The 72,089-nt window shown below is 39.4% G+C and overlaps 1 long non-coding RNA gene across 1 annotated transcript; it reads right to left on the reverse strand.

The window, feature by feature from the left end:
- Window positions 1-31,999: 31,999 nt before the first annotated feature.
- On the reverse strand, window positions 32,000-56,368 carry LOC138760137 (uncharacterized). The gene is made up of 3 exons (XR_011355458.1): window positions 56,255-56,368; window positions 35,583-35,733; window positions 32,000-32,356 (listed from the first exon to the last, which is right to left on the reverse strand). It is a non-coding gene; the product is annotated as an uncharacterized lncRNA (long non-coding RNA).
- Between the last annotated feature and the right edge of the window lie 15,721 nt (window positions 56,369-72,089).

Below are 72,089 nucleotides of genomic sequence, written 5' to 3' on the forward strand. Positions count from 1 at the left end.
CCATCCAATTTTCCATCCATGCTGAGATAGCATCCTTGATTTAAGCTTTTACTTTCCACAATAATCTTGACCTCCGATAAATGTCTTCTGAAAATTTTGATACTTCCATAGGTTTCAATTTATCCACAGGTGTTATCATTTCAAAGAACTCAAATAAATTGATCAAATATAATTTACTTTTCAAAAGTCCTATGATTACATTTTTTTCTAAGACTTCTTCTCTAAATTTAATTTAATTTTCATTTTAATGATGTAACACATTAGAAGGTCTTTCTTGAAACCCATGCCGCCCAAAGTGCAGCACGGCTTAATAACGGTAAGTGTAACGCCTTTACAGTTAGTGATCCAGATCGGAGCTTAAATCGCATGTTGTCTATAAGGAGTTAGCATGTTCTCCCTGTGACTGTATGGGTTTTACCCAGAGGCTCCAGTTTTCTCCCACCATTTGAAACGTACCAGGGATGTAGGTTAATTGTGTGTAAATTGGGTAGCACAGACTCTTGGGCTAAAATGGCCTGTTTCTGTGTTGTATGCCCAAAATTTAATTAAACCCAATTAACCAATCAACTCTATACATTTTGGAGGATGGGAGGAAATTGAAGCACCCAGGGAAATCCCCTGCAAGTCACAGGGGAATATACATTTTTTTTTACAGCGAGGACTAGATTTAAACCCAGATTGCTTATGCTGTAATAGCATTGTATTTGGAACATCACTGCTGATTTGATGAATTTTCATCATCTCCTGTTCATCTTTGGCATTTAGTAATGGCTGGAATATCTTCAAGCTTTACCACCCTCCACCTCTTACTTGGACTAGTTTTATTTTTTAATCATGCTTCCTTCAGTAATGTCTTCCCCATCTTGAATAATTATTCTTACTCTTCTCTATTTTTGAACAAAGAAGCCAAGTTTGCTATTTTCAAATCTAATGGAACATTTTTAGCAAATGTTGGTAATTAAAAACTTGTGCATTAACCATCTCACAAGTCACTACTTCTACAGCTGAAAATTAAGTCCTCAGAACCCTAAGGTGAGACAGCATACAGGTCTAAGGATTTGCTCAGTACAATTCCCCTGGTGATGGCAATTTTACTGAGCCCCTCCCCTTTTTCTAATTCCTGACTTTGCTACCATCACGCAAATGATGACGTATGAAAATTATAGATAGCCATGGATATGCATTGAAATAACTTCCTGATATTCAGTTTCCATTAATATTCAGGATACAAAGATGGAATTTCCATGCTTATCCCTTCACTTGAGATTTGATTGTGAGATATTTATATATGCTGATTTGACATTACCAAAATTTTCTGGATAGTTCTCCTTCAGTTGAAATATTGCAAATACTACTTTATTCAGAAAAGGAAAGAGATGGAAAGTACATGAATAAGGATGGGAAAGTCAGAATTTTTCAGGTATCTCCTCCCACGTGATGACAGTCCACTGATCAAAATGCCATAAAAATCTCAATGATCTATGTCATGGAGTCACAGAGAGATTGACAGGACAGAAATGGGCTCGTCATCTCACCAATCATTAAACACCCAATTATACATCGATGACAGCAGAAAGCAAACAATCCAGTGCACAATGTTGATTTTGCTTCCAAAATTTCATTCTATTAAGACATTCTGTATACTTAATAAAAAGATGTACATTCAGAACTTCAAAGATTAGTTTTGAGCAAAAGTTTATGCAATTTTTGGAAAAAACACAATTAAAAATTTTAATCCATGTTCATGTTAAGTATTCCAGTCTTTAGCAATATAATAGTAATTGCTGTTTTACATTTATTCTGCACTTAAATTGCTGAAGTAATGAACTGTATGGTTCAGTGCCATCTCATTTATTTAGACTGCATATATTTCTGTAATACGGAAATATGTGACAATGAGTTAGTTGATACACAGCAGAATTTTATTTTAACTATGAAATATAATGTGGATAAGTGTGAGGTGTTGTACTTTGGGAGGATGAACCAACGTAGGACATGCATTGTAAATGGTAGGCTTCTAAGGAATGCCATAGAACAGAGGGATCTGGGAATCAGATACATAGTTCCCTAAAAGTAGCATCACAGGTAGATGGGATTTCAAAGAGAGCATTTACTATATTGGCCTTAGTAAATCAAAGTACTGAGTATCGGAGTTGGGATATTCTGGTGAAGATCCACAAGACGTTGGGTGAAGCCAAATTTGGGGTATTGTGTGCAGTTTTGGTCACCAAACTACAGGAAAGATATCTATAAGATTTACAAAATGCAGAGGAGATCCAACAAGAATGTTGCTGGGACTTGACAAATTAAGTTGCAAAGAAAAGTTAAACAGATTAGGACTTTATTTCCTGGAGGGTAAAGAATGAGGGGAGATTTGAAAGAGGTTTAAAAAATTATAGAGTAAATGCAAACAGCGTTTTCCACTGTGGTTAGGTGAAAAAAGCTAGAGGGCATGGGTTAAGGGTAAAAGGAGAAATGTTTAAAGGCAAAATTAGGGGTATCATCTTCAAACAGAAAGTGGCAAGAGTGTGGAACAAGCGGCCAGCTGAAGTGGTGAATGTGAGCTAAGTTTTGACATCTAAGAACAATATGTATAGGGCCTTTGCATGGGATTAAGACTTTCATTATTAATTATTCAAGTTTTCAAACAAAGATTGAAAAAAATAGCCACTTTTTCAGCATTAAGAGAATCCTATAAGATCATAAGCTACATTATTAAGCATTTTGCCATTCTGCCCATTCATAAAGTACCCATAGAATCCTGAGCCTGACATTAGATGATATCACTTTAAAGATTGTGGAGGCATTCGTAGTGATCTTTCAAGAATTCTTAACTGTGTGAAAGAACAGAGTGACCTTAGGATTCAAATCCATAGACCTCTCAATGTTATGGCACAAGTTGATACAGTAATTAAGAAGGCTTATGGCATGTTGGCTTTCATTGATCGGGGGATTGAGTTCAAGATTTGAGAGGTAATGTTGCAGCACTATAAAACTTTACTTGGACCGCATTTGGAATTTTGTATTCCGTTCTGGTCACCTCATTACAGGAAGGATGTGGAAGCTTTGGAGAGTATGCAGAAAAGATTTATTAGGATGTTGCATGGATTGAAGAATGTGTCTTCTGAGCCAAGGTTAGCAGAGCTACGGCTTTTTGCTTTGGAGTGAAGAACGAGAGATGACTTAATAGAAGTCAAGATTATGAGAAGCATAGATTGGGTGGGCATCCATGCTTTATTTCCTGGGGGGACAGTAGCAAATGCCAGAGGACATCTGTATAAGGTGAAGGGAGAAAAGCTTAGGGGAGATGTCAGGGGTAAGTTATTCACACATAATGCGTGCCTGAAATGCATTGCCAGGAGTGGTGGTGGAGGCTGGTATGATATAAAACATTTAAAAGATTCTTAGACAGGTACATAAAGGCAAGAAAAATAAATGCTTATGTGTATGAGGTAGGGAAAATTTAGATTGATGAGTAGGTTTATATAGGTTGGCAAAACATCGTGAGCTAAAGGGCCTGTACTGTGCTATAAAATCCTATATTCTATGTTTAAGAATCACCAGTTCGGAATGATTTGAGAAGAATGGCAAATTACAAATGTCACTCTACTCTTCAAGAGGGCAGAGAGATGAAAGATAGAAAATTATGAGGCAGTTTCCCTGAATTCAGTGGTTGAAAAAAATCTTAGAGCCCAATATTAAGGATTAAGTTTGGGGTACTCGGAAACACATGTTAACATAGGCTGAAATCAGCATAAATTTCCCTCAGGGCAAATCTTGCTTGGCAAAACTATTGGAATTCTTTGAGAAATTAACAAGCAGGACAGACAAAGGCAAGTCAGTGTATGATGCTTGCTTAGATTTTCAGAACACCCTTAATAAGATGCTGAACGTGAAGCTGATAAACAAGCTTGGGAGTGCAGGGCATTACGGAAAGTACCAACATGGTTAAAAGTTTGGCTGACTGGTCGAGGAAAAAGAGTGGGAATAAAGGGGGCTTTTCTCATTGGCTGCAGTGACTGGTACTGTCCTGCATGGGTTGGTGTTGCAGCCAATGCTGTTCACATTATATACTGATGATCTGGATGATGGAGTTGATATCTTTGTGGCCTCATTGGGAAATGATGCAAAGATAGGTGGAGGAGTAGGTCATTGCTGAAGAAGCAAGGAGATGACAGCAGGACCTGGACAGAGTGGGAGATGAAATACAGGGGAGGGAAGTTGATGAAAGGAATTAAGATGGAAACTATTTTCTAAATGGGGAGATTTTTCCGAAAGCGGAGGTCCAAAGGGACTTTGGAGTCTTAGTGCAGGATATCCTGAAGGTTACTTGCAGGCTGAGTCAGCTGTAAGGAAGGCAAATGCAAAACTGTTTGCATTCATTTTGAGAGGTCAAGAATACAAAAGCAAGAATGTAATACTGAGGCTTTATAAGGGATTAGACAGACCACATTTAGAATAGTTTTTGAGCCCCATATCTATGGAAGGATGTGATGGCATTGGAGAGGGTGCAGAAGAGGTTTATGAGATTGATTCCAAGGGTGAGAGGGTTTATGTAGGAGGAACATTTGATGTCCCTGGGACTAGACTTAGTGTAGTTTAAAAAGATGAGCAGGAATCTTATCAAAACTTGCAGGATATTGAAAGGCCTGCAGAAAGTGAACATGTAGAGGATGTTTTCATAATCTCAGAATAAAAGGATGTCCCTTTAGAACAAAGATGAGGAGAAATTCCTTGACCCAGTGCGTGACAAATCTCTGGAAATCATTGCTGCAGATGGATGTGGAGTCATAAGTTATATTAAAATCAGAAGCTTATATGTTCTTGATTAGTAAAGTCATCAAGGTTTACAGGGAGAGGGCAAGATAATGTGGTTGAGAGGGAAAAAAAATAAATCAGCCATGATCAATAGACCGAATAGCCAATTCTTCTCCAATGTCTTTTTGTCGAATGGAAATCTCTGCTCCATGACTGCTCAAAAGGAGTATTCCACAGGGTACTGAGAGTCTCAAGCATCCAGAGTGCAAGATGCAGGAACAATAACTGTCATGGTTGAATAGGTGTGCATGTGTACGTGTGTTTGCAGAATTAGATTTGGACATTTATGTTCACCTCTTCACAATTAAGCATTAAGTCCCTCCTTGCATGAGAAAAACCTTGTGTGTTACATTTGCTTACTTTGGACCTTATATCAATTTGATGGGTGATGGATTTTTAGACAAAGTATATTTCATGTGGTTCCTGATATTAAATGTTCAAACACCCACTCATGCCTGTAAAATAGATGCAGTGCAAACACATTTCAATGTTTTGGAAATCTTTGCGGATGGGTAGGACTTTATAGACTTTTAAGCAAGGTTAACTAATTCTAGAGACAAGATAAAAGAGGCTACAGTACTTTAGAACAATGTTAATTGATAGCATTAGCATCTCCAGTTAGTGAAGGAAGTGATAAATTTTGTGCACTTAACACAGCAGCAAAGACTTCTTTCAGGAATAAGGATGGCTAATATATGGATTTCAGTGTAAGACCTTTCTCTTCTAATTGCAGTTGGAATGCAGAACATCAGAACATCTCATTATCATGCTCCATGTGCCTTTATAAGCTTACTTTAAATTCTATATCTACGGTCATTTTATGTTGTCATTCTTTATTTTATTTGACCTTTATGAAATTGATGACTATCTAATTGCTGAGCATCAAATAAATGTAGTTATTTCAAATACCATTTAGCAAATACTGAACAAAACTTCCCAGTGAAAGATTTGAATAGGACAACCACATTGATCAGCACCAAGGTGCATACTTTGGCTTTCATTCTTTGAATATACATGGCGTGGTTTGTTTCAGAAAACTTTACCATCTGTACTGTGAATATCTTGGAAACTATACTGACTTGACTGTCCATGTCTTCTCTTCATTGGACCTCAGTGCTATCCTTTTGGATTTAAAATGTTCAATAAATATCTTCTTTCGTGGCTCATCATACCTTCAGGTGAACAAGCTGCCAAAGATCTGAACCAGTAATCTGAAGACATGAGGTTTCAATCTACAGGGTAGTAGATTTAGGACAGAGATGAGGAAGAACTGTGTTTCCTAGAAGGTGGTGAGTAAGGGGAATTTGCTGCCCATTGAAGCAGTATAGGTGACCTCAGTAAATATATTTAAGACAAGGTTGTATAGATTTTTACATGTTAAAAGAATTAAAGGATATGGGGAAAAGGCAGGTAAGTGCAGGTGAGCCTGTCATCAGATCTGTCATGAACAAATTGAAATGGAGGAGCAGGCTTGACATGCCAGATGGCCTATTTCTTATGTTCTTATGCTTCTATCATGGCAGTGCAGGATTAAACATTTATGAAATCAAATTTTAAAAATTGTGAAACACATAAAACTCATCATAGTGGACAGTAACCACAAAATTATTGGATTGTTGAAAAAAACCATTAGATTCAGTTCAGATCTTCAGTTCATCTATCATCACAGGTAAATGGCAGAAATCTCACTGGCCCTCCACTCTGTGTTGGATCACCTAGGCCACAGGAACACTTACATTAGTTTGTTATTCACTGATGACAGCTTGGCATTCAACAACACCATACCAACAAAACTTATAACCAAGCTGGAAACCTATCCATCCCCCTGCAAGTAGATCCTGGACTTACTCATTGGCAAATCCTAATCAGGGCAGATCAGCATCACCTCTTCCGTATTGCCCATGGGCAAAGGTACCTCATGGCTGTGTGTTTAGTTCCCAATTCTATTCCTTTACATACAAATGCAGCCAAATTGAGCTTCAACTCATTCTACAAATTCGCTAATGACACTACTATTTTTGGCCAAGTAACTTCAAATTATGAAAAAGAATACAGGATAAAAATTGAGAAGCTGGTTAGGTGACGCTAGAACCACTATCTTGAACTCAATGTCACCAAGTGCAAAGATCTGATTTAGGAAGGAGAGACCTACGGACCATGCATCTGTCGGCATTGATGGGGCGGAAGTGGAAAAGATCAGAATTTTCAAATACCTGGAAGTCCATAATTCAGAAAACCTTTCCTGGAGCCAGCATATTACAGAAAGTGTGAAGAAGTCACCAACACCTCTTCTTCACAAAAAGTCTGAGGAGATTTGGCATGCCATCGGATATGCATTGAAGCTTCCACAGGTGCACTGTGTAGCGAATACTGTCTGGTTGCATGGCAACCTAGTTTGGGAATATGACTGCTCAGGGGTGGAGAAGGCTGAAGAAGCTTGTAAACAGAGCCAGGTCCATCACAGGATCTGACCTCCCTTCCACTGCAGACATCAGTGTGAGACACATTGGCAAGAGTCAGCCAACATCACAAAGCCACCCCCCACTACACTGGTCACAATTTTCTCACACAGTTACCTTTGGGTAGAAGGTACAAAAGCCTCTTCATTCAAGAAAAAAATTCTTTCCAACAACTTCCAAATTCTAGAAAACCCATTGATAGTCGGCACTATTGCAAGTCACTTTCTTTTGCACTAGGGTTAGTGAATATTTATTACTATTATATATTATATAAATATATTATATATTTATTTATTGTCTCTTTAAATTTAATTCAAGTAGTTTATGATATTAAATTATCTTTATAAGTACCTGTTTGACTGCAACAAGTGAGAATTTCTGTGCACATGTACATTGTACAAAATTTATAAAATAAATTCATCATCATTACAAATGATCTTCAAAATCTGGACTGGTCTATCAAATCTCTTTTGACTCTGGACCGAAGAATGATGTTGACTCAAACTTGCCTCCTCAGCTCAAACACAATTTCAGATGGATAATAAATGTGGGATTTCACACAAAAGTGTAAATTTAGGTTCCTATCAGAGCCATTTATATAGGTTATCCACTCATTATTAATACCTTCCATTTTCTTTTAAATTGGAGAAATACTGCAACATCAACAAATGGAGGATATGTGTTTAAGGTGAGTGGACGAGTGAAATATGTTGGGAAGATGTGCAAAGCAAGTATAGTTTACACTGAAAGTGGTGGGTTTCTGGGAAAGGCTGCAGGGGGTCATGATGGAAGCACACCCAAGACCATTGTTTAAGAGGCTTCTGCATGGATGTATGTACATGCTGGAAGCAGAAGGAACCAGGAGAGTTTTAGTTTAATTTGGCATCATGTTTGAAGGGTTGCAGTTATGTCGTACTGTTTTAAAAATGAGAAGAGCTGTGACTGTTCTGCCAAGATAATCAGCTTACATGAGTCTTTGAAATCTGAGGCATTAGAAAGCAGTTCACCTTTGGAGAGTGAAATGATGGGAGGAAGATGCAGAGGGTGTGCAAAGCAAAGGAAAAATAGAGAAGGGGACAGAAGCTGTAATTCAGAAAATCATCAGATCTAAAAGACATAGGAGTAGAATTAGGCCATTTGGCCCATAGAGTCCACCCCACCTTCCATTATGGCTGATTTACTATCCTTTTCAACCCCATACTCCTACAGACTCCTACATTCTCACAGATCCTTCAAACATTCCTCAATGAAAAATCCTTTCACTCTGGGGGTCATTCTTGCAAGCACCCTCTGGACCCTCTCCAACGCCAACACATCCTTTCTTACTTATGGGACCCAAAAATGCTCACCACATTCCATGTGTGGTCTAAATGATGCCTTATAAAGTCTCAACATCACATCCCTCCTTTTATATTCTATCTCTCTTAAAATGGATGCTAGCATTAAATTTGCCTTCCTTAACACTGACTCGATATGCAAGTTGATCTTCAGGGAGTTTTGCAAGTAGACTCCCAAGACCCTCTGCACTTCTGTTTTCCGAACTCATTGCCTATCTACCAAAGAGCATGGTCATACACTTCAGAAAACAATGCTCCCCTTTGATCCTCATAACAATATAAGCTATATTGTTTGAGATGTGCCAGCACTTCCTTGCTGAAATCTGTGGCCAATGGCTGTCATCATTCAGGATGTCCCCTGTGGCCATCCATTCTGTCATTTATATTTTATACATTGGAAAATCAAATGATGGCTGCCAGACCATAAGTGTTCCTGCCCAGACCCCCAAATACATGTGTGAGTTTGTATTTGTGTGTGTGCATATCTTCATGTGCACACACATGCTCATTGTATATACCTGTATTTGCAGGCTCCACACAATGTGTTTGGCTGATAGGCTTGTCTTGGTTAGACAACTGCCAATATGTAAATCTCTGAGAAATAGATCAGAAAATGGCAGTCAGATTAAATTTGTAAGTATCCAATACAGGAATTCACTATTATATATATCTAAGTCCCAATGGGCAGAAATTGGTGCAGGGAAATTGATGGGAATGTGATGATTTGGACTCTGCCTGAAGCTGTGGCTCAAATGCGAAGGTAATGGCATTGAAGATACTGAACTGACTTTGATTGCTCATTTGGTTCATTAATGTCTTGCAAAAATCATTCGGATTCTCAGAGCTTTGGTCACGACATAGAATTTCAAGCAATCTCTTCCAGATGCCTTTTGAATTTTAGTTTGGAGACCATCCTTTCTTTCTTTTTCTTCTTTGGCTTGGCTTCACGGACGAAGATTTATGGAGGGGTAATGTCCACGTCAGCTGCAGGCTCATTTGTGGCTGACAAGTCCGATGCGGGACAGGCAGACACGGTTGCAGCGGTTGCAGGGGAAAATTGGTTGGTTTGGGTTGGGTGTTGGGTTTTTCCTCCTTTGTCTTTTGACAGTGAGGTGGGCTCTGCGGTCTTCTTCAAAGGAGATTGCTGCCCACCGAACTGTGAGGCGCCAAGATGCACGGTTTGAGGCGATATCAGCCCACTGGCGATGGTCAATGTAAAGATATGTCATCTCTTCTCTTTCCTGCCTTTACTATGTTGCATGGTAAATCTCCAGAAGATACAGAGCACCCCCTTCCATGTTTCCCTTTCACAATTTCCCAGAAAGTGTCTGTTTTGGAAAACCTTCCTCATCTGCTTTAAGCAAAATACACTTTTTTTTAATAGATGGCTTCAAGAAATGTTGTGTTTTTCTTAAAAGTTAGAAGCTATTCAGTTCAAAGACAATTGGGGAGTGAGTATTTAAAGTGGTGAGGCTGTCAGCACCTTCACCCATAAATGAATTTAAAAAACCCTCTAAAATACAGTACATATTTTCTGAGTTTATCTGATCAAGCCCTTTTTTTCTGATTTTTAAAAGAAACATTCTTAAGCAACCTGGATGAGCAATTACTCAGTCCTGATATTATTCATATTGGTGGAACCCACTCAAAATTCTCTGCAGAGATCAGTTCCACAAAATTGTTCCGTCATTCTGCTCTGACTCTCAACTTTGTCGGTCTGTCTTGGTTCAGTAGTATCCTGTCAAACAAAATTCAATTAATGGTAAGATTTTACTTTTCAATTGACCGCAGTTGAGCAGCTTCTTGGAGAGAGAGTCTAATTTCAGTAAATTGAATGGTTCAACAATTTTTAAAAATATTTTATTTAAAATTTTAAAACCACAATACATATAATCATAAATGAATTATATGTGCAAGACAATACATGTGGTATATATACTAATCGCTCCTCTCACCCCACCACCCACCTCCCTCCGATACCCATAAGAAAGAAAGAAGAAAGGAGGATATCAATGAATATATAAGTTTAAATCAACTGCCGTGAAACCAAGAACCACCATGAGGATGAGCTATTGAGAGTTTAAATTTTCAAACCAAGTTTTGAAAATATGGACTCCATGTTTTAAAAAAGAAATTACATTTATCACGTTCATTATGTTAATTTTTTCAAGAGGAATACAAGATCTTATTGCCATCACTGCATCCCCAAATCTGAATCAGACTTGGAACAAAAAGCTACATATTTCCTTGAAACAGCTAAAGCTAATAGTAAAAAAAATCAATTTGATAGTTAACCTTCATTTTAAACTAGAATTTATTTATAAATGGAATTCCATATTATTATTTGGCTATAATGACCCACCTATATTGAAATATTCAATTGAAGTATGGAATAAAATAGATTATGAGTTAGGGGGGAAAGGAAAGTTTTCATGTAAAACACTTTAATATCAAAATAAACTGTTTTACTGTTACTACTAAGGGTCCAACAATTCTTGAACCATTTTCATGCTCATGGACTAGTGGACATCAAGTGAATAAAACAGAGAATGCAAATAAAAATATTAAATATAATTAAATCACAAATCAATGATTTTATTTATGTTTCAATATCCTCAATCCATAGCAGAATCATCTTTTGAAAGTTTGTGCCCTGTGAAATAGAAAAATATGTTTCATTGATCTAATTACTGTATGAAAATAAAACAAGATTCAGATTGAAAGTGAGTGAAGAATTGTAACATTGATGTCAGGATGTTCTCAAATGCAGTGTGACTGTTTTTTTTTCAATTTTAGTAATCTCATAGCATATAGTAATTGCTTGTGAAGTAAAGTGACACACTCAATTTCAATCACGTTCTTGATAACTCCTATCTCAGACATGCATTACATTTCTATCTGTCCAACAGATAAAGGAGTCTTCAAAGATATTGTTGTTCAGCATTCTACTGAGGCTTATTTGATTTTGCTCTTCAACTTGAATGGACAGATGAATAGAGTTCCCCATCAGCCTTCTGGAATACCAAAACTTTTCCCTATATGGGTCATCAACCTCATATGGTGGAATCATATTCAAATTCGTATCCTGTGAGACAACAAAAAACTCGTAGAATGATGCACAACTTCATTATCCACTAAGCAGCGCAAATTAATTTAATGGAAATGTAATTCTCTGCACTGCATTTTACATGTTCTTATTAGAGCTAAGTTGATAGATAAAAATGGAAGTTTTTACCAACTTTCTCAACACATTGTCCTTTCAGAACAAACATATTTATATATGCCTTTTCAGAAATCCAGAATATTCCAATGCAAGCGACAGACAAGAAAATATTTGTGAAGTGTGCTCATTGTTGAAATATAGGAAATATGACAACCAGTTTATGCATAAAAAGGTTTGATGGCAAGATAACATATTATTTTGCATTGAGTCATATTGATTTGCGTTGAAGTATTGTTTAAGTTTATTGGTCACATTATACTTCATATAATGAGGAATGCTTTTCTGTCATCGGTCAAAGTTCCAACATCATTACCTTAATGCAAAGCACAATAGCAAGAGCACAATTACATTAGGTTTAGGGTTAACCCTAACCCTAACCCTAATTACAGTGTAGAGTTGTAATGGAAAAACAAGGATAATTTGCTACAAAACAAGGAGAGCAATGAGAACACTGTTGTGGGCTTCATGCAAGAGCCTAATGGCTGTGGGAAGAAATGGTCTTTCAGTCTATTAGCAATTTCACATTTTAAGCCTTCTGCCAAATGGACACAGTGTGATAGGTCTTTTGCTATGTTGGCTGACTTTCGTATGGAGATGCAGATGAAGTTTATGGAGGATGGAAAATTTGGATGATGTTCTAATCTACATTCAATGTATTGTTTATCTAACAGGTAAGAACATAAGAAATAGGGGCAGGAATATGCCATCTGACCAATCAAGTCTGCTCAGCCATTCAATGAGATCATGGCTGAACTGATGATTGTCTCATCTCCACCTACCTGCATTTTCCCCATGTCCCTTAATCCCCTTAGTATGTAAAATTTTTATCATAAATATATATTACTGAGGTAGCCTCCACTGCTTCCATGGAAGCAAATTCCATGGATTCACCACTCTCTGGAAAAAGCAGTTCCTCCTCATCTCTGTCCTAAATCTCGTACCTCCAATCTTGAAGCCATGTCCCCTAGTTCTAGTCTCCCCCAAACAATGGAAACAAATTAATACCTCTGGATCTGACAATATTTTTGTTGGGTGAGTTGAATCCTTTGAAAGATTTAGGATTAGATAAATTTCAGATTGCTTTTGTGTATTTAGCTTTATCTGTTGCAAAAAAAATGTATAGCAAGTACATGGAAAAATGCTAATGTGATTGATATTAATAGATGGCATAATGAGATGAAAACTTGTTTAGTAATGGAAAAAATTACATATGTTTTACATGATAATTATTCTTTTTTTTAATAAGTGGTCTTTATATTTAGAATATTTACATTTAGATTTACCTTGATTAGATTTTAATCAATATATTTCAGTTTTATTTTCTTTTTCTTTGGCTCTCCTAAAGAGAGTAGGCTGAGAGGGGGAGGGGGGTTCTTTTTTTATATATAAAGAATTTTTTTTATCGTTCATAATATGTATTTTTATTATTGTATGTAATAACTTTGTTGAACGAATAAAGTTATTAAAAATTCAAGGGAAACAACTTACCTACCCCTATCTTATCTATGCCTTTCATAAAGTTATATGTTTCAATCTGATCCCCTCTCATTCTTCTAAATTTCAGCAAGTACAGGTCCCAACCAACTCAATCTTTCCTCATAGACTATCCACCTCATCTCTGTAATCAGCAAAGTCAACTTCCTCTGGACATGGAATGAGGGGTGGGGGGTATTCCAGTATTGGCTCTTTTTCAGCAACTGAGATAGTAACAATGCCAGAATTCCACCTGTGTTAAAAGATAATCCAGCAATCCAGGACCAACTTGGGAAAGGGTGTGTATGCGTATCATTTTTTTTAGTGTATTTACGGGTAAGTATTTAAAACTTGGACAAAACATGGAAGTAGGGCAACAGTAAAAAGCTTTTTAATAATAATACTGCTGTCCAACTCTTTCACAGTGGTCCACAAACAAACAGCAAAGGGAAAAGGCAGAATCAATCTATCTGACAGTTCACTAGGGAACACATGACCAACAGGCACTTGGGGTTTATCTCATCCCAGATGTCGATGCATGCTCCCGTAAATGCAGAAGTCTGAAATGAGCTGCAGGTGAAAATGTCAGGAGTTGGAGCTGAAATGAGCTGGTGGTGAAATAGTGATACATCCTGGACTAGATTCATCATTTTGTTAGATGGGTGAAGCACTGATGTGTGGCCGGGAGGAGAATGCAAGATGATTTAATTCAAAAGTATATAATTCATGGTCTTGAGAGGACAGATTTGGGGTGGTTGTTGGTCTTTCAAAATAGGGCTTAATCATTCATGAATGAGATAGAGCATGTATCAAAGGGCATTGAATCGGGAACTCTACAGAAGAAGGGTGTGAATGCTTAGTTACTGAATGTATTCGAGACAGTCTCTGATGGACCTTCAGATATTAAGGGAGAGATGATAAGTATTAGGTAGTAGCATTGTGATGAAAGACCAGCCCCCACAGCCCCACTCTCAGCTGTCCCCAGCTGCCACTAGTCACCTTGTGCTGTGAACAAGCTGGTTTGTGTGTTTGTCCTCAGTTTGAACAGTCTGAAGCCCACTCCTCTGCTCCCCTGCCAGCCCTCCACTAGCCCCCACTGATAGACATCAGTGATTGGTAAGGGATTACTTAGGGTGGTAAGAAAAAGTTTGAAAACTTCTGTTTTAATCATACCTAATTGACTTGTTATGTGCATGGCTTTATAACTCCTAAACAAATGGGCCAATAAGAATTATTCTCAAGCAAAATATTTCAGTAACAATTAGGTCTAGAGTAGAGATTCTCAACCTTTTTTATCCACTTACATATCACCTTAAGTAATCCCTTACTAATGACAGAGTACATATGGAATAGGGATTACTTTAGGTGGTATGTGAGTGGGAAAAAAAGTTTGAAATCCATTGCTATAGGTGAAAAATTGCAGTAGATTTTCAATGCTCTTTTATAAATTGTGCACATAAGTTTTATTAAATTGGGCGCATATGCTCTTTGATTTTTTTTTGGACCAGCATTACTTTTTAGACTATCAAAGATCAGTAAGATTATTTCCAATACAATTATTAAATATTCATTACATATTTGGTTTCAATTTCAAAGGTTTTTTGGACTAAAAAAAGTTGTCTTGGCTAATATTATGTATCTTAATTATTTTTTACACCATCTTTCATTATTTGGAAAATTAAAGGAATTATCTTCCTTATTTGGAAGATTAAGGGAATTATCTCTTTTGTAGAATTATCCATTAATGGTGGTTTGATATTTTTTTAACAACTTTCTACCAAATATAATTTACATAATGCATTTTTTTAGCTATCAACAGATTTGAAATGTCCTGAATAAGGTAATGTCTAATTATCTAACATTACAACAATCAGATTTACTTGACACTTTGTTCTGGTTAAATCCCTTTCAGAAGAGTTGAATTGGCACTATTTATACTTACCTTAAATACTCTTATATTAAATTTGAGATCAGTCCTCATGGATAAGATTCGACAAACATAAGAATCAAAACTTCATCTAACATTATATTCTGAAACATGGGGAAGAATTACTAGACTAGTTAATACTTCTTCACTTTGTGCACATAATTTTTTTAATACAATTACAATTTAAAATAGTTCATAGATCTTGTATGTCTAAAGATAAACTAGCTTGCATCTTTAGCAATATGAGCTCTACTTGTGATAGATGCAACATTGATGTGGCTTCATTGACTCATAGGTTTTGTTCATGTCATATGCTAGAAACATTTTAGAAATATATTTTTTTAATCTCTATCCATGATACTGTTTATTCAATTACAACCTAAGCCCTTAACTCCTCTTTATGGAATTACAGATGTACCATTTATTTTGGCATATAAATCAACCTTCAGATAAGTTGGGTCTCCATTTTCAGTCTAATTTTCATAATTTTATCATATGTCAGGCATATTAGTTGACCCCCACCAAAAAAATTGTGTTGATAAAGCTGTCGGGCATTGCCGGAAGGTGTTGTTATCATGGAGCCTCGAGGAAAACAATGGAGTTAATAGAAGTGTCCAAGGAATCTACCAACTGTGTAGCTGCAAGAACATCTGAGATGTGTAAGAAGTTGATTAGGGATGAGAGATATAATGGAGAAAATACCAAAGAAACAATGTTCAATGAGAAGAGGACTCCTCCATTGGCCAGAGTTGGAAAATCATGTTTCAGAATGGGTATGTGAACAGTGGCAAGATTGCTACATAGTCACAAGAAATAAAATCCAAGCAAATGCAATGAAGTGGGCAAAGTCACAGTAAAGATTTTAAAGGTACAGTAGGCTGGTGATATCGTTTCATGAACAGTAAAAAATCTGGTATTACAACAAAAACAAAGTTTTACTGTATAAACAATGAGACTATGGACGTGTTTGCTGGGGTGTTGCCTCAGATTATGGGGTCTTTGCCTCAGATTATGATAGTGATTTTGTGGATTTTAAATGTTTATTTTTAAATAAAAATTTATTTCTAATATACTGGTTGGTAGCTTCAAAATGTGTTGTAGGTTGGGTTCTTTTTTGATGTTTCAATGGTCAACTTGCATGCCAAATCTATATCGAGAGGTTTTATGAGTTGAATTTAAGGTCTTATTTTTGTATCTGGCCTCTAAGTTGGCCCCTAATTTTTGTGATTTTTGAGGATTTCAAGACTCAACTTTTACACCAAAATACACAATAGGTTGTTTACCTGATTCTGCATATTGAGTTAGAGCTCTTTCTACATTATTAATGAGAAAAGCCATTTTATTTAAATAGAAAGGCTCTGATTGTCCTACATTGTTTCAATGCCTTTCTCATATTATGACTTTCTTAAATCTAGAAAAAAATCAGAAGTTATACTTCAGATAAAACTACTAAATTTGAAGAAACCTGGAAACCATTTATTGATTACTTTCATGGGATATAACTAGCATTATGCTATGAATTGCTGTATTTTCACTCATATAACACACACATGCATATAATATGCACACATAACGCACAGAAAATATTAAACTTTGTAAAAAAAATATTTGCATATAACACACATGCAGACACTATGCAGATGTAGTATTCTAAATACTGACTGACAAAATCAATTTGCATTTAAGTGGGACATGAGACAAAACACATACCAGTATCTGCCACAGTTAATCTCCCACAATTAACACTGAACCAACTTCCTGCAGAGGTGTCAGTCACCCCGTTATATAGATGATATCTTGCTGCAACACATTAACATGCTTTGGAGAATAATTAACTAAATAATCAAAGACAGGGTTCAGAGTTAAGAAAGGTTTTAATTTTAATGTCTCAAATCAAAGGCACTTGTTATGTTTATCCCCTCCCTCATGGTTGTGTCTGGGCAATTAACATTGATAAGGTCCAGTACCTTAGTCAGAATGTCCTGTTTATAGGATTACCATGGCATTCAGTACAAAGAAATTATCAAAATCAAAATTTCCCATGGACGCTATAAATTGTGTGAGTTCTTTCATTGCCACCATTACATTCTCATGCTTACTATAACATTCCCAGGCTTGCTATAAATTGCTGGCACATCTTTTCCCTGTCTGCTATAAATTGTGCGAATTCTTTCAATGCCATTATTACATTCCCATGCCCACTATAAATTGCTTGTTTGACTTTTCTATGCCCGCTATAAATTTTGTGCATTCTTTCAACATGTAAAAATGTTATCGTATAGTGGGTACATACATATAACGCCAGTGGGCTGATATCGCCTCAAACCGTGCATTTTGGCGCCTCACAGTTCGGTGGGCAGCAACCTCCTCTGAAGAAGACCGCAGAGCCCACCTCACTGACAAAAGACAAAGGAGGAAACACTCAACCCCAACCAACCAATTTTCCCCTGCAACCGCTGCAACCGTGTCTGCCTGTCCCGCATCGGACTTGTCAGCCACAAACAAGCCTGCAGCTGACGTGGACATTACCCCTCCATAAATCTTCTTCCGCAAAGCCAAGCCAAAGAAAGAAGAAAGAAACATATAACACATGGGTGGTCATCTGCTTTGTAAAATACACATATAACATGCGTATTATATGCATAAAATTACGGTAACTATTCCTTTCCAGACGTAATATAATTATTTTTAAATATTTTATTTATTATTTTCACAGGATCACGAAGCTTAACAAATCATTCAATTTTCCAGACATTCCTGCAGATGACGGAGCCTGTATTTATCCCCTCACCTCACCTCTTTGCACCTCTCAGCAATGGGGCCTTAAACCCCTACAAACCCTAAACAGGTAGAGAAAGGAAAAAAAAAGGCACGTTGTCTGTATCTTGTCCCATTGAGGACTAATTAAAATATCTCTATTTCTAGAAATAATTCTTGTCATTTTAGTTAACTGTAGGTTAGCCAGAGCTCTGTTTTAAACTGTTCAGCTGATTCTCGGGATAGGTCACTCAGTTGTATTTATATATATATATATATATATATATTATATTATATACATTTTTATTTTAGTAATTTAGTTTTTTTCATATATAATATCATAGTTATTGTGTGTGTGTGTGTGTGTGTGTGTGTGTGTGTGTGTGTGTGTGTGTGTGTTTGTTTTATTTCCACTACGATTTTTACCACACCCTTCTTATAATTGTGTTTTAATAAAAGTAACATTTGTTTGCAAACCTTTGTATCTAGTCTCTCTCAAACCTGATAATTTCTCAACATAACAATGACCAGTGCAGGGACTGACAATGGGCCACAGGGAGAGCCTCCTGACAGACTGGCACCATCCCCTAAAGATGATGATCACTGTTGACATTACTCACCATTATCAACCTAATTTCAAGTTCACATATGAGGCTGGGGGGAATATTTTTGAGCCACTTTTTGGAAAAAAAAGTGGGTCTAACATGCCATCAATATATGGTATTGTAGCGGCGGCTACTCTGCTCCTGCAATAACACATGCAACCAGACAGGTTGAGCTCAGTGAGCAGACTAGTTTATTGTAGGCTGCTGGGCTGCACTTATACTTCCAGCCCGGACCTGGCTGAGAACCGCGCTGGAGGGTGCTGTCGTCATCCGGGTGTCATGTGGTCCCCAAGCGCCAGTTTCTGAGCCCCGAGCTGGAAGGAAGGGAAACCCCTGACGGTGCCATTCTGGCCGGTTGCCCCGCCACTTGGCTTACAAGCAGGGGAAGTTCTTCTGCCTTGTGGTGAGCCCCCACAGTATGTTATATGTGACATTAGACGCCAGTGCTGTTGAGTTATTATTTGGGAAAAAATGTGGGTCTAACATTCCACCAAATAGGATATTTCATACATGACACTGGATGTTGATGCTGATGCTCTTTCACGCCTGGAACGCCATCTTGCAGTGTAAAAAGACACACTGACCCAGCATTTTGCTGAATTTGATCTTCCTTATGGCAATATCATGGGATTTCTGTGTAAAAATCTCTAAAGATTGTGGAGTTTTTCATGGAAGCAATAACGAAAATGTTGGTGCTTGGACCTGGAGTAGAATTGCATCAAGCTAAAGGAGAGAGTGCTACGAAATAGCTGTATTTGACCCCTCTCTGATAATTTCATTCAGCTTCCTCGTCATTCCCATGCTCATGCAACAATCAGAACAATCTTGAAGTTAGCTCTGAAAACATAAAGCTGAAGTTGCTCGAAATCTGAAACAAAACAAAAATGCTGGAATTCTCAGGAGGACAAACTGCATGATGAAAAGTCATCAAAATGAAACATTAAATAATTTCATCTCTTCAGGGATACGGTCTTATTTGTGCTCTGATTTGTGTGAGTGGAAGTTACCTCAGTAATTATATTTAAGACAAGGGTGGATAGATTTTGGAATAGAGGCTGGAACAGCCGGCAGGTGAGTACGGGGGCTGGTGCGGCCAGCAGGAGAAGAGGCTGGAGTGGCCGGCGGGTGAGTATGGGGGCTGGAGCATTGGCAAGTGAGTACGGGGGCCGGGGCAGCCAGCGGGGGAGGAAGCTGGAGCACTAGCGGGTGAGTACAGGGGCTGGAGCAGCCAGCGGCGGAGGAGGCTGGAGCAGCCAGTGGGGGAGAAGGAGGCACTTCGAGTCAGGTACTGGCATTATTTTGGCCAGCCCCCTTCTCCCCACTCCAGAAATCAGTCACGACAGTGTTGGGACAGCCTGTGCCGGCTGCCCGACAGCATGGGGACTGGGAGAGGAGCTGTCAGGTACTGGCCAGCTGACGGCCTCATTCAGATGGCTGGGGAGGCCACTGTTCTGCGGGAATTATCCCTCTTGGAGGAGGGTTACCAAACTCACCTTGCACAATAACGTGGCCTTCCCACAGCCACATTTTGCCAAAATATGTGGCTTTACAAGTGGGTCAATTGGCACTTTCCATGAAAGTGCTTACTGATGTGGTAGAAACACCTGGTGGAAATCTATACAGACTCAAAAAAAAAACATACAAAGTCAATATAGGGAGCATAAAGATCCGGTATGAGCTTGAGGTGCAAAGGCTATATAGCAGCTGTCTGACTGTCTGCACCATTAGGCACAACCTTGAATCATTTTCCTGAGAAGAATTATCATCCATGGCACTGCAATAAAATTTCCATCAAAACAAAGCATTGTCACTGAACCCCAAATGGCTTTGAAACAATGCAGTGGTAAATTGCACTATCAATGATACCCCTGGTGATTGTGAATGGCAAAATAAGTCTTTGTAGAGAAAAATATGTAATTTGACCAGAGTGCTGATCATTTCTCCTAATAATTTGTTATCCCACTTTATTTTGGACATAAAAAAGAAATTTCAACCCAATGCACTATTTCTACCTGGTGCATAGGCCTGTTGTTGGACGCTAACATCTGCTTTGTCTCTATAAATCTGTTAGTACTGTTAACACCCATTTTTGGGCATTAATGTTTTACATTGTGCTCTAAATGTTTTCCAAATTAATTAAATCCAACAATAATTAAGATAATTAATTGATTAATCTGAAGCATCCTTTTATTTTACTTGCATGTTCTGTTGTGGCGATCAACAAGCCAGATATTAATTTTGAACTCTGCCTGGGGACTGCAGTAGCATTCATTAGTCATGGATTTTTAGATGGCTTTGCAGTCACATAATCTCTGCATTAACCTTCCTCTTGTGTAATCCTGAAATCCATAACAATTCTGCTGAGTTTATTGCACCAAATAGGAAACAAGCAATACAGAGAACTTGGTACATCTTGAGACAAAGTGAATAAAGAGAATTGGTAGAAAGGTTAACAACCAGGAGACACAGTTTGAAGATGATTGTCAAATGAATCAGGGTTGACATTAGAAAAGAGGTCAGCCTTACTGGGTGCTGATGCAAATTTGAAAGAGAACTAAATGAACACTGTTACAAGATCAAACCAGCAACCACGAAGAAGACATATCACACAGGGGTAAAGATGAACAATTAATTTATTAACAAAAAATTCACCTTCAAACTTTAATTCAAAATCCCTTCTTTTATAACAATCCCCACTGGTTACTATGTAAATTCCTATAACAGTGTAAAACTAACAAATTCCCCAGCCTAAATATAACATATGTAAATAAAGTCCAAGTTATATTTCCAACCAGCCCACAGAAAAACTAAGACACAAAACACACAAGACTCGTAAAACTTTGATCTCAACCGAAGCAAAGATTATAAACAAAATTCAGTTTGTTTGGTAAACTGAAGCCAAAAGATCTTTGAGAGAGAGAGAGAGAGCGAGAGAGAGAGCACAAAATTCAAAGTTGTCTTGTGTTATTTGCAGAGAGAGGAACCACTGGTGTGGTCCAGATCCTTCTGGCTGCCTTTGGAATGTTCATCCTTTTTGAAATCCCAACATCCTAAATTCTCGTCCAGACCATGACTCATGCTTTGGGCCTCCTTCCACTCCACAGCACCACCCAGTGGTGGTTTATCATCCAAGTCCAGAAATTTTTAGATCATTTTCTGCACATGCTCAGTCCGTCTCCCACTCTCTCAGCAGTCCACCTTCACCTTGGCTCTCTAAGGCAAATTGTCACTTTTCAACACAAAACCACACAACACATCAGCCAATACACAACACAGAACTCTGTAACAACACGGCTGGATGGAGTGGCCATGGAGAAGATGTTTCCAGTAGTGGGAGAGTCTAGGACAAGATGGCACAGCCTCAGAATAAAAGGACCTCCTTTAACAACTAAGATAAGGAGGTATTTCTTAGCCAGAGTGAGGTGATTCCGTGGAATTCATTGCCACAGACATCTGTGGAGAACAATTCATTGAGAATATTTAATCCAGGGGTTGATTAGTTCTTGATCATTATTGGTGAAAAGGTTATTTGTAGAAATCAGGAAATGGGGTTGAGAGGAAAAATATGTCAGCCATGATTTGAAGGGAAAAACAGGCTTGATAGATCAAATGGCCTAATTCTGTTCTGATGTCTTAGGGCTATTGTCTAACACTTGAGGGAGAACAAATTGCGGAGTTATAGTAAAAAGCAACAGGGAACAGGTTAGATTAGTGCTGCAGATAACTAACATAGATTTAAGGGGCAAAATGGTATTTTTTTGTGTTATTTTTGATAACCATCTCAACTCATTTCATTTAATATATTGAGGTGCATTATATTTTCAAAAGAATGGGAAAGAATGAATCCTTCACTCCTATCCTTTTCCATCAAAACTGATAAAAACATAAATCTAAAAGTCACTCCAATTCCGTCAACCTTTATGAACTACAGTATAACATTGCATTTATATCATCTTACTCTTCCATCCAAATCTTAATGTAATGCCTTCAGGCTGGGCCACTGGATTGGCTAGAATTAAAGAGATGTCTGACTAATTTACTGAGAATGCACTGACACTGGATGTTTGGTATCAGCAAGAAGAGGTTTCCCATTGTGATTTACTGTAAATTTATGTGGTGCCAAATGCCGAATTAAGTTCCAAACTTTTTTAGATTCAACCTGTAATGTATTTCATCTTAATTAAGCATTTTTTTACAAAGCAAAAGCTTTGTATTCAAACATCACTGTGATGTTTGTCTTCATTTCATTGTTGACCCTCAGAGCACCTTTGTTTTTGTTTTGCTTCCTGTGAAACTGAAAGTAATTTTCTGTACCTTTTTCTTCTAAAAGTGAAAGAGATTTCCTAACTATATAATCAATTTGCTTCAAACTTATCAGCCATAAGAATTTAAGTAATTATATTCCTCCCCACTAATCACAATTTCATTATACTTAAGCCAAATTACAATTTAATCACTTCACCTTCCTCCATTCACAATTCTTTTCATCATATTAAAATTTAAAAGGAGGGTTAATAATTAAATGTGGTTTTTTTTTCTCCCACTCAGGTACCCTCTTAATTAATTAGACTAGAAGTTCTTCATTTGAAGCTGTCTCATTCTCCAGAAGATCCTCCACCCACGTTGATCACAAGGCTTAAAGCTGAGAGTAAAAAGGCTGTTTTTTTTAAAAAACTCTCATTTATATTTGACATTCACTGCATAACTTCATCTCCTCTTCCTCCCAAGATGCTTTTTTAAAAAAATGAGCAAGGTTTTCATCGATAATCCTTAAACACGTTTTGGGATTTTCTGCAAAATTACCCCTCTAGTGCAACTGTGATGTATCTTGAAATGGTGTGCAAAGTTTAACAAAAGCAAGCTGTTGATACTGTAAACATGGTCTAGAATGTTCTTTTTATGACACCCTGGACAAAATAAGTCATCAACCTGTTAAAATGTGGAATGTAGCTATGCCAGTTTTGTTCTCCCCTTCCATTTGTCGGGCAAAAGATACATGAACTTAAAAATGCAAACAACCAGATTCAAGGAGGTTTACTTCTGGTTGTCATCAGAATTTTAAACAGATCTTCCCCTTGACTTATTTGAAAATGTATTCATTTTCCCATTTGATAAAAGCCCAGAAGACCCCAAAACTCAGCAGCAACTGAAATTCATGAAGACAACTGATTACTTAAACAAAAGTTGCTTTAATTATCTTTAAACATGAAAACAGGATCAAATTTTATCTTATCACTGTTAACTAACCTAACTTAACCAGCTTCTAATTCTAAGTGCATGTGTATGTAATGTGTGTTTAAGTTTAGAAAAGTTCTTTGATTCCAATCTCACTTCTCATTCCTCGAAATTTACTGGTTGCAGGCAATTCTTATACTGTGCACAGAATTTAACATTTATGAAGTTCACCAGGCTTTGGTGTTTGAAAGATAAATGGGTACCACTCAAGAAGGTTCTTGTCAGTTTTCAGAGAGAGATTTGTTGTTCCTGGACATAAACTGATCCTTTTTAATCAGTCACGTCAGTATCTTGATGAATAAACTTGCCCACTCAAAGTTTTCCAGATGATAACCCTCTTTCTTTCAGGTCACCACAGAGTCCCTTTTCGTTTCTCTTATTTCAAGTGAAATATTGGGCAGCCAGTCCTCTCTTGCATGAATCACAAGGGCTTTGACCCAGCTAGCAAAACACTCATACCCTGTCTTCCAAATGGGGTTTTCCACAAGCTTACCAGCTTGTCCTGTTCCTGTCCCAACTGCTGCTGCTGGCTGCAGCACTGCAGAACTGATGATCTCTCTCTCTCTCTCTCTCTCTCTCTCTCTCTCTCTCTCTCTCTCTCTTCCCCCCCCCCTCTCTCTCTCTCTCTCTCTCTCTCTCTCTCTCTCTCTCTCTCTCTGAGAAAAGGCCTGTCTGACTCTCTGCTTGCAAAACCACATGAGACTCTTAGAACAGCAAGCTGCACTCCAGACAGCCTGCAGCTCTGATCTCTTTCATTGGTTGCTTTTCAAAACAACAATCTATTAGTGAAGTCTCTTGGGCACTCCCCAAAATTTTTGCAAAGGTCACCCTGCCTGGTTTGAGCAGAGCTCCAGTATTTTAAATGAGATCTGTTTTGAAGTGTTTGTATGTGACCTACACTAAAAAACCTGCCCCAATTTATCTTCAAAAACATATCTATAAACAATATAAACACAACATAATCTGTCACATATTGTATATTAAATGTTCAGCACTCCCTTACTATTTTCCATCTTTTCAGTTCCACCATGTTTAATCAATTGAGGTAAACGATTTCATCAATGAGTAACTTTGCACTGGTCAGTCAAATACTTGTTCAAATTGGCAGTGACATCTAGTGTTGAAACTAAGAATTGCAATGGATATGCAGTGCAATTTATTGTTAGAGACTGTGATCTAATAGGCAATATTCCATTTTATTTTTAAAATTCACCCTGGGCCACTTGAAAATAGGCAACGGGCTGCAGTTGGCCTGGGGTCTATAATTTCGGCTCCCCTGATTTACAGAGCATAGTTTCCTTTTTGCAATTCAGAATCTTAAATGTATCTTACACTGGATAAACATTATGCTCATAAATGGTATTTGCTTTCAATTATACTTTTCTCTTTACCATAAACTACAGTATTGTCATACATTTTTCCATACTCTGCACCATTTGATTTATTGTAACACCATTGCCTATATTGTCATCTTATTTATTCATTTATGTGTTTTTTTTTATTTATATATTTATTTGTTGTTATTGCACTACTTGTTATTAGTTAACTTGCCAGAATAACATCCAGAATATAGGTATCTATTGTATCTTGGTTAGTGTGAAATTAGTAATTCAATTCAATTTAATTCTCTTCAACAGTGGTTTTCAAACTGCCCCCTTCCCCCAAACTCACATTCTACCTTAAGTATTCCCTATGCCATAATTGATATGTGATTAGTAAGGGATTGCTTAAGGTGGTATGTGAATGGAAATAAAATGGTTGAAAACAACTGTTTTAATCATACCTAATTGACTCGTTATGTGCACGGTTTCATAACTCCAAAAAGAAATGGACCAGTGACAATTTTTCTCAAGCAAAATATTTTAGTAACGATTAGGTCCAGACCAGTGGTTCTCACCTTCCTTTCCCTATCACATGCTAACTTAAGCAATCCCTTACTAATCACAGAGCACTTAGAGCAGAGGGATTGCTGAAAGTGGAATGTTAGTTTAGGGCGGTAGTTTGAAAACCACTGCTCTACTGTATTGGTTAATATGGGGGAAAAAAACCTCAAGTGAGTATGAAAACAAGAAACATACTGTTTTGTTACTAAAGTCTCATGGTGAATAGTTGGGATACACAGCACCTAAATCCCCCTCCTTCTCCTGGTCTTCCAACCTGCCCTGCCCATCATCTGTTGGAACCTTAACTATCCATCAAAGGTGAAGTTGTGACTTCACTGCCAGTCTTGAAGCAATGGACTGTTATCAACTGGAAACCATGGAGTTTACCTTTCCTAATGCAATCAGGCTCAGGGCAGACCATAGAACTGAATACAGCAGCGGAACTGGCACTTCATCCCACAGTCTGCACCAAACAAAATCCCAAATTAAACTACATGTCTTCTGCCTGAATATAATACCATTGCATATTCTTGTGTCTATCTAGAAGCCTCTTAAATACTACTCTCATGCCTATTTCCACTATTACCCCAGTAGCATATTCTAGGCACCTACCACTCTCTGTGTCTGGTGAAAGAAAGACTGCCTCACATGTTTCCTTTAAACCTTGTACCCTCACCATGAGTATATGTCTTGATTTAAATTTAAGTCAATTTGTTATATCATGTGCAGTACATTGAGAAGGCTTCTTCTGTAAGTCACACAGGTTAGATCCAACATCCATCAAGCCATTTCAAGAGGAAGTGTATAAATAATAGTATAGAGTTACAAAGGAAAAAAAATACATCATTTAGTACCAAACAAGTGCAGCATGGTAGCACTTATATGTGGTTTATTCAGGAGTCTGATGGCTGCGTCAAAGAAATGTTTTTAAGACTCTCAGCATGTGCTTTCACACATTGAGCCTTCTCCTCAATTAGAAAAGTAAGAAAATAATGTGTCCGCCATGTGATCCAGACAGAGTGAAATGTAGATGGAGTCCATAGAGCCGAGGAAAGTTCGAACTATTTTCTGATTTTGATCAGAGTAACTCCCGCTAGTGAGCAACACTTTTACCCCAGGTAAAAAAGATTTTGATTGTCTACCCTCTCAATGCCTGTCATAATTTTATAAACTTCCATCAGGTCTCCCCTCAGCTCCCAACACTCCAGAGTAAACAACCCAAGTTGGCCCAAACCCACCTTATTGTTTATATCCTCTAATCCAGAAAACATCTTGGCAAATCATCCTTCTAATAATATAGATCTGCACACAGTATTCTAAGTGAAACTGAAATGAAGTGTGGAATAGTTGTAAAATGATTTTATTGTACTGATACCCATTGCCTTCATTAATAATGCATACAGTACAAATCCCATTATCTAGCACCTACGGGGATCACAGTTTCCGCATTTGCAAATATTCCGTTTGACACTATGTATGCATTCATTTCTGCATTCAGTTTGTAAAATTGTTGCCCAACCTCATGCTATGTCAAATCCTACAGCCCCATTGTGGAATGAGCTGCCAACTAAAGTGGTGAATGCAGGCTCAATTTTAACATTTAAGAAGAATTTGGACGGATACATAGATGGAAGGGGGTATTGAGGACTGTTGTCAGTATCCAGGTCAGTGGAACTAAGTAAAATAATAGTTCAGCACAGTCTAGAAGAGCACAGTTTCTGTGCTGTAATGTGTGGTTCTACGGTTCTATGATCTAATCTCAACATTTGATATAAAGCGAATAGTTGCCAAATATAATGCCATAAATTCATATCCCTGAAATACATCTTTTGATATTAAGATGAATTATTTGTGATTCAGAAATTAACCAATCATTAGTGTTAACAATTGTACAATGAGAAGCTATTTTTAGTGCTGTTATTACAATGAAGTTGATGTCTGGTTCTTCTGCAATGATCCCTTTCCCCGGACAAAAGATATTTGCATTTTGTACTGAGTTAATACTGCTATTTCATGGATGTTTTGGGTCTCAATGCAGATATGAATCATGTAAGAGAAAGTTATATGCTCTGATGTTTATTGGTTCTATTTTTCCAATGAAGATAGGTGAGATACAAACCAGAGGACATGGGTTAAGGGTGAAAGGGGAAAAGTTCAGGGGGAAACATGAGGGGGACTTTTTCACACAGAGAGCAGTGGGAGTGTGGAATGAGCTGCCAGCTGAAGTGGTGAATGTGGATAACACACAATAAATAACATGAGAGGCAGAGACTGAGTCACTGATCCACAGGTTTTTATTCACAATGGACAGGGACCTCATCCTGTGCTGAGACCTAGGCTTTCTGGGGAAGGGTCAACGTGTTAGAGGCTTTATACAAGTCAAAGAGGGGGGAGCTGCAGGTACAGTAACAGAATGGGCAGAGCCAGGTAATCAGGAATTCAGCAGTTCACATTTACCCATTGTTTTTTTTAAATTAACTGGCAGGATAATTTGGGACTCAAATTCTTACAGGTTAAACCAGTCCAGTGGCTTCATCCACCGTTCTGACCAGTGGAGCGGGTGGGGCTGCTGTCTTATCCTGGACCTCCAGCACTGTGTCGACCTGCTGGGGGTATGATGGATCGACTGGAGTAACTGAGTTGGGTGGGAAAGGGTGTGATGGTATGTATGGAAGGACAGGGGGTGCTACTTGATGGATATACTTGGAGTGCTACTTGGCGGACCATGTGCACATGGTCTTGGTTGGAGACCATTTCTTCTTGCCCATCGGGGTAGGTCACGTATACGTATTGGGGGTTTGCATGGATGAGCTGAACCCTTTCGATCAGGGGGTCAGTTTTATGGCCCTTTACGTGTTTTCATAGCAGGACTAGCCCTGGAGACATCATCCAAGTCCTGTTGTGGACTTCCTGGGGAAAAAGAAAATTCTTTCATGAGGGGTAGTGTTAGTGGCAGTACATAGCAGAGATCAAGTCCTGTGGAGTGCCTATGGAAGGACCTCCTGCCAGTGAGAGACAGAGAATCCCCTGGAATTTAGAGCAAGAAGGATGGCCTTCGACTCAGTGCCGTTCCCTATCTACCTGACCGTTCCCCTGGGGGTTATAACTCATGGTCCTGCTGGTGGCAATACCCCTGGCCAGCAGGAATTGGCACAACTACTTGCTTATAAACAAGGATCCCCAGTTGCTGTGGATATACGACGAGTACCCAAACAGGGTGACCATATAGCACAGGGCCCCAATGACTATGATGGTGGTCATGTGAGGGCAGGGAATGGCAAAGGAGAACCATGAATACTCGTTGATAACTGTGAGGAAGTATCTGTTGTGGTTGGTGGAGGGAAGGGGGCCCTTGAAGTCCATGCTCAGGCACTTGAAGGGGCATGTGGCTTTTATCAGGTACATCCTGAATGGTTGGTAGAAATTTGGCTTGCACTCCACACAGAACCTGCACTCCCTGGTCGTATCCCTGGCATCTCCAATGGAGTATGGCTGATTCCAAGATTTGATAAAATGAAAAAAATGTCTCATGACACCAGGGTGGCAGAGGTCATTATGAAGGGCTTTGAGGCGATCCATCTGGGTGTTGTCACATGTCCCTCATGACAGGGCATCTGTGGGCTCGTTGAGCTTCCCTGGCTGGTACAGGATGTCATAATTGTAGGTGGAGAGCTCGATCCTCCATCTCAAAATGTTATCGTTCTTTATCTTACCCCACTGATTATTCTTGAACTTTATGCCACAGCCCGTTGGTCCGTGAGCAGGGTAAATTTTCTGCTGGCCAGGTCATACCTTCAGTGCCATACTGCCTCAACTATCACCTGAGCCTTCTTCTCTACAGAGAAGTTTCAGACTTCAGGGCTCTGGAGGATGTGGGAGAAGAAGGCAACAGGGCAACAAGGGTGGCAGCCAAGGAAAAAAATCAATTTCCACCTGGAAAGGGGAAGATTCATCCATCACATATGTTGCAGCTTTCGTGATGTCATCCTTTATGCAACAGAAGGCTGCCCGTGCTTCATTTGTCAGGTGGAAGGAGATGGACATAATTTGAAACCCAGTGGGTGTAATAAGAAAATAAACCCAGGCACTTTTTTAGGGTATTAAGGCTGTGGGGAAGGGGGAGGTCTACCAGAAGCTGCATGCAATCGGGGTCGAGGCCAAAGACCCCATTCTCCACAATGTAGCCAAGGATTGCCAATCAGGTAGTGCGTAAAACACACTTATCCTTATTGTGGGTCAGGTTTAGATGTTTGGCGATGGTAAAGAATTTCTGGAGGTTCGCGTCATAGTCTTGCAGGTTAGGGCCACAGATTGTGACATTATCTCCATATGGGAAGGTGGTGTGCAGATCGTTTTGATCTACCATCTTGTCCATCTCCCATTGGTAACACCGAAGGGGACCCTGAGGAAGTGGTAGAAAGCTGTATAGTGACAATTCTCAGGGCAGATAGGGAGTTGGTGGTAGGTGGATTTCAGGTCTATTGCGGAGAACACACGATACTGGTGACCATATTAATGATAGAGGAAAAGGGTTTGTGTTTAGCTGCATGTAGCAATTAATGGTTTGACTGTAGTCATTCACCATTCTATATTTACTCCCACCCTTGACCACCACCACCTGAGCTCTCCAGGGGCTGGTGCTGCCCTCAAATAATCCCCTTCTCCGTGAGTTCTCGTGCCTCTGCTTTTATAAACACCCTCTCCTCCTCACTGTATAACCTGCTTTTTTAGCGACTGGCTTACAGTTAGGGGTGAGGTTGGCAAACAGCACAGGGGGGTTGATGTGGAGGGTAGAGAGACTGCAGGTTGGTTGGTTGGGCCAGCGGGGGAGCGAGGGGGTGAGGGGAAAGCAGAGCATCCAGTTAAGGAACTGAAGGTTGCTGACCATGAGGGGTGGGAGAGGGCCATTATATTGCATTGTGACACTCTTTAAATGGCACTGGAAGTCTAACCCCAACAGTACACAGAGCTGTGCAGAGCTGTGACATAATGAGGAGCTTAAAGTCTCTATACACTGTTAGCGTCACCATAGTGTAGTGTGTGGAGCTCTGTTGAGTGAGACTTTAAAGCTAGGGAGACTTTGTAGGCGACTGGCTTTGCCTCAAGGGAGTAAGTTGGATAGTGTCGAGATGAATAAAGCTCTCAGTGCTTCTGCTATTGAAGAGGCATGGAGTCACCTGGCTGTTGAGGAAGATGTCTATCATGGAGCAGACGAGTTGGTGAGGGCTGTTCTGGTCCAGCACCCACTGAGGCCAGGGTCGGTCCATGGTCTGACCCACTCTAACTTACAGTCTGGGGACATAATGGCAGCACTCACGTAGTGGCACGGGTCTCCCTGGAAATTAGCGGCATCCAAGATGGTGGTCCCCATGTCGCGGCATGATCATCACTGAAGATGCTGGCATTCAAAGTGGCAGTTGTCATGCCTCACATGTAGCAGTGTTGGGGTTGAAGGGCTATGATTGGCATACACTTGCGTAGTGTCCCTTCTTCAAGCACTTGGAGCACATCGTGTCTCTCACCAGGCAACATTTTCAGAGATGTTTTGCCTGGCTACAGAATTAGCACATCAGGTGATCCTGGATGTCAATGGCTATGGTCGACACTGTAGTAGTCGACTGGTAACCTGTAGACCTGTGTCCCAGGATGGTGACACCCATGTGGGCACACGCAAAGTATGCTTCCACATCGTGGGGGGCAATCTCCAGCGACTTCGCAAGATCAACCACCCCTTTTAAGATTAACTTACTTTGCTTGAGTCACCTCTGGCACATGTAGTCAGATCTGATGCCTGCTACATAAGCGCCCTGCATCATGTCTTCTGTGTTTAGCCTGAAAGTTGCATGCCTACACTAGTCCCTGCAGGACCTGGAGAAACTCATCGTCCAATTCGCCCGCTCGTTGTCTGCAGGTGGCCAGCATGTACTTGGCATATATTTGATTATCTTTCTCCCTGTATTGTCCCTTGAGTATATCCATTGCTTCTATATATGTGGTGGGATCCCTGATCATTGGGAAAGCTCGGGGTCCAACCTGGGAGAAGAGTAGATGCAGTCTGTTTCAGTCAGTGGCCATGATGTCGACTGAGTTTTGTAGGAAGACCTCGAAACAGTGTTGCTAGAGTTCAAAGCTGTCTGAGGCCTCAGGCGACTGTGAGTCAATGTCCTGCTTGTCAGGTTTCCAGAGTTGGTCCATTGTTGGCGATGAAAAAAAATTGCGAATTCAATTGACACCCAGTAAATAACTCAAAAGGCTGAGACTGAGTCATTGATCTACAGGCTTTTATTCACAATGGTCAGGGTCCTTGCCTTGTGCCATGACCCTGGCTTTCTGGGGAAGGATCAAGGTGTCAGAGGCTTTGTACAAGGTCAAAAAGGGAGGAGCCACAGGTACAGTCACAGAATGGGACAGAGCCAGGTAATCAGGAATACAGCAGTTCACCACAGTGGACTCAATTTTAGCATGGATGGGAGAGCTGTGGTGGGCAATGGATAGAGTGCAGGTCAGAGGGACTAGGCTGAATAATAGTTTGACACAGACTGAACAGGGCATAGGGCCTGATTCCTGTGCTGTTATATTCCATGGCTCGATGGTTCTAAACTTCTTCCTTAACTTGGAAAGACATATATTTTCTTGGAGCTGCAAAAATAAAGGACAGTTTAAGGATGGGGTATTATGAAAATCTAAAAAAATCCACAACTGAGGTTAGCTAGATGCAGATGTAGAATGATTATGTTTCTCTTGTCAACCAAAATATTTTTTGCCTCTTAAAACTTGAAGCAAATAATCCAACACTGCAAAAATCTCCTTGAATGATTTTCACAGTCCAATCATGTCTTTCTAGATTGATTACTGAGACCTGTGACAACATGGCACAGATTGATGCTTCATATAACAAAATGAAATAAGTGGAATGCTGAGTTGCCATTGGCTTTTACAGTTTATGAAAAGATTTGAGGTCTGCTACAGAGCCAATGGCAGTTAAAGATTTATTGAGGCCAGGAGCAAGCAGAGAACTGTGGTTTAAGTTTACAAATGGGGTGACAATAAAGTCCACCATATAACAGATGATCCCGAGAGCAACACCAGCTCAAGATGCCAAACTGTCCATTGTAACTGTATGAAATAATATTAAATAAATGAAATTGGAGATAAAAAAAATGAACTTCCCATTCTTTAAAAAAATATTAAATGTATAACAGGTCGTTCAGCCCTACGAACCTGTGCCACGCAAATACATGAATTAACCTAAAAATCCCATACAATTTTGGAGGGTGGGAGAAAAGTTGAGCATGTAGAGGAAACCCTATAGGGAGACATTCAAACTCTGTAAAGACAGTGCCAGATTCAAACCTGGGTCGTTAGCACTGTAATGGCATTGTGCTAACTGTGACATTAATTGTGCGGCTCAATAGAAAAAATAATAATTTTTTTTAAAAAATCTAGTAATCTTAGAAGCGATGTAGCACTGATTTAGAAAGAAATATTATACATGAAAGCTGAATACACTTTTCTGAAATAAGTTATCTGTTGACACCTTAATTTCCTGATTATATTTCTTTCTTTTCTACCAGCATGATCAGCTTTACCTAAAAGTCCCTCAAGAGCTCAAACATGTGACCAATTCTAAAAAGAATACAATTTGGAGGTTAGGGTGAAATTATGAAGCATTTCCCCAATGAGTCCTGCACTATCTCTTCAAAAGAATTCTTTAAATTTGGTAAAAATCCTTTGCAAATAACACAATTGAGACATTTGTACAGACCATCAATGCATTAATTCATTCTTTCCACATTACTATATCCACATTACTATATCCACATTACTATATGTTGAAAGAACTAAAATCACTAATTGGTGTAGTCTTATGTTGTATCGTGACTAACAGTACAAGGATATGCCCGTTGGTGCCACTGAGAAAGCAAAAGACTGGTGGCTGATGAAGTGAAAAGAAAAGACAGTATTCCTGTGTGTAGAAAATTCATGGATGAAAGAGAAGCGGAAGTCTTCTAGAGAAAATGTGATGCCTGCAAATTTAAGAGAACATTTTCATGAACTGAAAAATCTTGGTGAATTGGCACCAGAGTATTTGTTTATATACACTAAAACCTCTATATATGGAATTCAAGAAACCAGAAAACTCAAGAAAACACCAAAAAAAAAGGGAAATAAATAAATTAAAAATAAAATAAATAAAAATAAATAAAAAATTAACTTAAAGCTTAAAATGGTAATGGTAAATGTTCTCTGAAGTAACACATACCATTTTGATGAAGATGGGAGCAAATATTGTTTTCATCATACTAGTTATTTCAATAAAGTTTAAATAAATTTGAGTTTGAATTAAATGGTGTCACCTAGGATGAAAAGTTGGTTGATGCCACTCACTGTTCGGGTGACTCTTTAAGGGTTTCCAATATCCATGCTTAGAAAGTGTTTTTAACTTTGTTAGGATATTGTTAAGAATATTAGTAAATTCTATCTGTAAACTTGGGGGAGAGGGGTTAATTATAATGTTATTGTTTGTCTTTTGGGTGGCCTTGATTTTATTTCAGGAGAAACTTGCAGATTCAGCGATGGTAAAATGTTTTCAAAGAATGGAATGAAAATAAATGAAAATGCTTTATGATTTATATATTCATGCAAGTAAAGTTTGTTTATTGTAAGTACAATATAATATTTGTGTATTTTTTTTGTTAATACTGGGTGGTGCATGGACATTGGACTTATGGCGACTTCCTCGTCTATTGCCTTAGAGCAAATCTCAATTAAATGCAGACCCTTCTACCTACCCTGGGCATTCTCATTAGTGATTCTCATCAGAGCTTTCATCCCTCCTGATGCAATTTGCAAGCAGGCACTCATGGAGCTGCATGATCTGGTCAATAAACAAGAGATGTACCACCCCAATGCACTACAAATCTTAGTCAGCATATTTAACTAGGCCCGTGTCCAAAAAACCCTGTCTAACTAGCATCAGCATGCCCCAGCACACTTGATCACTGCTACACCAAGATAAGGGAGGTCTATTGTTCTTTCCCGAGATCACACTTTGGAAAGTCTGATCAACTGGCTATGCTCCTTCTGCCTTCATATAGACAGAGCATAAAAAAGAAATCTCTGGAAGTCAGGACAGCTAGAAAGTGGTCACAGGAGGCTGAAGAACAGTTACAGGACTTCCTTAAGTCAGTGGATTGGGTGGTATTTAAGAACTCTGCTGAGAATCTGAAGGAGTACACTGAGGCTGTCACACACTTTATCAAAACAGCTGTGGATGAGTGTGTCTCCCATTCAGGGTTTTCCCCAATCAGAAGCCCTGGATGAACAATCTAAAATCTGGAACCTGCTGAGAGCCAGATCACAGGCATTTAAATACAGAGATCAAGATCAGTATAGCAGGAGCAGGTATGACCCGCAGAAAGCTATCTCCTGAGCGAATGGGAGATTCTGGATGAAAATGGAAACAAGGGACACTTGACAGCTGTGGCAGGACCTAAATGCCATAACCTGTTACAAAACCAAATCCAATAAAGTAGCAAAAGACAAAGTTTTTTTTCCCAGAGGAGCTCAACACCTTCCATGCCCAATTTTATGACAGTAACATCAAAGAACCACCCCTCTGCACCCCCACATCCCCGATGATCCCATCCTGTCTGTATCTGAGGGTGATGTGTGTGCTGCCTTCAAGAGAGTGAATCTGAGAAAAGCATCCAGCTTGGATGGAGTATCTGGCTGAGTATTAAAGATCTGTGCTGATAATCTTACCAAAGTATTCACAGATACCTTCAATATCTCACTCCAGCAGGGCATGATACCCATCTGTTTCAAACAGGCATCCGAGAAGAGTGTAATAACCTCCACTTACCGTCAACAGTGATGAAGTGTTTTGAAAGGCTGGTGAAGACCATAGCAGCTTCTATCTGAGTAGAATCATGGATCCATTCCAGTTCACTTCTTGTAGAAACTGGTCTATGGAAGATTCTATGTCACTGGCTCTACACAAAGCCCTGGAACACCTGGACAGCAAAGATTCATACATCAGGATGCTGTTTATTGACTACAGTTCAGCATTTAACATTATCATCCTCTCAAAACAAATCACCAAACTCCAAGATCTGGGAGTTAACTGTGTAATTGGATCATGGGTTTCCTCACCTCCAGACCACAATCAGTGAAGATTGGTAAGAACTCCTCCTCCACAATCTCCATCAGTACCAGAGCTCCACACATTAAGGCTGTGTTCTTAGCCCCCTGCACTACTCACTTTACACCTTTGACTGCGTAGCTATATAGCCCCAGCGTAGGGATCCCCATCTACAAATTTGCATGGTAGTGGGTTGTATAAAGGAAGGGATAAGTCAGCATAAAGATGGAAATTGAAAACTTGCCTGAATGATCCACCACCAACAACCTTGCACACAATGTCACCAAAGCAAAGGAACTAATTGTTGGCTTCAGGAAAGGAAAGCCAGTATTATACCATTATCATAGGGGAATTAGAGATGGAGAGGCTGAGAAAATGTAGGTTCTTGGGAGTCACTATCTCAGAGGATCTTTCCAGTACCCAACACACCAACGACATCGTGAAGAAAGCACATCAGCACTTTTACTTCCTCAGGAGTTTGCGGAGGTTTGGTATTACACCAAAAATCCTGGAAAATTACTGCTGAGATGTGGTGGAACGTGTCCTGACCAGCTGCATCATGGTCTGGTATGGGAGCTACTGAGCATAAAGCCCTCCAAAATGTTGTGGACACAGCCCAGGACATCACAGGCAAAACCTTCCCCACTATTGAGTACACCTACAGGGACTGATGATGTCGGAGAGCAGGAGCAATAATCAAAGACCCACACCACCGAGCACATGCTCTGTTCTCACTGCTGCCATCAGGAAAGAGGTGTAGTTGCCACAAGACTCGCACCACCGGTTTCATGAATAGCTGCTGCTCCTCCAGCATCAGAATCCTCAATGTTAAAGTCAATCAGAGACTCTTTTAAGGACTCTTGTGCATTTTTTTTGTTCTCTCTGCATTTTACAGTCAGTTTGTTTACAGTTATTGTATGTTTTTACATGTTTATGATGTGTGCAGTTATTTTCTTTGTTCTACCAATTAGTGGTAATCCTGTGGTGCCTGCAGGAAAAAAGGAATCTCAGGGTTATATGTATGTACAGCAACAATAATCTGAAATATGAAATTTGAACTTTATTCTCAATATTCTAGTGTGTCTTCAGCAATCCTACCAATCCCTGTAAGCGCTGGATACCAGAGGTTTTACTGTTATTATTTTGGATTGGAAGACTGCAGCGTAGTTTATGTAGTTTGAATTTTAGGGACATTAATCTATGTAAATGTATTTGAGTTAATGAAAACATTAGAAAAGTTGTGTCTTTTTAATTAAACATGAAAATCAGTGCATTCAAAACAAATATAAATAGATATGAGGGATGTAGTACTTCCTCGTGACAATGCAATAATTGTTAGCAGCATGCATTTAGGGCAAGGTGAAGGAACCATCTCAAAGACATGCAGTTAGATGTCTTCACCAAGAATGCAATCACCAAGAATGCATGGAAAGTGTCGAGAGGGACATTATTCAATGTGCAACTGCTGAAGTCAGAATGTGCAGTAGCCACTACTGCTTCTCAGTGTTATAAAAGTCAGAACTTTATCCCCAAACCTTTACATTCTTGTAGTGAAAACCTGTGTATCCCTGGACCTCAAGATGGATCTAAATTAAGTTCAAAATCGCATTATTAATTGCATGTACAGGGACAACCCACGGAACAGCATTTTCTTGGAATACAGAGCATGCACATGTGTCTACACACACACACACACACACACACACACACACACACACACACACACACACACACACACAGAGTAATAATTGGATATATGCATTAACATATAATTTAAAATAAATATATATGAATATTTTGGGATGATTGACTCATAAGCTCACAGCCTGCAGGAAGAAGCTATTTCCCAACCTGGCAGTCCTGATTTTGATCCTTCTTGTGATAGTACAGATCTATCACCAATGCACATAGTGTATATAGTTACTGTATCTAGACTGTGCTTACAGCGTGATTGGCTGAGAGCTAAGCCACGCCTATTGTTTGGGCCTCAAAGGGTTGTGTCCCTAGCCAGGTCGGATCATTCCGGACTGGTCGGCCACCTGTGAAGAGTTCCTGTCTTTTGCTAATAAAAGCCTTGGTTTGGATCAACAAGTCTTTGATCCTTTTGACGAGCTCTACACTTCTGCACTTCTTTCTTGATGGTAGTAGGTCAAAGATACTGTGTGCTGATTGGAAAGGGTTTTCTATATTTCTTTGAATCCTATTTAAGCAATGCTTTCTGCAAATCTCAACAGAGGAAAAGGATTTCTCATTCATTTTGATGATCCTCTGTATTGACTTCTATTGTGATACTTTGTTCAAGTTCAAGATTATTAATATCTGATTAATACATCCCAATGAAACTGCATTCTCTGGTCCTCGGTGCAAGAACATACAAGCACCCATACAGACAAACAATACATATGCAGTACATATATACATAAATAAATATTGTTAAATTGTTAATAGTCTCTGAGGATTTGTATAAGCAGATCATCATCGGTGGAGAGGAGGGAGATGCCAGTGATCCTCTCTGCGCTCTTATGGTACAGAGAATTGACTTTCAATTCAATGCTCTACAGCAGCCATACCACATTGTGATGCAGCCTGTCAGGACTTTCTTGATGAGGCTCCTGTAGAAGGTTTACAGGATGGTGGCCTGCTGTCTTCCTCTTCTGTCTTCTCAGGAAGTGCAGTCACTGTTGCTCTTTCATGACAAGTGAAGAGACATTGTTTATCTAGGATAGGTCACTTCTTCACTGGTCTCCAAGGAACTAGGTGCTCTTTAACCTCCCCACTACAAAGCTATTTATGGGTAGTGGAGGGTGGTCATCCCTAGTCCTCCTAAGTCCATGTTCATCTCCATTTTCTTGTCCACATTGAGACTCAGGTTGTTATTCTTACACCATTTCATAAGATTTTCCACCTCTTCTCTGTAATGTGTCTCGTCATTGTTGCTGTTGAGCCCAACTACTGTCAAGTCACCTGCAAACAATGGCTTTGTTACAGCTGAATCTGGCATTGTCGTTGTGAATCAGCTACCATGCCACACATGGTAGTTATTAGAATATGGGATTGGGTCCTATATGACCCCTGGATCACTGGCTTGCAGCTCTGGCTAACTCTGGTCTCATTTGCAGCTTTTATTTCCTTTTATTATTGTCATAAGAGCTATTGATGCAGTGAACAGTCAGAATAATTTCCCTATGCAAAAATGTCACAAACCAAAAGATGCTTTTAAGGTGAGGGAATGGGGAACAAATTTAAGTGTGATGTGCTTGAAAATTCTTTTGAAACAGAATGCAGTATGTTCCTGGAACAGATTACAAGGAGTACTAGTGGAAGCAGATGTAATAGTGGCATTTGGAGGCTTCTTGATCTGAATTTTAGTTTGATTTGAACTTTATGTTTGACACAGACATGTGTGCTGTTCCATATCAGTGTCCTTAATGTGATTATTAGATATGCTACACAGTAACAAGGCAAATAGCGCCTTTGGAAGACTACACAAAAGAGTCTGGAAAAACAACCAACTGAAAAACCTCACAAAGATAAGCGTATACAGAGCCGTTGTCATACCCACACTCCTGTTCGGCTCCGAATCATGGGTCCTCTACCGGCACCACCTACGGCTCCTAGAACGCTTCCACCAGCGTTGTCTCCGCTCCATCCTCAACATCCATTGGAGCGCTCACACCCCTAACGTCGAGGTACTCGAGATGGCAGAGGTCGACAGCATCGAGTCCACGCTGCTGAAGATCCAGCTGCGCTGGATGGGTCACGTCTCCAGAATGGAGGACCATCGCCTTCCCAAGATCGTATTATATGGCGAGCTCTCCACTGGCCACCGTGACAGAGGTGCACCAAAGAAAAGGTACAAGGACTGCCTAAAGAAATCTCTTGGTGCCTGCCACATTGACCACCGCCAGTGGGCTGATAACGCCTCAAACCGTGCATCTTGGCGCCTCACAGTTTGGCGGGCAGCAGCCTCCTTTGAAGAAGACCGCAGAGCCCACCTCACTGACAAAAGGCAAAGGAGGAAAAACCCAACACCCAACCCCAACCAACCAATTTTCCCTTGCAACCGCTGCAATCGTGTCTGCCTGTCCCGCATCGGACTGGTCAGCCACAAACGAGCCTGCAGCTGACGTGGACTTTTTACCCCCTCCATAAATCTTCGTCCGCGAAGCCAAGCCAAAGAAAGAGAAGAAGAAGACACAGTAACAACTTTATTTCCTTTAATAGATTAATAGAATCATACAGCAATCAAATAGGCTTTCAGACTAATTAATATATTGGCCAAATTGCCTGAAACGCTGTTACAGCACCAGAAACCTGTGTTTGTTTGACTCCTATGTTGTCTATAATTATTTTGTACTTCCTCCCCATGTCTGCAGAGCTTCCTCCAGGTTTCCTCCCACCCTTCAAAACATACAGGATTGTAGCTCAATTGGGCGTTATTGGGCTGCATGGGCTTGTGGTCCAAAAGGACCTGTTATTAAGTTATACATCTAAATTAGAATAGAATTAAAATATGATGATCCTATTTGGCTCATATCAATCTAAATTTAACTTTCCCTATCCATGAAATATAAACATTGTAAATGTACATTCATCAATTCCCTCTGGCAACTCATTTCTTATGGCCACCACATCTGTGTGATAAACTTGCCCTTCAGATACATTTTAAAACTTTCCCCTCTCATTTTAAACCTCTGCCCCTTACCTGAGTGTAAAGACTATCCCATTTTGCTCCTCATTATTTCATAAACCTCCATAAGGTCACACCTCAGCCTCCTTTACTCCAGGGAATATACTCAGCCATATTGCCTCATAAGTCCTCTGGTCCAGGCAATATTCCTGTGAACCTTCTTATGTGCCCTCTCTCACATAATCCCTTCCTTCCTGCCGCATCGCAACCAGTGGATCGTGTGGCCAAAGCAACAACTTGTACAACTGTCATAAGAAAATTCATGTTACTTAACACTAACATCCACAAATAAGATTACAGCTATGTAGAGCAACATTCGAGTTGGGCATCAAGAAACTCCATGTTCCTACAAAGCGGTAAACTTCAAAAAATTGCTTCACCTGAGCTCTGAGTAGCTGACACCCTAACTTGTGCCTGTGACCCTTGGTCTTTACACATCTCAGCCACAGGAAACATCAAATATGCACCATGTGAATCAGAATCAGAGTTTATTGTTATGAACATGTCACCATTTTTTTTTTGTTTTGTGGCAGCGTCACAAGTGTAAATATTGGTATGGATTACATTTAAAAATAAATAAATTAGAGCAAAAGAAGAGAAAGTGAGGTAGTGTCTGTGGTTTATTGTCTTTCTGTTTCACACCTCCCCTCCACCACCACCTTACTCTTTTGCTCTATAAAGGATACTGTTTGATCTACTGAGTTTCGACAGCATTGTGTCTTTTCACTCCAGAAGAATTATGTATCTTTCAATGAAATCACCTCTCAGTCATTAAACATTTGTGATAATAAATCCAAATTCCTTCCCTCAACAAAAACAATCCACCCCACACCCCCTCCCCCTCCCCCCCCCCCCCACACACACACAGAAATCAATCAATCTATTGTAGTTTATTTTTTCACTCACTCCAGTGCAACTATATCTCTCTTTAAGTAGGTAGACCAAGTCTACACAGAATAGTTCCAAGTGTAATAGTGGATGATACACCATTTATCTTCCTAATTGCTTGCTGTTCCAGTCATTAATACAGGTTGTGTAAGGCTGAGGATTCTCAGTGGTCCAGAAAATGAGTTGTGCAGATCTCAGGGAGGGTTGCAGAGCTGATGAAGATGGTAGGGACAGGAAAGGTTGAAGTCATGAAAGGATTTAAAATCAAAGCTTTAAAATTTAGCAGTGATTAACCAGTACATAAGCCTACACAAAAATGATGGGCTAATGGGATATAATATGGTTAAGCATTAGTGCAGTAGAGCTTGGATGAGCTCTCATTTACAGAGGAAAGAACAAGGAAGACAGGCCAGGAGAAATCAGGTCTGTGTCTTAACAGGTCAAGGATAAGGAAATTTCGAGTTTTGTTGAGGTAAGCGTGGAAATAAGCAGGATTAATGATGCCAATTATTTGTCTAAGTGTACAAACAGTTTTAATATTGTGTTCATCAACTTCAAATATTTGAAGGTGGGATTTAAAGATATTTATTGCAAAAAGATAAGTTCGGTTTGACAAAAAATAAACTAAGGTGGTTTTGAAAAGTCATCAGCATGAAACATTATTTCAATTCTCAGACCCTCCCTGATACACTGAGCATTCCCAGAATTTCTGTTTTTCTTTCTGACCTTTAATATCTCCAGCAATTTACTTTTGTTTTACTGATATTAGTAACAATTTCAGCAATAGATTTTTATGGGTATCCCAAATTAAAATAACAATTTGGAAACTATTTTTGCTAAACATCATGACATTGAAATTTAATTCAACAAAAATTAAAGATTGCATGGATAATTATGTTGAATAAAAATATTGACATTATGTTCTTATTCATAAACATTAAAGTATAGAATGAAAATAAAAGAATAAGCATACTATGAATGTTCAAGGTTTATTTTGAAAATGTGATTTTAATGCGAACCACGTTAAGCACTTAGTAGAACTAAAGAGGAAGTTAATATATTCAATTCTGTTGAGGTACTTTCAAGTTTTTGAAAGCTTAATGCAATAAAATATTTTTTTATTGGCAATGTTTCAGAACATGAATAAAACAACAAAGTTATTCAAATTCTTTTCATAAAATTTATAAGGAAGAATTAAATATGAATGTTTTATTTTGTTGTGGAATGATGCAAAACTTAAACCACAGGAGATCATTTAGCTGATCACTTGTGTGCTGTACTAAAAGAACTACCAGCATATTCACCCATGCACCCCCCAACCCCCTCCCCCACTCCCAACATCCAGCATAAGATTCAAAAACTTGCAGATGACTTCTCATTTCTACTTTTGGGCAGAATAAATAGAAACCTTAAAACGAGCACCACCAGCCTCAACAACAGTTTCTTTTGTATCCAAGAGTTATCAAGCTCTTGACCCTCCCCTTGTTCCACAAATCAGGGACTGCTCTGACCATAAGAGACTGTTTGTACTATTGCTGTCACTTTTTTCTTGCTCCACACTTATTGTCTATATATTTTTGTGTATTAATTGTCTTTTTAAATTCAATTAAATATGCTGTATGTAGCAATTTTTTTATATACAAATTTCTTCAACTAGGTAAGAATTTCAATGCACATGTACTTTGTACAGTGTATATGACAATAAATTTCTTGTTTTTCTTCTTTTTTTAAGACTTTATTTAAAATTTTTATAACATGAATACAATAAAGAATTACATTTAAAGAAAAATATAATTTTTTTTTTTAAAAGGTATGATTACAATATTACATCAGAAAACTACACAAAATAACCCCTTTTTTAAAGATTTTATTTAAAATTTTTATAACATGAATACAATAAAGAATTACATTTAAAGAAAAATAGAAAAAAAATTAAAAAGGTATGATTACAATATTACATCAGAAATTGTTTTTCTTCTTGATATTATTATGATTATTGATGATGAAAACATAATTATTATTGTGTTAATCTTCAAATATACAGCCAAGTGCATTCAAAATGTGATAAGGGTTTCCGTATCTATCATTATTTCAGGTGGTGAGTTCCAGACTTCTTTTTTCTCTGGAAGAAAAATGTCATTTTCTCCTGAACTTCCTAGCAATTTGTTTTAATCTCTGCCTTCACATTTTTAACCTTGGTTCCAAAGGAAATTGGTTCTTCTTATGTCCTTGAATCAACCTCTTCATACATTTATTCACCTCAGTTCATTTTCTTACCTCATATATTTCTTCCTCACAGTCACAATTTCTTACCTGTGGCAATATGTTCTTAAATCTCTTCTGCATCCTTACCACTACAATCCATCTTTCCTCTAATGCAGTGGCCAGAACTTTGCACATTACTGAAGCTGTGGCCTCGTGTGGAGTACGAGCTAACCTCTCTGTTCACTTATTCTATCTCTTTGCCATTCTTCTAGTCTATTTTACAAATTTATTTACTTTGTTACCTCTAAGGGTTTGTGGATGCCCTTTCCTTAACACCATCAAATATCCTGCTATTTATTACATATTTGCAATTTTTATAATATTGGAAAACATCATTATGCCCACTTCATAAAGATCTAATTAATTCATATCTAAATAAAAAGAGCAATACATCAACACTGAGCCCTGTGGAACCTTACCGACAACTGCCTTTCAGTTAAAAAAACAAATTTAATTGTCTTTGATTAATTCTATTGAACAAATTTGTATTTCATTTGCTATACTTTCTCAGATCTTACAGGTTTGACTAGCTGACCATGTGCGACTTTGTCAAAAACCTTGCTCTAAACTCCACATTAACTACATCAATTCTCCTTGTTTAATCTTCAAAAACTATCTGCAGAGGTGAAAATGCACTGCTTGAAAATGCCTGATGTTTTAATTGGGGCATCAAGAAACTGTGGCCAGGAGCATCATGTGTATGAATTGATACATATAGCAGTCAGAATTTACAACAAAGAAGTGCATTGAATAAATCAATCCGGGGTTATGCAAGGAAGGTCATACATGCCAAATTGATTTCTTATATAATCTCACAGAACCTGTCTACAAAACAAACACAGTTGCTGTTTCATGTCTTGACAAGACATTTGATATAGCAACCCAGAAGAGACATGTACTGAAAGTAAAATCTGCAAGGATAATTAGGTTATAAATTGAATAAATTCAAGAAACAAATGATAGAGATCAATTGTAGCAATTCTAATTGGACAGCAATAAAAATGAACTGCTTCTGAGATCACAAATGTGACCTTAACATTTTACAATGTTTATGAATCATCTTGATGGTGGAGTAAAGTATCTAAATTTGCAGGTGATGCAAATTATGTGATAATGTGAAATGTCAAAGAGTGAGCAAGGAAATTCTTTCCTCTGTGGCTTTGTGCTTTATGGAAGAAGTGACTCTGCTCATATTTAAAAAAAATACAGTGACAAAGTTAAAATATTTGGATGAATCCAATTTACATTATCATGTCCTTGTCTAAGAAGAAAGGAAGCAAAAGCAAATCACAAGCTTCATGTGAGCTATGTTCATTTTATTTGGGGGAGTTTCTAATGAAGTGTTAGTTTTCCAGTGTTATTACCTCACAAGGGACCGGTATCTATCCAGCACACTCTTTGGGATTTGTGAACAGTGAATATCTAAATTTGTAATATGCATCCTCAGCAAATGATACTTCCTGTATGGAACAGAGCATTGGAATATAATTCAGTGCAACTAACTTTATTTTACTTGCTGCTGGTAATAAATTTGCAGTGCTTTGGAAATGCTTACAGGAAGAATCCAAAAGGGACTCTGATGGATTTTCTATCATTTCAGAAGAAGGCACAATAACTGGCACAAGTAATTATTTAAGTATTTCCCCCCCCCTCATAATCATGTAGCCAGTCTGCCAATGTTAAGATGGACAATTTGCAGGCTCATTCATGTTGACCAATAACCAGGAAGTGAATTGTTTCCTCCCTCTGAATCCTCGGGGGACAATATTTTTTGGAGAAACATATTGTCATTCTATATCGATACAAAGGACACATCACATGTTTAAAAACACTGCTTACATTGACAATTCACAAATCCATGCCCATGAAATCCCAAGTTCCAGCCTGATTTTAGCGTGAAGAAAAATGAGATTTTTTTTAACCACTGCTACATTTTAGGAGATGGTTTTACAGTAATTGAAAACCATTGATCAATAATCAATGAACCAAAGACACTGCCTTACTTTTTTGTGCACTTTTTTTGTAAGGTGATGCTGCCACAAAACACTGAATTTTGTGGCTTGTTCATGACAATAAATTCTGATTCTGATTTAATGGCAATGTTAACTCAAGGGAAACTGACACCATTGCAGCTAAAATCTAATTTTTCAGTGAGATGGTCAGTGTATGTAAAAAAAAAAGTGCTTTTATTCTCACACAGGCACTGCAAGTAAAAAACTACAAACAAAACTAAATCTGCTGGAAGCACTCACCTTTTGCTCACCCATCACAAATGATGCCTGCTCAGCTGAGGCCTCAGCTTTATTGCCTCACATCCCCATTTTCATAAATGCCAAGCCTGCCATAATGTTGATCTTGATTTCCATTCTGCTCCCATTTCTTGGTTCAGATTGCTCAGACTTCCCATCTTAGGAATGGCCAAGTGGACTTCTCCAACAACCCTTTTCTACTCTCTATATCTTGTCGTCACAAACTGCCCAAATGACACTGGCTCTCTCGATTTTTCCACTGGCCTTACTTACTTGCTTGAATAATAGACTTTCTGAGAACAAAGTTTAATATTTACATTCCAGTTTATGTGTCGTGCAAGTACAACCCGACAAAGTAGCATTCTCAGGTACTTGGTGCAAAACAATTAAACACACAACCAGACATAGCACAAATACAGACAAGCAATACATATGTAGGACAAATATACATAAATATTAAAAACAAGTATTGTTTAAAAATAGTAGAGACTTGGATGATTAGTGCAATCAGCTCCTTTGGTCATTCTTAATCTCACTGCCCATGGAAAGAAGCTGTTTTTCATCCTGGTGCTACTGGCTCTGATATCCTGTCTCTCTTTCCTGATGGGAGTAGCTAAAAGATGGTATGTGTGGGGTGATAGGAGTCCTCAGTGATTTTTCATGACCATTTCAGACAACGATCTCCGTCGATCACATTGATGAGGGAAGAGAGAGCCCCACTGATCCTCTCTGGCACTCTTAAGTTCCCATGGATTGATTGCTAATTCAATTCTCTACAGCAACCATACGATACTGTGATGCACCCAACCAGGACATAGACAATAGAGCTCTTGTAGACGACTGACATGATGGAGGCTGGTAGCCTTGCCCACTTCAGTCTTCTCAGGAAGTGCTGTCACTGTTATGCCTTCCTGACAAATAAGTCGATGTTGCGAATACAGGATAGGTCACTTGTTAAGTGAACTCAAAGGAACATTGCTGTCTACGCTCTCCAGTACTGAGTAATTCATGTGTAATGGAGGGTTGTCATTCCTGGTCCTCCTGAAGACCATGATCATTTCTTTCATCTTGTCCACATTGAGGTTGTTATTCTTGCACCACATGATGAGATTTTCCACCTCTTATTGTGACTCATCTATGTTTCCGATAGTACCAACTACTGTCGTGTCATCTGAAAATTAGATGACTCTGTTGGAGCTGGATCTGGCATTGCAGTTGTGGTAAACAGGAGCAGACTGAGCACACTGCCCTGAGGTGCACCAGTGCTCAGTGTGAAGGTGCTTGGCATTCTGCTACTGACCCAGACAGACTGAGGTCTTTAAAATTTTAAAATTTCAATTCGGACATAGAGCATGTTAATAGGCCATTTCGACCCATGAGCCCATGCTGCCCAATTACACTCTATACCCCCAGTACATTATGAATGATGGAAGGAAACTAGAGCCCCTGGGGAAAACCCATGCAGACACACAGAGAACAAGCTCCTTTCAGAGAGCATGGGATTCGAACCTCGGTCCCAATTGCTGGTGCTGCAATGGCATTGCGGTAATTGCTATGCCAACCGTGCCGCCCGAAACCCATTATTCCAGAATCCATTTGCAGATAGGTGTGTTGCATCACAGGTTCTCCACCAGTCTCTGTGATATGCTCATATTAAATGCTGATGTGAAGTCGACGAATAGCAGCCTGCTGTATGAGACATCATTCTCCAGGTAGGTCAGGACAGAGTGGAGAGGCAAGGCTATATCATCAGTGGGGAACAGTCTCTTCTACAGGTGAACTGAAATGGGTTCAATGTGTTTCAGAGGTGTCTTTTGATGTGTTCCATCACCTGATACCATCTGTATTTCATCATGGTAGAGGTCAGTACCACAGGACAGTAGTAATTGAGGCCTGTTACTATTGGCTTTTTTGGCACTGAAATGATGGTGGCTGCTTTGAAACCCATGGGGAAGATGGACTCTGCAGTAAGGCATTGAAGATGTCCGTGAAGACCTCTGACAGTACTTCAGTACCCAACCAGGATGTTGACTCGTCCCACTGTCTTCTGTGGGTTCACCTTGGATAGGGTGTTCCTCACCTCGGCTGTGGCTATGCAGGGGGCCTGTACATAAAGGGGACACAGAACTTTCTTTGCTGTCAGCATGTTCTTCTCTTTGAACCATGCATGGAGGATCTCATCTGATCTGCTGAGAAGGGCAATCCATTTGTGGGCTGTCAAACTTCTATCTTACCAAAGTTGAATGTCAGTTCTCATGACCCCACCACTCATTCTCATGCCATTGCATCACAATTACTGACATAATTTCCCCAGAAAATCCTCCTACCGCAGCCTCTAGCTTCATTGTTTTCTAAACCTTCACAGCCTGCTTCTACCTGGTTCACAGGATCAACAAGCAGGGCTGTCCTGGAGACCTATCTCAGACTGCTATACTTTTCTTTCCCTTTGTCCCCTTGTCTATTCTCTTTCCACCTATGCCTACATAATCTGTGATGATCTCCAGTACTTTGACAATTTTCACTTCACTTGTCAAAGTGATATCTTTTCTATGGTGGTCAAAATCTTCTGCACCTGCATCCCATAATATAATGAACAGTGAGACAATGAGTCCCCATCACTATTATACTTATTTGACTTGCTAAGCATGTTCCTACATTGAATATTTCTTTCAAATCAATTCAACTTTTCTGTTGTAGCTGTGCAAACTTCTATGGGGCCAAGCTACGTCTGCCTCCTCATTGGATTGGTTGTTTTGGTTCTGTTCAAGTCTCCTTGCCCAACTCTTTACCCAATACTTTGATAACTGTATTGGAACTAATTCTTGCCCTTGTTCAAAATTCAAAACTTTATTTTTTAACCTTTGTTGCAATTCTCCACCCAACCACCCCCTGCCACTCCCTCCCCACCCATCCCTCCCCTCTCTGTCACATAATCATTATCTAACTTTTCTTTCCTTTCCTGACATTTTTTTTCCTCTATTTTGGGGATAGGTTACCAATCAAACTCCTTAATAAGCACATTAGCTCCCCCAGTAACCTTAATGATGTATCTTCTAAACCTGCTTCCTGAAAGAACTTGATTCCATTTTCTGAGTTCATCTTCTCTTTTTCTGAGTTCGTCTTCTCTTCTCTGTCTGCTCTTTTAACAAGAAGTACCTTGATGATGTCTTTGTTTAATCATGGCATAACAGGACACTAAACTGCATCCCTAACAATTCTCCTGTCATCCTATCTCCTCCAACATTGAACAAGGATATGGATGACCTGATCCACATTTTCCACTTCAACAATCGATCATCGTCCCTAATTTCTACCAGCTGCAAAGGGATTTTACTTCCAGGCACATCTTCCTCTCCACTCCAACCTCAGGACATGAAACCTGCCCTTTACCCCCTCTCTTTCTATTGTCCAGGAACACAAACAAGTGTGTTCAATGAAACAGTAATCCACTTACAGTTATAGGTCATCAAGTACACAAAGAGGCCTTAGATTGACCATTGAGCAGCCATCAACAGTAATGCCATTTGCCAGCACTTACTTTGTAACTGTGAATGCCACCAGTAATTTAAGAGCATTTGATGGCCACAATATGGTCTACCCAGCAGTAGAAAATATCAAATGCAGTTTGGGTGACAACTTCCCAGGGTACCTATTGCAGCACCAGCAACTCAAGTGCTAATGTAAGGAGATCGTATGTTCTCCCCATGTTTGTGAAGGTTTCCTCCGGGTGCTCCAGTTCCTCCAACCTTCACAAAAGATATGGGATATGTAAGTTAATGGTGCATTTCGGTGAATGGCTCATGGGTAAGAAAGGTCTGTTATTATGCTGTATCTCAAAAATGTTAAAAATAAAAGACTGTAAGGGAAATCCTCAGCTGCCAATACTGTTGTTTTATTTCCTCCTACCCTCTGGGGAAATAGTAATCCTCAAAATGTCATTAAAAAAAAAATCAGGTAGCAACCCATGATTTCCCTCTCTCCATTGATGTTGTCTTGGCTTTCGGTTTCAATTCCTCACCTCCTTCTAATGGCAAAGATTTTTTTATATATCGTGATGTAATCTTGTTAAAAATGTTGATGCAGATGTTGTCTCTATCAGAGTTATCCCTCAATTCTCTCCATCCTCCACCATGCCAAGACATGCTTGTTACCTCACCTGTCCAATTCCGCTGAAGGGGCATCAACCTATAGCATCAACTCAATTTCTGCTATTTGACCTCAGTGAATGCTTCAACAAGTTTTGTTTTTGTTTCAGATTTTCAGTTAGCTTGCTTCAAATGCAAAATGCCTGACTGGAAATTAAACTGCAGTCACTTGCGATGTTGGACATTGACTGGATGAAATTATGTTGGCCACCCATGTTACAAACCCATTTGATATTCATTTGAGGTTGATATTATTTGTTTTTAACAGTGATTGCAAAGATGCTTTGTGTCATTTGTATGAGATAGTTTATCAGCAGGGATACAGTGACATCCTCATCTCCATTACATCTGGATGTATTTTTTTTTCTGTCTGATAACATCAGTGATGAGTTTATTTGCCAGAAGAAATCGAAATGAGAAAGGATAACCTTGACATATATCTCTGTTAATTATCAGGCTGGCTCCAATATTTGATGACTCTGCATAACATTGAAATCTGCTGACTGAAAGTGGGACTGTATCCAACCTTTTATATATTGGAAGTGAGACATGACTATTTTGCCCCGTCATTTTCTAACAACAGCAAAAAAAAACTACAGTTGCTTTAAAACCCCGCCCCAAGTATAATTTTGTTTGTTTCCAAGCAGTTAATGTTTCATCGATAAATTATGACAACAGGTAAATGAGGCATCAATTTCCTAAAAGAAGAAAGACTTCAGAGTGCACCATCCTTGATGTGTGCCATTGACTCATAGTTACTCAAGCCAATCAGTTGATCTGAGCCAAGATACAACAGAGGTTTGTAAACTTAGGATAGTCATCATTTGAATTAGCAACATTTTGAATAAATATTGATTTTATTGATCTTTAAATGTCCATCAAATAAATATATCCTGGAGAAACACAAAATCTGCAAATGCTGGAATCTTACACAAACAACGAGCAACTCTTTGCAGGACAGGTTGCATTCATGGGTAAAGTTTTGATAAACCTGAAACATTGCCTGACCATTTCTAACCAATTTTGAGTGCTGTGCAGCTCCTTTTGTCTGTGTTATTCAGACAGCAAGATAATGATTTTCCTTAAAGCTATTTTTGCAGAAACAAGTTAGTTTTCTGAGGATCTCTCTCTCTCTCTCTCTCTCGCTCTCTCTCTCTTGCGCTCTCTCTCGCTCTCTCTCTCTCTCTTTCTCTCTCTCTCTCTCTCTCTCCCACCCCCCCCACCCCCTCTATTTTGCCCTATCTCTCTTTCTCCTATTTCTAACTTCTTGATTCAAATGTATTGAAAATAGATGTTTTTGGTGCATTTGAATGGATGTGGACACTGGACCAATTCAAATCTGCAGTGAGATTTGAACAATGAAAATTCAGGGAGAAATTAATGGGAAGCAACCATGATATTTGCATTGAAAACTAATTTTTATTTCATTCCTTTGCCCTGTTGAATTTAACTTTAGTTTTTTGATTTATACATGACCTCTATGCTTGATTATCATATGCACGGCAATATTTAATTAATAATGAAACATATCCTGGGGCTGGTTTATAGACAGATAACTACATTTCCAGATTCAGAATTCAGATGCAAAAATTTAAAAAACATCTCTGAACAAGCAATTCCATGTCATTCTGAATTATTATTTCAGCACTATTCCACTAGATTTTCCTAATTGTTTAAAAAAAATTATTTAATAAGTTGTTTAAAAAAAATTATTTATTAAGTCACAATCGATTTTACGTTCATAAATTTATATATTTTCCATGTTCTCCCCATTCCTCCTCCCACTCCTCCACCCAAATTAGGATTTTCCTAATTGTTGAGGATAATCAGATCAAATTTATGCCGAACTTCCGACTGCACACATCTTTATTTTCCATTATGGTTATGATTAGGACATGAAAAAACTCAACTGCCTTGAGTGAGCATCAAGTTTCATGTAAATATGCATGAAGGGGAAGGAGATATGGATGATAATGAGTTCATGAAGAGATGCATGAATAATTTGGAGCAGTTCATAATGAGAAGTATGAAATGTTAGATGTTGTGGGTTGTGTCAAGGTTTACAAATCCCCAGGGCTAGATGAATTCTATCCCAGGGAGGAGGTAACTGGGATATTGACCAAGATTTTTGCATCTTTGTTTGCCACAGGTGAAGTACAAGTAGTGAAATTGCTAGAGAAATTCCAAAGCAGTAGGATTATTGCACCATTGGAAAGATAACAGCAGAACAAATCCTGCTTGACTCTGGAGGCAACTAAAAGGATTAATGAAGGCAGAATAGAAGATGTTTATGCACAATTTAGTAAAGCATTTAAGAAGGTTTCATATGATAGGCTGGTCAATGAGGTTAATGTACATGGTTAACTTGATCCAAAATCAATTGCGTGATAGGAGGCAGAAGGTAGTGGTGGAAGAATACTTTTCCAATTGAAGGTCTGAGATTAATTGGGGCTGTTGCTGTGAATATTAACACTTATGTAAGTTGGCAGATGAGATCAAAGTTGAAGTTGTGGTCAGCAAAAAATGTTAACAGATAGCTAGAAGGTAGCGCTGAGCTTTAGCAGATGGAATTTAATTCCAACAAGTGCAAACTTATGAATTTTGGGAGGCCTAATGGAAGAAGGGTATTGTACATGTAAACACAAAGAAATTTCAATGAACAAAAAAAAACTTGGGATTGAAGTCCAAAGTTTTTAGAAAGTTATAACACAAGCCCCATGCTATGCTTGTCTTAATTGGGTTGGGTTTTGAATGTAAAGTTAGGGACATATTATGCAACTTTACAAAACACGAGTTGCACCACACTTGTATACTGTGGGTAGTTCTGGTCACCACACTTTTAGATTGCCTGGATTGAGAAAACTTAGTTAAGGGGAGAGATTGAACACAATAAACTGCAGATGCTGGAAAGGTATTTCCTGGAGGGACTCGGTGGGTCAAACGGAATCAGCAGATCAGGACGAACAGCACATCCGTTGATAAAGTGTTCTGACCTAATACATTGCTAGTCCTTTTTTAAATACACTAATACTGCTTGTCCTACTGAGTTCCTCCAGCAGATTACTTTCTCAGTTGTCTGGATTTGTTTACAATGAAGTGAATAAGGTGACCTTTGAGAGGTGCTGAAGTTTAGAAGAGACAAATAAAAGGAGGATTATCGATGATCTTTTCCCCATGATTCGGGATCAAAAAAAAAGAGGGCATGGGTTTAAGAGGCAAGGATGGTGTTTAAAAGGGGATTTGAGGCCATTGTGTTTTATCCAGAATAGTTGGCATCTGGAACTCTACCAGAGGAGATGGTGAAGTCAGTAAAACACCCAGCAATTAAGAAATATTCAGATTGCAGCACTTAACTAGGCAATGCACAGAAAATGGAGACCTATTGAAATGGGTGCAGAGGAAAAGGCCGAACGTTGGGAAAGATTGGAAATTACTGGGTATTGGGGAAAATAGGGGAATACTTTCTGTGAACTATGCACAAAATTAACATTTATAAATCTGGCACAACCTGAAAGCAGTCTTCTTCCAGTGTTCAATGTCAATATTTATGACCTTAAAAGGATGAAAGGTAAAAGCACAAGCTACCAATTGTCAAGATGTCATTTGTATTGAACAATTCTCCAGAAGTATGTCTGTACATTTTAGAAAACTTATGATATTACAGACAACACATTTTATACCTTAATCACAGAAAAAGTAATGCCAAAAAAATTGCTTCTTTTTTTTTCAAATAATGCTTCCTGATTTTTGCAACCAAGCCTTAAATTATTATAATTTCTGACTGTATTAAAATGTAATCCTTGTTCGGGTTATAATTTACATTTCATATCATTGTTATCATTCCATACTTGTTGTTTCTAAATATATTTTATATCAAGGGATTAGATAGGTAATGATTCTTTTATCATTAATGTATCAACATAAATTAAAATGTTTTGTAAATGTCACGAAGAATTCAAAGCAATTGGTATTTGAAAAAAAGGTAAATATTCTAAATTTATCTTAGGTATATATGAAGAAAATACCCATTGATGTTACTGTGGTTAAGACTTGAGCAAGGCTTGAATCTATTCTATTAAACAATTTTTCAATTCAAAAATTCTAGATTCGCAAAGAACATTGGGATTGTCATATTCTAACGACGTTTAAGCTTTGAAGCTCTGTACATTTTTAGGTAGTGCTCTATTTTGATGTAAAAACACACCAAAATGCTGGAGGAACTCTGCCTTCCATAAAAAGCAAAGATACATTACCAATGTTTCAGGCCTGAGACCTTCTTCGAGGAATAAGCAGAAATGGTCGTGCTTTATTTGATCAAGGACAGTGCAGCAACATTTTGGCTTGCAAATTGTGTAGAGAGTTAGCTGATGATGCAAAAGCTTGTCTGCCACTTGGTGATAATCCCTTCATCACAATAAACCATCTGAAGTTCTTGGAGCTTTCTGGTAATGGCCATTTCCCAATCACTGACATCTTGATTGCCAGTACTTGGTCAGCAATGAACGGAGAATTCTGGTATAATGGCTTATGATTAAGAAAAGATTGAATCAAACATCTATATGAATCACCTTTAACAACCTTAAGAACTTACTAATATTTCATAGTAAAATGAAGGACTTTTGAACTGTTTTCACTGATGTAAAAAGTGCAGCAGCTGATTTGAACATAACATGGTCCAAGCAGCAACAATGAGTTAAAGACCAAACAAAGACAGGAATTTGTTCTCTAGACATAAAGGCATAAGTTTGTGTTTGTGATCACATCACCCATTTAGTGAATGAAAAGGAATGAATTTTTATCCTGATTGACTTGAGGTAATCATAATTGAAGCCTAAATTCATGCCTAGAACAGCACAGATATACCACCTTAATCCCTTCATAATAGTGTCATGGGATCTTTCACATTCACCTCAGAGAAAAGATTCATCTGAAATATAGACAGAATATTTTAAAAGATACTATTTTTAATTTAGCTATGAGTAAAGAACTAGCAATTCAAGAGAGCATCAAATAGAAATTACAACTGGATGGACAAATTATTTCTTCAAATTGTTAATCCAAAGTAATTGTTTTGTGAGATATTCATTCAATCTGTTGCTATTATTCACATTATCGTGTTCTATGGCGAGCTCTCCACTGGCCACCGTGACAGAGGTGCACCAAAGAAAAGGTACAAGGACTGCCTAAAGAAAGCTCTTGGTGCCTGCCACATTGACCACCGCCAGTGGGCTGATCTCGCCTCAAACCGTGCATCTTGGCGCCTCACAATTTGGCGGGCAGCAACCTCCTTTGAAGAAGACCGCAGAGCCCACCTCACTGACAAAAGACAAAGGAGGAAAAACCCAACACCCAACCCCAACCAACCAATTTTCCCCTGCAGCCGCTGTAACCATGTCTGCCTGTCCCGCATTGGACTTGTCAGCCACAAACAAGCCTGCAGCTGATGTGGACTTTTACCCCCTCCATAAATCTTTGTCCGCGAAGCCAAGCCAAAGAAGAATTATTCACATTATTAAACAGGATATTTGATTTCATTATTTTTGCAATTTTCTTTTTTTTTCACTGGAAATGTGAAATCCCTTCCACTATTTGGTCCAGGTTTTGCTTCTCCAAATTATAACAATATCCTTCAATTCATATATCAATTTAGAGTATGCAAAATAAATGTTTCATTCATCTTTTCTGTTTGCATGTTTTAAAATGTTGTACTTTTGTCAAATTTATAGAGAATAGAATATTATAGCACACTATAGGCCATTTATCCCACAATTTTGTGTCAACCAAAGGGATCCTACTTCTCAGCAATCTAATTATTTTCTTCCTCACACCCGTAGCACACTATTATTTCTTACATCCATGTGCCTATCTAAATGTCTTTTGAATCTCCCTTTTGTACTAGCCTCCATCACTACTCCCAGCAATGCATTCCAGACACCCACCACTCTGATTAAAAATCTGACATCTCCCCAAAACTTTACTCCACTTACCTAAACTGATTTTCTATAGCATTCACTTTTGTCATCCAGGCAAAGGGTGCTGTCTGTCTCCCCTATCTTGGCCTCTCATAATCTTATATACATCTAATTTGCAGTCAATTAGTGCAAATTTTATTCTATGTAGCAATAAACAGATTTTTAAAATAATACAATGTATCACCTTACAAATATGGGCAAGAGAGAGTCATTTACTTTCTGTTGGTTTCTTCCGACATGGGCTTCAGTCATAATTTCCTTCAAAGAAAACAATTCATTTCGAATTGATCTGAGGATATGCCTATTTTTTTGCAGGACAGGCAGATTAACTAAAACAAAGTTCTGATTATTATGTCATTTTGACAATCCAGCAAATAGGACAAGGGTCCCAGTTAGTTTTGTATAGAGCTTAACAGCAATGAACTGGGCAAATATATTTTCACTACACAATTGTGCTGGAGAAAGTCAGCAGGTCATGCAGCATCCATGGGAAGTAAAAGGCAGATAAACAATTCAGGCTTGATCAGTGGAAAATCAGACAGATTGCTGAATAATACAGTGGGGGAATATGGGCGGGGGGGGGGGAGAAAGAGAGGGGAAGGGAAAGGGGAAGAACATAGGCTCTCGGGTAAGAGGTGAATATAGGTGGGAAAATGGAATAGAAAGAGCTGGGAAATATTGGGGGAAAAAGGTAGTAGGTTAAGAAATATTGCTCTCTGATAGGTGAAGCAAGGGAAGTGAGTGGGGAGATGGAAGAAGGGAGAAAGAGAAACTGGTGCAGGGAGTTATGGAAATTAGAGCTCAACATTGATGCCATCTGGTTGGAGATTGCTGAGATGGAATATACGTTCTTGTTCCTCCAAATTGTAGGTGGCCTCAATTTGTCAGTATGTGAGGTCATGGACAGTCATGCAAGTGTGGAAATGTTGTGTAAAATTAAAGTTGTTGACCATTGTGAAGTCCCTGCTGTTGCTACTATACAGTATGAAGGTACTCAACAAAATGATCTCCCAGTCTGTATCCATCCTTCTTCATGTAAAGGGTTAGGGTTAGTCCACATCATTCCTCCACTTGAAAGGACTGTTTGGGGTTCTGAGGGAAGAGGTGTAAGAACAAGTGCAACACTTTTTGAATCACGGGGTGGGTGTGAAGGCACTCCTGGAAGAATGGTTTGAATGGTTGAGGGAGTTGTGGAGGAAGAAATCCTTTTGAAAAGTGGAGCGGGGAAGATGTGTCTGGTGATGAGATTCCATTGATGATGGCTGAAAATCCAAGGAATAATGTGCTGGATGGGAGGCTGGTGGGGGTCAAAGATAAGGACAATCCTATCTTTGTTATGCTATGGTGGGAAGGAGCATGGCAGATGTGTAGGAAATTCAGAAGATGCAGGAGAGGGCTGAATTAATGGAAGTATACGGGAGGCCATTCTTACTTAAGAAGAAGGACATCACAGATGACCTGGAATGGAAGGTCTCATTCTGGGAGCAGATGCGGCGGAGAAGGAGGAATTGAAGGAAAGGAATAGAATCCTTACAGGAGAAGTGCAATCAAGTTAATAATGGGAGTTAATGGATTTCTAGAAGATGTTTGTAGATCATTTGTTACAGTGGTTTCTGAAAGTCACATTGAGTTGCTCATTTGACTAGCGGGCCCAGAAATATGTTAAGCATTCCCCCAAATAAAAATATTCCTCTTTCATCCCACTAGAGTCAAAAGTACTTCTGAATTCTGGGATTTTGGATATCAAAGATTCAAAAGCAATTTAAATTGCAAAACATTTAGCAATGATGACAGTGTCTGTTTCCATCATTTTACACTCATTTAGTATTCTGAAAACAAGTATATCAAACTCATCTCCCATCAAAGGTCCTTTGTCTAACTGGGACAAGGTGAAACATGCCAGTTTTAAAATGCATTACCCAAAAGATTGTACATGCCATTAGCAATCATTAAAGATTTGCTAATTTGCAACATTAATTATCATATTAATGTTATGTACAAAATGAATTAATACTTAACATTTTATTTCAAACATTACCCAAGTGCAGCACAACTACAAATAATTTGGAATACCAGCATTATGACCTTGATAGCCATTTTAACCATTTCTAAATGTTATAACAGTCCTTTATATTACAACAGTGACCACTCTTGGAATCACAGTGGCAACAACTTGTCAACATCAGTTTCAACAGTCCTTCCAGTTAACCAAGTGTTTCGAGGTTCCAAATCATCGATAATAATCACTATGTCCCTGGTTGAGAAGTTACATTTGATTGTAGTCCATTTTTGTCACTCATGAAGCAGGGGAAGGTTTTCTGTAATCCTTCTTTTCCGGAATAAATCCAACATAAATTGCACTTGCTTCCCCCTGTAATGAGCGTATATGTCTTCCTTCTGAAACTGCCCTGGAGGCAAAGGTGGTATGCTTTTAAGGAGGAGACAATGATTGGGTTAAGTGCTTCAAGATCCTGTGGATCAGTAGAAGCATCAGATATCCGCTGACAAGATAAAAACTCTTAAAGAACAGCTCAAAATATTCAGAGTCCAATCAACATGATGATGAAATTTCCAAATCTCATTGACTGATTGCAGATTATCTACTGCTTTTTTTTTTGTAGACTTAAAATTGTAGCAACTCCTTGCCTATTTTCTTGTTGTTGCTTGGAGAGCTAAGTGCAAGTCCAGTCTGCGACGTGTTTCAATCATTCTAAGATTCTGTTGTGTTTTCCAAAGATTTTATTTTGTACACACATATTTCTAACAATTTAAGACATTGACGAATAGTCTTCAAACTATAACAATATTCTGTAGATAAACAATTGAAGACGATCTACAAAAAATTTGCAACTGGCACTCACCCCTCTTCAATGATGAATAACCAAACTAAAATTAATTCTATAACCATACCCCTCATGCACACGCACACTGATGCCAGGTACAAAGACATTTTAACCCTTACAATACCAGATTTACATTCTGGCTCCAGCAAGCTGTCTCAGTGACTATCACCCAGTAGCATGAACTTCTACTGTGATGAAATGCTTTGAGAGGCTGGTCATGTCCAGAATTAATATGTACCTAAGCAAAGATCTGGACCAATTGCAACTAGCCTATATGTCACAATCGTTCTGCAGAAAATGCAATATTGCAGGCTTTCCACTCAAATCTGGATCACAGAGAAAGCAGCAGTTTACATGTATGGCTGCTCTTCATCGACTAAGTTCAGCCCTACAATATTATTTATTCCCTCAGTGCTAGTCAAGAAGCTACAAACTTTGGGCCTCTGTAACCCACCCATTCACCCCCCCCCCCCCGCCCCCCTCCCCACCCTCTGCAACTGAATCCTTGACTTTCTTATCGGAAGACCACATTCAGTACAATTTGGAAACAATGTCTCCTCCTCACTGCTTAAAAAGCAGCATCTATCTTTAAAGACCCCCAGGCCATGCCCTCTTCTCTCTGCTATCATTGGGAAAAATATACAGGAGCCTAAAGAAGAGAGCTCAGTGGCACAAGGGCAGATTCATCCCCAATGCTAACAGATTACTGAATGAACCACTTTTCATGCACTTTTTTATATTTATTTTTGTGAAATGATTTATAATTTGAAAGTTTACATTATGATGCTACTGCAAAATATCGAATTTTGTGACTTGTTCAATTCAATTCTGATTCTGTTCTGTTGAAATGTCCTTTGAATGTTGTAAATTTTACCCGGTTCTACAGTTTCCCCAGTAATTAATAAAAAAAATATTGAAACAGAGATAGGGATGATCATTTGAGTGAGCACTTTGCCCTTCAATCCTTCTGTACTCTCTCCTTGCTCACCTTAAACCTCTGCCCTCGAATGAGAGAATGGTCTACTGTGGGAAAAAAGGCCCTATGTGTATTCATGATTTTTTGAAGTCTTTCTAATGTCACACCTCTACTTCATATGCTCTAGGGCACACGTCAAACTCAGGCCCGCGGGCCAAATTTGGCCAGGGATATAATTATATTTGGCCCGCAAGATCATATCAAATATGTATTAGAGCTGGCCCGCTGGCCACCGCGCCAGTATAGTGCATGCACAGCTACAAATCCCAGAATGCTTTGCAAATGCATTGGTGCCGGCCCGTCAGCCCACTAATCGCCCCCTCTTCCTCTCTTTACTTTCATTAGCATCTGCGACCTGTCGCCAAACTCACGTGTAATAAACTCCTTACGAAAAATGGCCAAACGAAAGACAGAAAACAGGGCCTTTCAACACAGGTGGGAGGCAAACTATATGTTCATCATTTTAAAAGACAAACCTGTTCGTCATTGAAGCAAGTTGTTATTTTTTTGACTTGTTGGCTTGTGAAAAAAAATACATTTTAAAAGGAGCTTAAAGGCTATAGAGAAATATTATTCATTAAATATTTTATTTCTCATTTGTTAATGCTTCTTCTGGAAAGAGCTTAACCAAAACTATTATTAAACATTTATTTTAATAAGAAAAAGTTTAACATTACATATGTTGAAAGAAGAGAAAACATGCAGATGTTGTTGAAAATTTTCAATAAATATTTAGTTTGGCCCACGACTTAGTCCAAGTTTTTAATTTTGGCCCTCTGTGAATTTGAGTTTGACACCCCTGCTCTAGGGGATTGAAAGCCAGCCTATCTAACTTCTCGCTTTAACTCAAGCCCTCAATTTCCCGCAGCATTGTAGTGAATCTCCTCTGCACATCTACGAGTTTATTAATACTTTTAGCTGGGCCACCAGAACTGCTTATATTACTCCAAGCATGGTTTCACCAACCAATTTTGGTACTCAAAACCTTACCAATGAAGGGAAGCTTGCCAAATGCCTTCTTCACCACCTTGTCCGCCTCAGTCTTCACTTTTGTACAACCTTGTTAAGTGCTTCAAAGATTATGAATTAAAATGGGACATCTTGACAGAGATCCAAAAGTGGGTACATGAAAATAAAGTCATGTTTGTGTATATACTTCAAAATCAAATGCATTCAAGAGAAAGAACCTGCTGGCATTAACTTGCTATTTCTTATTTAATAAATCTGTCCATCATACACTTTTCTTTAGACATGGTGCAAACATTCAGTTGTACTCTAGGCCCATTACTTTCTCATGAACTCGTCATTATTTAAGAGATATTTTGATGAGAGCATCAAAACAGGCAATAACTGTGCATCACATCAATATTGCAAGTTTGAAAGAAAGTTTACCCATTCTGCAACTCCTTGTCCCATGGTACCTGCAAGTCCAGCACTCGGAGCTGATGATGCAGTATTTTTTTTTTACATTTTCCTTGAATCCTTATTATCCCTGAAATATAAGAGGATTAAAAATTTAATCAGATGATGACAATAGAAAAAATATATATTTTATGCCCAAGGCCCAACCAGGGGTCACACAGTTAATGTAGCAGTTAGCACAACACTGTTACCAGTCACTAGGGTCAGAATCTGGTGCACACTCTGTTCGGAGTTTGTAGGCTCTCCTTGTGGCTGCATGGGTTTTCTCCGGGGTGCTCCAATTTCCTTCGATCCTTCAAAACACACGGGGATTGTAGACCAATACAGTGAATTGGCACAGCTGGGAGGGCCTGTTACTGTGCTGTATCCATAAATTTGGAGAAAAAACATTATGAAAGGGAAGAATAACAAAATGCGGGGAAGGTGACAGAAGGATGCAATTGCCAATGGGCATATGTTCAATCATGTGAAACTTAGAGTGAAGCAAGAATAATTGTAGATGCTGGGGTTGATTACTATGCACCTGTTCTGGAGAAAATCAGCAGATCATGCACCATCGAGAGGAAGCAAAGAATGACCAATATTTCAGGTTTTTGCCATTTGTAAGGATTAAGCAAAAGCAGGGCAGGCAGGCAGGCAGGCTGCTGGATAAAAAAAAAATGTGATAGGGGGATGGGGAAGGAAGAGGAGAGGAGGAACATGGGGTGGAGCACAGGCTGACAGGTAAGATGTAAGATGTGGACACAGGTGGGAGAGTAGAAGACATAGAAGCTGAGAAGTGTTAGAGGCCAGAAGACAGCTGTTTGCTAGGAGAAGGAAGGGATGAGTTTGGTGAACTTGAGGAAAGGAGCTTGAGGGATAAGACAGGGGAATGGGTTAACCTGATGAAGGGCCCAAAACATTGGTGACTTTCACTTCCAATGGATGCTGCATGACCTGCTAAGTTTCTCCAGCACATTTTTGTGTGAAACTACTGTTGCAGTGATGATGGGGAACATTTGGAAAACTCAAAGACAATATCTCAGGCGTAATGTTGCAGTTCAACACAGATAATGCTTCTTTGACTGTTATATGGTGCTTAGAGCAGGGAAGTGGAATGTCCCCATAAGACAGGCTGCAGCAACGGTGAAAGAAAATGGAACCAAAAAGACTGGTAAAAATAGCCAGTTCCAAAGTAAGCAGAACATATGAGTTACCTCATGTTGGAAAATTTAATATCGAGTCCAGAAAGATCATTTCATTCCAAGACAAAAGATTATGTTGTCAAGCTTTCAACCTCATTATATCCCTGTAGGGAGACACAGATAGATGTGTCAGAAAGGGAATGGGCAATCATTAAGTGCAGGATAGACTCCTAGGGTCAAGCCGCAACTATGGAGACAAATGAACAGTTGATGTTTTGAATCATGACCCTTTATCAAGAGGGAGTGGGATAGAAGACAAGTGTTATTTTCTGTTGTAGGCCAGCATGTTACAGTTGCTGCGCTTAACCGACTCTTCTACCTTCTTTAATACTTTGGACTGGGTCATTTTCTGGGTCACGGTCCAAAAACATAGCTCTTGCATAATCTTAGCTTCTTACTCCTTAAGTCCAATTTCTTGAAGTAAATGCAGCATTTAAAGAATAAATTAGGAAGATGATTGAAGCAAAGGAGACAGGTCCATGGATCGAGAGGAAGGAAATGTCAAATTATGGTCAATCTTTACAATTTGAAGTTAGGATTGAGGAGTGACAATTTTGAAATGTACAAGTTCCTTATAACACATGGCAAGGTAGATAAAGAGATGTTTCATGTGGGAATTCTTGATTGAGGGAGAAACATACAAAATGTGGGGGGTGGGGTGGAAAGAAGAAAGAGAGGGAAATCATTTAACCTGAAGTCTTGAGGACTTGCTATAATAAGGTGGTAAATATCTTCAATTCTCTATTTGGAATGTTATGGAGGGTAGAACATTGGAGGTATATACAAAGGAAGTAGATATATTTTGATATATCAGGGAATTGAAGACTACGCCGTAATGACACAGAAGAGAAGTTGGGATGTGGGGCAGATCTGGCATTATTATATTGAATAGAAGGTGGAGGTAGTAGGTGTAGGAGAGGCCCCTAAATTTAGAATCTAAGAAGGAGTGACCTCTGACTCCCAAAGCCTATTCCTTCCTATAAGGTTTTTCATGTGAAGATAACTCACAGCCTCACAAAGCAAAATTCAATTGTACATTACAATGGTAACTCCTTATGATACTGTCATGGGCAAATTCATTTTCAACAGGTAGAAGGGTGAGGTGGAGACTAAGCTGGCATTTCTCTCCCAATGTTTTTTCTCAAAACTTCTAACAATCCTGATTTAAAACAATGACCTTCAAGACTCAACTAGGCAGGCCACTTCTGGCAGTGATCCAAATGAAAATCGCTGTTAGAGCACATGATTGTATTTGTATTTGACAATATCAGCATTATAACATTCCAATTTAGAAACCCTTGGTTTGTTTTTGTGTTGAATAGAAATGTCTACATCCATCTCTATATCTTTTTTTTCCAACATATTAACAGCAGTAAACATTAATCCTGTTAAAAGCATGGTCAAAAATGAGAATATCAAGTGTTAAATGTTGAAATGAAACTAAATTCTACTATCATTATTATCTGATCATCACAAAATGTTTTATGATCCATTATCTTTGCACCGATATTCATCTTATACTCTAAATGATTATTTTTTTTGACTGAAGGATAAAAATCGAATCTCACTTCATTTAGTGCACTTCAATGCAAATCAAACTTGTGGTAAATGATGATCAACACACATTTTAAGGTCACTCATGTGCTGAATCGACAAATGGTTCAGAGACTTTCAATGCTGAGAGAATGTCGTGAGTGACAAGGTTTTCAAACTTAATGTATGAAAAAAAATGGCAGCAGTTAAAGCAAATGGAATTAAGGGTGGAGAATACTGCCATACACAATTGATTTTATGAACGAAGAAAACCTAACATTTCTTGATTGATGAAGTCATAAGAGACTTGCCTTATCTTTACTTGAGTGGAATAAATTGAGTGCTGGGCTGTATGTCATTTTAAAAGTCATTTGTAGAACAAAGGCTAAGCTAATTTTTAAGTCTCCCTTTTCTACTTGTGAAGATTAACATATTCTTTGTGCCATTGCATCAATAATACATCACATTTATTTAACAAAAAAGTTTCATTTTAAGATCTTGGCAATTAATTTAGAATGTACCATTGTAAATAATTGCCAATAGTTTGAAATGAAAAATAATAAATGATAGATGACAGAAACTCTTCAGTGTATCTCAGTTCATATTCCATTTGCTCCTTGAAATTGTAAGAGCTCAAGCTTTACCCAGATGTATATCTGTGCATATTTTTATAAATTGTAGTAATGCAGTAATGGACAGAGATCAAGCAGAAGATATACATGACACTTACTCTCCAAACCTCTGCAACAGAATATACATGCCGAGGAATCTTCTGTATGGCACGGTTAGCATAGCGGTAGGCGCATCACTATTACAGCACCAGCGACCTGGGTTCGAATTCTGTGAGGAGTGTGTAAATTTCCCCCATGTCTGTATGGGTTTTGTCTGAGTGCTCCTGTTTCCTCTTACCATCCAAAGCATATAGTAGGTTAATTTGAGTGTAATTGAGTGGCACAGGCTTCTAAAATGTTGTAAATAAAATAAAATTGATTTGGGAACAGTAATTTGAAAAAGAAAGGCTTAAAAAAACATTAAACAGCTATCTGTTTTATCTGATTATAGCTAGTATGAACATTGGCTTAACTGAATACAAACACTTTAAATTTTGTTTTGTTTTGTGGTCAATCTGATCTCCCTATAAAAACAGTGAACATGTGCAGAGAATTATGAATAAAAATCATAAATATATCATTTTTTTCCAGTTGAGCACAAGCAGAGATAAAGTTACTCACTGTAAAAGTCAGTGTTGTAAAGGTTTATGCAGGAGGGTTGATCTATGTTGCCCTTGGAGACAACTGTAACATTAACTAATTAACTGTACAGTGATATGAAAAGCAATTTACACGTATTATTTTCTAGAGTATTACAACTGGTGAATATATGACAGCCCTGATAGTGTAATAGAGGAAGAAGCGTTTCAAAGGTCCCATGGCATCCTTAAATAAAGGCAGAGTAATTGTGGCAAACTCTTCTTTCTTTGGCTTGGCATCGCGGACGAAATTATGGAGGGGTAATGTCCACGTCAGCTGCAGGCTCGTTTGTGGCTGACAAGTCCGATGCGGGACAGGCAGACACGGATGCAAGGGAAAATTGGTTGGTTGGGGTTGGGTGTTGGGTTCTTCCTCCTTTGTCTTTTGACAGTGAGGTGGGCTCTGCAGTCTTCTTCAAAGGAGGTTGCTGCCCACCGAACTGGGAGGCGCCAAGATGCACGGTTCGAGGCGATATCAGCCCACTGGCGATGGTCAATGTGGCAGGCACCAAGAGCTTTCTTCAGGCAGTCCTTGTACCTCTTCTTTGGTGCACATCTGTCTCGGTGGCCAGTGGAGAGCTCGCCATATAACACGATCTTGGGAAGGTGATGGTCCTCCATTCTGGAGACATGACCTACCCAGCACAGTTTGATCTTCAGCAGCATGGATTCGATGCTGTCGGCCTCTGCCATCTCGAGTACTAAAGGGCTTTGGCAAATACTAGAGCACCTCGGATGCCCCCCAAAATTCCTCATCATGGTTATCCAACTGCACGAAAACCAACAAGGTCAGGTCAAATACAACAATGAGCTCTCTGAACCCTTCTCCATTAACAATGGCGTGAAGCAAGGCTGCGTTATCGCACCAACTCGAGAATGGAACAAGCCATGAAAGACCTCAACAATGAAAATGCTCTTTACATCCGGTACCGCACGGATGGCTGCCTCTTCAATCTGAGGCGCCTGCAAGCTCACACCAAGACACAAGAGAAACTTGTCCATGAACTACTCTTTGCAGACGATGCTGCTTTAGTTGCCCATTCAGAGCCAGCTCTTCAGCGCTTGACGTCCTGTTTTGTGGAAACTGCCTAAATGTTTGGCCTGGAAGTCAGCCTGAAAACTGAGGTCCTCCATCAGCCAGCTCCCCACCATGACTACCAGCCCCCCCATATCTCCATCAGGCACACAAAACTCAAAACGGTCAACCAGTTTGCCTATCTCGGCTGCACCATTTCATCGGATGCAAGGAACGACAACGAGATAGACAACAGACTCGCCAAGGCAAATAGCGCCTTTGGAAGAGTACACAAAAGAGTCTGGAAAAATAACCAACTGAAAAACCTCACAAAGATTTGCGTATACAGAGCCGTTGTCATACCCACACTCCTGTTCGGCTCCGAATCATGGGTCCTTTACCGGCATCACCTACGGCTCCTAGAACGCTTCCACCAGCGTTGTCTCCGCTCCATCCTCAACATTCATTGGAGCGACTTCATCTCCCACATTGAAGTACTCGAGATGGCAGAGGCCGACAGCATCAAATCCATGCTGTGGCAAACTACTGTATGTATATTTAGCTGTCTAGATATGCCCCTTTGGCTGACTCTACTGTGGCTCCTCCCACAGATTCCTGAATAAAGGTGACTGTCCCACAGCCCCCTCCCCAGTTCAGGGCAGTCGACCAGCATGGACATGTCTCCAATCTATTGCTAATAAAAGCTGATTTAGTTTTATGTAATTAAGATTTATTAATGGTGCATTAATTTTATTAGCAATAAATTTTGATCATGGAGAAGATCCTAAAACCAGAGAGGTTGGAAATTGACCCACAATTGCCTGAAGCCTCCAACAAATTCAAACTCTGGCTGCATTGCTTCGAAGCTTTCCTGCAGGCATCATCTGCCATCGTTCGATCAGAGAATGACAGGCTGCAGGTGATACATTCCCGAGTTGGGCCCCTGGTATATTCAATGATCAGTGATGCTGAGTCATACCAAGAGGCAATGGACATCCTGAAAGTCCAGTACCTGAGGAAGGTAAATGAGATCTACGTGAGACACCTCCTGGTTACCCATAAACAGCAACCCGGGGTATCAAGTGCTGAGAATCTCTGGGCCTTGCGAGCTCATGGACATGCCTGAACACGGAGGACCTGTTCAAAGATGCATATGCCACGGGCATCAGGTACAACTACATTTGGCATGCTAGAGGATGTTCTCCAGAATGTGGAAGCCTATCAGGCTGACAACGCAACCACCTCGTGTTTGTACTGGGCACTGCATCTTGGGAAATGGGAGGGCTGCAACCCTGCAGAATGCTCCCACTATCACATCCCAATGGCAATCTGATCATGGCCGCTGTACTCCACAAGTACCTAACACCGCTACCGCCACATCCCATCAATGACCCGACCATGGCTGCTGTACTCAGAATGTGTCAGCAGTGCTACTTCTGTGGCCTGAACAAGCATTTGAGAAAATGCTGCCCAGTGAAAGACGTGGTTTGCTCTAACTGTGGGAAGAAAGAACTTTACGCCAAAGTGTGCAAGTCCATGTCACTCCAACCCAGTAGTACTATGTGCGAGCAGTGGGGGGTGTCATCTTGGATGCCATCTTGGACACCGCCATCTTGGGACCGCACACATGAACACTCCACCACATCCACAGACAGCAATCAATTACTGGCCTCCATCACTTGGATCAAGGTAGCTCGCAACCACACGCCAGATTGATAAGCTGCCTGTGTGATAATGGGATCATGGAGAGCTTCATCCACTCCAACACGGTGCAGAGTTACTCCCTCATGGTAAGGCCAGTAAGCCACAAAGTCTCTTAGCCCTGAAAGTCGCATATGGCTGATGTTTGCAGCTATTGTGTAGTGAGTCTGACTGTCCGGGGCACAGACTACAAATAATTTAAACTCCTGGTGATGCCACAGCTCTGCGCTGCTGTGCTACTGGGGCTGGACTTTCAATGCCAACTTAAAAGTGTGATGATGAAGTACGATGGGCCCCATCCCTCCCCTCACTGTATGTAACCAGTAGTTTTTAAACCGAGCATTGTGCTCCACCAGCAAAAGCACCATGGTCTATTTCCTCACTGTTTCCAGCCAGCAACCCAAAGATTGCCCACTGAGCACGACCTTCAAACTCTCGACTCTCAAGGTCACCCCTCCATTGTTGTTTGCTAATTTCACCCCCGAATGTAAGCCTGTCACCATCAAAAGTAGGCAGTACAGTGCCAGAGATAGGACTTTTATTAGGTCAGAGTAAGGGAATCATTAAAGCCAGCACCAGCCCCTGGAGAGACCAAGTGGTGGTGGTGAAGAATGGGGAGAAAAACAGACTGGTCATCATCTACAGTCAGACCATTAATAGATATACGCAGCTGGACACGTACCCTCTTTCCCACATATCTGATTTGGTCAACCAAATTGCTCAATATCAGGTATTCTCCACCATTGATCTAAAGTCAGCATGCCACCAGCTCCCCAACTGCTTGGAGGACCACCAATATACTGGATTTGAGGCAGATGATCACCTCTATCATTTTCTGAGGGTTCCCTTCATGTCACCAATGGGGTCTCAGTCTTCTAGTGGGAGATGGACTGAATGATAGATCAGTATAAGCTGTAGGCCATGTTCCTTTATCTAGACAAGTCACCATTTGCGACCATGACCCACAGAATCATGACACCAACCTCCAAAAATTCCTCAAGACTGCCAAGCTTCTTTAACCTAACTAAATGCACAATTAGCCTTGGCTGCATTGTGGAGAATGGAGTAGCTGTCCCCAACCCCAACCACATGTGCCCACTTTTGGAACTCCCCCTTCCCCACAGCCTCAAAGCCTGGAAAAGGTGCTTGGGATTCTTCTCTTGTTAGGCCCAGTGAGTGCCCAATTATGTGGACAAGGCCCACTCCCTCATTAAAACTACATCCTTTCCCCTAATGCCAGAGGCCTGTGCGACAGTCCTCAGTCAAGAAGGTGGCCCAAGCCATTGTCAAGGTGATACAGTACTGGAGACACTAGCTTGCTGGTAAATGATTTACCTTGCTGACTGACCAATGTGCATTTGCTTTCATGTTGAACAATCAGTAGTGAGGTAAAATGAAAACGACAAGATATTGAGGTGGAGAATTGAACTTTCCACCTACAATTAAAATATCTTGCCGGCCCGCGAAACTAATGACGCCCCCCCCACCACCCCCCCCGATGCTCTATCGCACCGAACATTTTCAGTGCATAAATAGACCAATTGCAAGCCCTCCACAATAAACTCTGCCACCTCAGGGTCACAGTTCTTCCACTTCATCAAACCCTGCAATCTGCCTTACTCCATTGAGGAGATCAGGATTATTACCAGAAACTGCCAGGTCTGTACGGAATGCAAATCACACTTCTATCGACCAGACACAGTGCATCTGATGAAGGTCACCCATCCCTTTGAATGCTTGAGCATTGATGTCAAAGGACCCTTCCCTTCCTCTGTCCGCAACATCTATTTCCTCAACATCATTGATGAGTACTCTTGTTCCCCATTCGCTATTCCCTGCTAGACATGACAACTGCCACAGTCATCAAGGCTCTATGCAATCTCTTCACCCTGTTTGGGTACCCCAACTATATCCATTACAACTGGGGATTCTTGTTTATGTGTGATGAGCTGCATCAGTACATGCTGGCCAGAGGCATTGCCATGAGCAGGACCACCATTTGGAGTTCCTCAAGGAAATAGGCAGGTGGAAAGGGAGAACGCTACTGTCTGGAAGGCCATCCTCCTAGTCCTGCAGTGTAGAGGCCTCCCTGTCTCCTGCAAGATGTTTTCCCAGAGGCACTCCACTCAATCACATCATTCCTATGTACAGCCACCAATGCCATTCCACATGAAAAAATGTTTTCCTTCCCTAGAAAGTCCACATCATGGCTGATGCCCCCAGGGCTGGTCCTAGCCCAGAAGCATGTGAGGAGCCAAAGGTCTGACCACTGGTTGGAAGGGTACATTTCCTCAATGCAAACCCCTAATATGCCTATGAAGGATTCCTGAGACCATTACCAATCACCCCACACTGACTTCACCTATTTTTTACCCATGATGCACCAGGGCCATGGCGTGTTACCCTATCCCCAGCGGATGGTATTCCACACTTGTTGCCATGCATCCACCAAGCCAATGCTGATGACTACATACAGGTATTTCAGACTGTCCAGGACACAACAGCTGTGACACAGCTGCAGCCGGTACTACAACGGTCACAGTGGGAGACTAGACCACTGAAAGATTTAATTTGTAATAAAACCTAATTCATTTCAACCCACCCGACTCTTTCTAAAACAAGGGGTGAATGTGGTAAACCATTGTCTGTATATTTATCTGTTGGGACACACCTATTGGCTTATTTTACCTGTGGCTTCTCCAACATACTCCTGAATACAGGTGACTGACCGACAGCCCCCTCCCCAGTTCAGGACACTCAACCTGGACATTCCTCCATTCTATTGCTTATAAGAGCCTACCAATTTTACATAGCTTCTAGTCTTTTGGAGTTATTGATGGTGCATCAAAAATATTTTCATATCTCATCTTATATTAATGAGGACAAAAAATACATGGTCTACGAATGTTTTCTTATCTGAAAGCAACCATCTGGTAATTGAAACCTCATAGTCTGACTGATGAGCTCAACCATGAAACAAAAACCAAGTCTGACCCATTTTGGCAATAAGCATAAAAGAGTTACAGCTTATATACAGAAGGCTCTTTCATGGTCATCAATAAAATTGGATGACACAGAAGTCCTACAAGCTTATTTCCTCTTTCTAAGAGGATGTTGCATTGCCATGGCTGAGATCAACCAACTACAAAAGCTTGACATGTCTACTAATTTGCAAATCATCTTGAATACATTATCTATCCAGCTGAGAGAATTATAGGAAAGTTCAGTTGTTGAATACCAGTAAAATAATATGAGATCACAGGGCTACTTTTGAGATTTGGAGGAGTTCATTGAAAGGCAAGTAGACTTTGTCACAATTCCAATGTATGGAAATATCAAAGATGTTGAGAAGTCCAAATCACACCCTCAATGAAAATTGAAAAAAAAAGGACATTTGCCACCACTGTGGCAGTTGAGGATAAAGAAATTAAGGAAAAGGAAAGTTTGGCTGCTGCGTTTGTTCTGTAAAGATAAGCATGCTGTAAAGATAAGCATGCATGCAGTTGTAATTCAAGATGCATGGTGAGAAAATTATTTGTTTGAAGGAAAATGAAACATGTTTTGGGTGTTTATGTAAAGGACACACCAACAAAAACTGCAATAAATGATTCAGCTGTGGCATATGCAGTCGAAAGTAACCCAAAGTGCTGCATATCTTCCAGGAAAAGAAGAATATGGAAAAGGAACAACTGGCAAGAAAATAATTGGATGAAAACAGTGCTGAAGCCTTGGTATTGAGACAGTCTTACTTGGGCCAGAGAGAACAACTGCAGGGAGTCCTCGACTTCCAATCTATGCAAGTTATGGCCACCTGCACATATGACCAATTAAAAAAAAAATCTTTATTAAAACCATGCGGTAGCCCATTCCCGTTCCCCATGGCAGCCTGAGGTCCCCATTCCCATGGCAGCCTGAGGTCGCCGCTCCCCACGAAAGCCCTAGAGTCCACGTTCACCTCGGCAGCCCAACACCTGAATCCAATGACTTTATTGTATACTTGAAATTCATATTGGGACTGGGGAGTATCTTTATTGAAGGTACCATACTGTACATATGTTTACATTCTTAATTAAAGATTCATTCATTAAAAATGTTT

This window comes from Narcine bancroftii, chromosome 4 (assembly GCF_036971445.1).
Source record: "Narcine bancroftii isolate sNarBan1 chromosome 4, sNarBan1.hap1, whole genome shotgun sequence".
Taxonomy (NCBI): Eukaryota; Metazoa; Chordata; class Chondrichthyes; order Torpediniformes; family Narcinidae; genus Narcine; species Narcine bancroftii.